We start from the raw sequence: 72,089 nt of genomic DNA, 5'->3' as shown, positions 1-72,089 counted from the left end.
TCGGTCTGTCTGGCGGTCCGGTATCACTATGCATTATAGCACGCGACTTAATGGCTGTTGGCCTTGTTAACATAGTATTTGATATTCTGGGCCAATCATGTATAACAAATTACCCCCTCAATTTCTTGTACTACCACCCGCTACTCATTCTCCAAGAAAATTTAAAAATCACTGTTGATCTCGTTACTAAATCGATGTGTTCGATATGTTTGTTGTTTCATGTTCCGTGACTTGCTAGAATAATTTATTAATTTCGTCATCTTATTCGTTACTATGCCCTCCTATCAGCTCATCAGATTTACTTTAGTTTTTCAACTTTTATCTACTGGTATATATATTATTTTTAAATATCATTTTTTTTAATTAATTTATTTATTATTTATATTTTTCATATTATCAATTATTAATTTTCATTTTTTGGGGGGATCCTGCCTTCACCCATTTTTCCAATAATCTCAATTTGTCAATACTGTTTTTTTTTAATTTGTGTCTTTTGGACGTAAATAAATGTCTTTTTAATTAATTTTTAATTAAAATATGCCTTAGAACTTACTTACCATCTGAATTACAGTACCATGCTATTAGCTCGTGTTATTCGTCTATTTACTAACTCTTATAAGTGCTGATAAGGTGGAATTAAATAATGTTATCTGGCACACAACGTATGCTGATCTTAAAATACATTTAAGTACCGGTATGTTTGCTTTGACCCCCAAGTAGTGAACCACTTCATTGGGAGAAGTATTATCAGTCATAATGACGGAGTTGTCCAATGTAACTATAATTTTTAAATGTTGCAAGAAAAAAAAAAGAACTGTAAGGAAATCTCTTATGGAAAACAATTATGGACTACAGAACTCTCCAACAGCTCAGTGTAATTTCGGTGTGATTTTTTAATACCCTATGCAATAAATTTTATTCACTGCAAATTTAAAATATTGAGCTCATATTGTAAAAACAACAAAAAACAAGGATAATACTCCTTAGAATAAATGAGAGCTAATGAGTTGTAGATACTTACAATTTTGGCCTACATGATTGACATTCGAACTATTGGATTTATTATATATCAACAATTTCAGATTGCTTTAGTTGGAAACATCTTTTACGATAACTTTAGATTGTATGATATAAATTTCAATGCACAGATATCATTGTGTATCTAATTACAATACATCTTTGTTGATTTTTTTTGTCTGCGGCAAATCGGCGTCGGCGACACTAACAATTGTAGAGCAATTTGTGAAATCGTGGCGATTATATGGAAAACTGTAGGCTTTACGTTTTAACTCGTTGAAATATGTTTGTCTTTTTTAACGATACCGTTACCATTATGTAAAACGTATTTCCACCAGTTGTTATTACTATATTACTAATATAGAGACAGTTAATGTTGTTATAGGTCAAACAAAATCATAAATAAAGTTGTCTCTCTATTTTACTACTAGAATATTTCAAAGGCATTCTGGCTGACAATTATTTACTCCTGCGTGTTAACTTTCGTGCTCATCTTCAAATTTGGTAACACCACTATCAAACGAACAATTAGAAATACAACGCCAATACCAAAACGTGGCGTTTTGTATCCAACATCAAGACAACCAATCACATTCAGGGCGGATGATGATGACGACGTTGGTCTATTTCCTGGATACGTTAGCCTGGCAACCAACAAGGTATTATTATTTTATGTAACAATACCAATCTTTTACAGATTATAAAAATGAACCCACAAAGGAAAGAAAGGAAAATTAAAAGCATTCACAATTTCACATTTTAATTGCATAGAAAAAATCAATGTCGTTAGCAAATAAATACAGTAGAATCCCTATTTTGGGACACCCCTGTTTAGCGGGCACCCCTATAAAGGGGCACTTTCATGTCAAACGAGGGGCAATACATCAATCTAATCTAATCTAAAGTGAACTCCCTAACTCAGGGGACACCCATATTAACGGGACAAGGACATGTTTGAGTGTGCCAATTGGTTGATTCAATCAAATCAAATCAAAATAATTATTTATTTTAACTCAAAAACAACATAAAATACAAAATAATTATATACATTTATATTATTAATACAAAACTTCTCAATTTCTGAAATTGTTAATTTTGGTATATAGGCCTATGTTTCTCACAAAAACCCATATTAAGGGGACAATTTGTTGTGTCCCGAATGTGTCTTCTTAATAGGGATTCAGTCTACTGTGCTTGTTATTTCATCTGAAATAATTTATTAAAAACATAAATGCATTTTCTTTTTATAAACAATTTATTATAAATAATAATTTTTTAAGAAACTCCATCTTACGTGCAATGACTGTGCTGTTGTGGCAAGCTCTGGTCATTTATTAGGATCAAACGCTGGAAGAGAGATTGATCAACACCACTGTGTCATACGAATGAATCTAGCCTCTGTGGTTGGCTTTGAACATGATGTTGGCACTCGCACGACTATACGAGTCGTTGGCCATCGGAACATTAACAAAGGTCTAAGCAAAAGGAGTGTGCTACGAGAGGTACTTGTAAACAAAAAAACACGGACAGAAATGATTATTATCAGTTGGATGAATATAATCAAACAGGTTCCTAAGCTAACCAATGAAGAATACCGCTACGCATTTCTTCTAGCAAACATTTACAAAGATGTTCCAATATACTCATCTCTACCAGACCGAATGGTGTTAGCCGAGGACCTCTTTAAAAACCAAACTGGTTATACAAGGTAACATAATAACATATTTTATGTGTGCGTTTACTTCAATACTTTAATACAAAAACATTAGGCTTCTTAAAAACAAAACTAATTTAATTGGTGTTGGCCTGTAACTCAAAAAACTCCTTTGAATTTGGGGGTTTGTGGGTATATGTGTTTGTTTTGTTATCAGGACCGTGTTAGTGTTTCATAATCGAAAAAAAATTGTTTTAATATATACAGTAGATCTTATATTATCTAATTCTAATGATCACGTCATAATTTTATGTTTTTGGTAGATTTTAGAAATAATTTGCTCAGTACTACCGGGATTGTTATTATTGGGGTTAAAATCGCAGGTTAATATAACAGGTTATATGTAATGTCTTACCAGTGCATTTTCGGTATAGGCCTGTTGTTATTGTTTTGTGGTATCGGCTTATTTTAAATTATTTCTAATTAATCGTGTAGTAAGATAATCTATTATCGATCATACGTTTTCATATTACTGCTTTATTTATTATTTTATTTATTAAAAATTACTTAAAAAAAATAAAACCTATCTCGTTTGAATTTCAAAGGTTGCTTACAATCAACCTTCAAAATAATCTTATAGATAATGTTATGTATTATAATTTAACAGAAAAGAGGTAAGCACAATGTTGACAACCGGATGGTATACAATGGTGCATGCTATGGAATTCTGCCCTAGTATAACTGTATACGGGATGGCATATGAAGATTTTTGCAGGTAACACACCGAGACTGATAAGTTCATAATCTAGAAGTGTTTTAACACTTGTCCATTATACTTCTAATCACTATTAAAATAACAATGTTGACACAATAAGATTATGAACTATACTAAAAAGTGTTGATGTATTACGTTCCAATGTTAGCTGTGTTGCTTCGAAGACGAAAGTCTTTATAGGGCCATTTTCTTTCCATCCATTCACAGATATCTGCATACGTACCCAATAATATTATTGCTAGAGAGTTTGGGCAAACGCACGTATACGAATACCTATCAGTGTCACAACACGTAAATAACAAATAAATATATAATTTATAGCTTTTTTCATTTGGACAAAATCATTTTACGTATCGTTACAAGGCTAAAGGTATGTAAGCCTAGCCCAAATTTTTTGTTTTCATTTTCTTGGAACATTTTTAAATCAAAAATTTCTTGAATAATTTATGCTTAAGTGTTGCTGGTAGAAAATGTAATCCTACTGTGCCACGTTTAACAAATAAATGTTCAATGAATAAACGTGTGGAATGCAATCCGCACGTCGAAGGCATCGAAAATCGGTTTCATGTGCGTAGGGTATATGATGTCAAGCTACATAGAATGTGTGACGTAGTACACACGTTTTACCCATACGTATACGGATACGGCGGTTGCCCAAACTGCCTTAATGCACTTCACCACTTCAAAACACGCGTAGAAACTCAATATTAATAATAATCATTATTATTTATTTTGATATCTTATAGTTCTACGAATACTCGGGTCCCATATCACTATTACGATAAGACAATATCAGAATGTACCTATTATAATAAGAGTGAAAATAAACAACGGGGTGGCCATCTCTTCATCACTGAGAAGGCAATTTTTCGTCGGTGGTCAACCTACAAAAACATTACTTTTAGACATCCTGTGTGGCCAAAGAAAGTTAAGAAGGAAAATGGAACTTTACATACTCCGTTTTTGGACAAGTTTAACTCCAAAAGAAAAGAGTTAAGTCAACATCGGAAAATGGTAACAGATCAACATGGTGTAAATCGTCAAATATTAAAAAAACAAGGTAAAAGGAATAAAACTAGAGTTAAAGGATATAAGCCGTTAAGCAATATTACCGAAGAAAATTTAAGTCTTGAACATTGGCCTGCTTTGAATGAATATAAACAAAGTAATAATCTACAAAGCAATATCTTATTATCTAAACAGCAGCATAATCTTTCGGTAAATAATAAATTAAAGAAAAAACGTAAAAAGAAAAGACTGACGAGAAAGGGTAATATAAGAAATACTTAATTTAGAATTTAGCTATGTAATTACGCCTGAACTTCATAATAGAATGTCCATGTTTAATAATAATGGTATCTGTATTGGCAAATGAGAACATATCAAGGCAAACAAGACTACGTGTTTTTAGCATGTTATTTGACTTAATACAACGATTGTTGAGTGAATAGCCTGCGACTTGTGCACAGGTGTGGACGACACATGCAGCAACTTTCTTCTCCCCTAAAGTCAATTTTCCACAAGACGAATTTGTTTCCACCAAGCGGCGCTCGTTCGTCAGCTGTCCACAGGGACATGGGCTGAGATGGACCAATACACTAGCGTAACCCCAGATGAACTGGGTTAACATGAGCCACATGGACAGTACACTGGACCTTTTAAGTTCAGAACAGCCTTTCGAAGTATATTTTAGTAGTATAATAATATTTAATTTAATTCTGTTACGACTCTCCCTATTTATAAACAGGTTGATACGAAAGAAGAAATAACATTATCAATCTGTCTTTCTTATTCACATTCTAGTTTTTCTATGCACTATTTATTATACTGTTGTATCTGAATAAAGCTTTTTAAACTATTTGTTTTGTTTTATATTGTAATTAGTGCAGGGACGGATCAATTTATATTATTTTTTGGAAAATGCCAAATCTGTCAATGTAATTATTCTGCGTTGCCAATAACTATTCATGGATCTATGGTAATGACTATACTACAGTATAAACATTTTCTTACTGTACTCAGATAATTTAATGACTATTGAAGAAATGTGATGTGGAGTCAATAATGTAAATGTTTAAATGTAGCCATAGAATTTGAAAAAAATAACTGATTATAGCAATTGCAGCAGTTAACAAAATATTATAGAATGAAGAATGAAGAATACATTATTTGAAAGACATGACTGCACAAAGTCAACATAGAGGTATTATAGTGAACTATAATATCTCTATGTTCCGACTGACGAAACTTATTATGTCGTATGGTTAATACACACCAGGTATACTTGGCCTAAAGATAAAGGTAATGAGACCACTGTATTTTCGATTTTAGGGGTAACATTTAGCCTAAATATTTTATTGTCAATTTAATATAATAATATGATACAAAATAGGTATATATTCGTTTATTTTGTTGATGAGGTATTTTTGTAAATATCCAATGTTTATTTCTACAGTCTTCACGTAACTTTGCAATGGCGCCGGTGTATTGTAGAAGAATTCAATATATCTATGTGAGTATTGTATTGTAATGTAAACATTAATGATCAGTCATTGAATGACGAGTAGGCACATCACGTTTGTCTTCTGGCTTATAAGACAGAATGGAAAACCTTGAAATTCCTCTTTTTCTAAATTACTAACAAATAATATGCTTACGTCAACCTGTATAAGCATTAATTATTTTCATCGTTAAAGATGTATTGTCCCCAAAAAACATAAAAAAATGAAGATTAATTTAATCAGATTTTGAATATGTTGTTTTGTAGTTATAATAAAGTTAATCACTTACATAAAAAAACCGAAACAAAAATAATGTTTTCACTTACAAAATGACAAAATAAATGTTTAAATTCAACCAAAAATTAATTGGCTGGCAGAAATTTGACCATTTTTTGCTTTAAATTACATTTTATTTTAGATAAATACATTTTTTTTCGATCCAATTTTGGTCAAAGTGGATAACTATTATGTTACATTAAAATGGAAAATTCAACACATTTTTTGTTAAGAATCATTTTTTCAGGTGGACAATACATCTTTAAATAAGAGAATCCACATACCGGTATGTACTGTAATATGTTTGTGAAACTATGTGCCTGTGGCCTAAAGATAATTATAATTAAAAGCAGGCAGCATTGCCTGGAATATGAATGTATGAATTTACTTCGTGTTAGAAATCGTAATACCAATCTGTAGAACAAAGTATTGTATGGGACTAATGCATCATTTGATCGTGTTTGTTTCACAACATTAGGTACTTTAAATTCAGTATATTATTATTATTATTTTGTACAGTCTGTTTTCTCTGAATGCAAACAAATCTATACCAATAGTAAAAGTAATAAAATTGACACAAAGAATATTTCCTTCAAAAATTAGAATATATTAGGATTTCCGTAGTTGAGCAGTCAACCAACTCCATCAGAATAAAATGAAAACTCAACATGGTTTGCACACGTGAAACCTCTGCGGACAAACACCTGTAAAGAAACATAGTAGTAACTGCTAACTTTTACTGAAAATAATGAAACTATTGAAATTATTGAAATTATTTAAATTTTCTTTTTCATTTGTATATATTTATATTGGCTCATATTTTATAGTTTAGTTTTTTTTTTCAACCTGTTATTGGTGTTTTACACTGTTGGTTTGATATAAAGAATAAAGAATAAAGAAAAGAATATGTTTAAGCACAAGGTGATCAAAATGGAGAACAATTCAATTTAAGACTACTTGAACCAAAATTTTCATGTAGATCAACAATTAAGTATAGAAATAAATACTATTTTATGAGAATTTTTAGAGGCGCAGATTGTTTTTGTGTTTGACGATCTACTCTATACTATATTTACCTTCTTATACAGTGGATGAATGGTAGGGACTATTGGGGATCCACATGTAAAGTCATCCACAGCAACATCAATTGCTGGATAGACATTTTTTTTTTTGGTTCCAAATAGTATACCACACGTGGCTTGTTATACAACGCACATAGTTTTTTTTTTACTTCATTGTACATCTTGTCCCTGTTATATAGGCTATATATATATATATATATATATATATATATATATATATGTTTCAGTAATTTGCCTTTGGATTTATATATATATATATATATATATATATATATATATAAATCCAAAGGCAAAATACTGAAAACAATGACAATGTCGTGGGTATCAGTGGCTGGATCTCAATGGAGATACAAAAATAAAAAGCGAAAAGCTAAATCAAAACGATAAAGTAAACAGCCAGAAAAGTTAGCAGAGCTTTCGGGCAACACTAGCCCTTCATCAGTGCAATATATATATATATATATATATATATATATATATATATATATATATATATATATATATATATATATATATATATATATATATATATATATATATATATATATATATATTCAGGTTGAGATTTTCAGACCGTTTGGATAGAGTGCTCAATACCAAGGTAGAGCATAAATAAATAAAATAACAGCAGAAAACTTGGTTACTTCATTGTTTTAATCACTACAAATTTGTTTCGTACGACCAGCATGTAGCTGGCCGCACTCTTCAGGTGAAATATAAAACATAAGTGACACAGTTGTCTCATAGTGCTTAATAGAAGTGAGTCATCGGGAAGTCGTATACAATAGCCTATTGTTTTAGATAAACTGTTTGGATCTGCAATTTAGTAAGAATTTTTTCCTATGTCTACAAGTAGAGACTAACTCGTTCTTACGGTTCAGTGAGCATAGCTCTGGTTGACATATAATAACATACTTTTCATATATACATAAATTACATCTTTTGTTAATATTTGAGTAAGGTTTGCATTTCTTTATAATTTTCCATTTAATTGAGTAATTTGTTTTAGAGTCTTTAAGTGTCCATATATATTTACTGAGTTCCGTTGCATTTCTTAGTTTTTCGTTCCGGAATGAAGACGTATGGTTTCTGTATCTTGTTTTAAATTGGTTTTCAGTTAGTCCGACATATGTTTCTTCTTTTGATGAATCTTCTCTCTTTACTGTAGCTTGGTAAACTACACCTTTTGTTAGGCAGTTACTTGGGAGCGGGCATTCATTGGGATTGCGGCAGTTACATCCGCTTGTTTTCGCGTTGGTTTCAGTAGACTTTTCTTTGGCTATCACATATTTGTTGTGTGCGTTAATTACTTTGTCTACGCTGGGCATGCAACTATAGCTTAGTTTCAAGATATTTTTGTTAAATATTTTTCTGAGCTTGTTGCCGGCAGGAAAACAATCTTCTACTATAGCTAAAAACTTGTGGCCGATGTTGGTTGCTACGTTTTTGCTGAATGGTGGGTTAAACCAAATTATGTTTCTGGTACGTGATTTTTTGGGCTTCTGCTGTTCAGCATTGAACTCAAGTTGATGATTGTATCCACTTTCTTTGAGGGCTTCCTGGTATAGGGGTGCAGATGCATGAAATGTATCTTTGTCTGATGAGATGTCAGAAAGGCGTCTATTTATAGCAAGTGGGATGTTTCGGATAATAGATGGAGGATGGTTGCTGTCATGGTGCACGTAGGTTGGTTTGTTATTAGGCTTAGTGAAAGGTCGGAAGATCCCTGTCCTTAGGTCGAACGTTACATCCAAATAATTGACTATTTTCTTGTTAGCTTCAATTGTTAGCTTGAGGTTGTTCTCCTGAAAAACCTTACAAATATCTTTCTTGATTAGCTCAATCGTTTTGGCTGATTCGCGAAACGCGGCTAGGCCATCGTCGCGGTATAGACCAATTTGGTTGCCATATTTGTTAGACAGTTGCGACAAAAGATATGTACCTACGATTTCACAGGTTTCAGCACCATCAAAGCTTCCCATTGTGACGTCAAACACAGGTTGGTTTTCAGTTCCTTTTTTGCACCATGTAGCGTTATCATGGAAAAGGAGTGACTTTTTCGCTTGGATAATAATATTTGTTTCTTCATCGGAGATTGCTTCAAACTCGGAGGCGAATTCAAGGGCTTTTTTAAGTAGGTCACTGGTTATTGACGGGTAGAAATCAACTATGTCGAAGCAAATAAACGAGTGCTTATCCTTGTTTTGAATGTTCTTATACCATTCGATAACAGAATTAGTGTTCTTCCATTGATTTAATCCTGTAGACGCTATTATTTTCTTATTTATTCTTTCAAGGATTTGTTTACTTACGATGCCAATTTCTGATTTCGATGGGTTGATCAATCTACATGTCGGGTTGTTCTCGAAGTTGGGTTTGTGGTCTTTTAGTGTTATAAAAGCTTCCTTCTCGGCTAAACGCTCGATTCTGCTTTCCAATTTTAGTTTTGCGGCGGTTTTATATTCATCTCTGGCTAATTTAGAAGTTGTGCTTTTGTTCGTCTTCTTATAAGATTTTGTAACATTGTTGTTGAGTAGATTGTTGTATACTGGGGTATCGACTCGATAAAAATTCGTTGTTTTGTCGGCGGGTATTATTAGCTTGTTGTCTTTTTTGATTTTGTTGACATCTTCTAGCAATTTATCTTGGAATTCGCTGTTGCAATTCTTGAATTGAACATTTCTGACAAGATTTAACATTTTTTCTTCAAATTCACAAAGCTCTTCAAATTCACAAAGCTCCACAAATTAATTAATTAATTTGATATATATATATATATATATATATATATATATATATATATATATATATATATATATATAAACACATCAGGCACAGAACATTAATTCTAAATCGCCCGGTGATATACTGAAATTTAATTAATTAATTTGAAACGATAAAGATGAGGAAATCTGTGAGAATGAGAAAAAGTCACCCCAACCGAGACTCGAACTCGGACCGCCTGCTTGATATGCAGATGTCCTAACCATTAGACCACTGGGGCTTTCATGGTATTGTTCGAACTCGATTGGATAGCGACTATTTAACATTCTCGGCGTGGTACGGCGGAACAGCACTAGTCCTCAGTTGTACACACGCGCAACAGAGATCAAATTGATAGCCCTCATCTTACAGTATTTTTATTCACGAGGTGGGATCTCCGAAGAGATACTTTTATATATATAAACACAGTAGGCAAAGAACATTAATTCTAAACCGCCCGGTGATATACTGAAATTTAATTAATTAATTTGAAACGATAAAGATGAGGAAATCTGTGAGAATGAGAAAAAGTCGCCCCAACCGAGACTCGAACTCGGACCGTGTTGAACCCACAAATGTAAAAACGCCCACAAATGTGAAAACAACCACAAATGTGAAAACGCATCACCCACAAATGTGAAAACAACCACAAATGTGAAAACGCATCACCCACAAATGTGAAAACAACCACAAATGTGAAAACGCATCAACCACAAATGTAATAAACAGCGCCCACAAATGTGAAAACGATCATCGCCCACAAATGTGATAACGCCCACAAATGTAAAAAAAAATGAGAATTTTTCGGCCACAAATGTAAAAAAAAAAAAATCAGATGAAATTTAATGCTATAGACTCAAACAATTTTGATCGAGGTACTACATTATATCATGATTGTATTGAGTTGTTTCAATAATTGTTTGTTCACGATACGTCTGTTAGGGTCGTGGTTAACGCGTTGGATTATTATAATTTTTTTTTTGCGCGCACACGATACAACAAGGTCAAGGTTAAATTGCTACTTGTATGTAGTGTGTGGTTATTAACTCGTTGGCTTACTGTTATGTACGTATAGTTCCAAGTCGATGCTCGATTCGATGTTTTTTTGCGCGCACGACACGATACAACAAGGTCAAGGTTAAATTGCTACTTGTATGTAGTGTGTGGTTATTAACTCGTTGGCTTACTGTTATGACTTCTAATGCTCATACAATTAGTGTTATAGGCATCTCCAATCAAGTGTAAGCCTACTATTAGTAGATAACATTATTTAATCGCATTGCAACTCCTCCTTAAATATTTTGTTAGGTAATTCATGAAGCCAGTTTGTTCCTCATTAACAATCCGTTATACCTTGTACGTTGACTTATTTACTTATAATTATATTATACATAAAAATTGTCGAATATACGTTTGATAGTAAATCAGTTAAATTAAGTAATGCATTCAATAGGTAATATTATTCTCCGTATATCTTTATAATTATCCGCTAAAAATAGATATACAAATTAAACAATAAGCATCAGATTAAACCACGAATGTAAATAGTAGTAGGCCTATAGTAGGAAGTTTTGTCCATTAGTATAATTGTTATAGATTTCATAGTATGTTTTATAGAATACATGTTCGTGACAAGTTTGATACTATCGTATCGTGTATTATGTTTGGTTGGATATTGGTGTTACGGTATTATTCTATGTTACAATTTGTTTATCGCTCTAAAATAAAGAAATATTCTTTTATTAGTTGTTCTTGCTCTAGCTCTTGTATTATTATCTTGTGGTGATAGTTTTGTAAAAAAATTGAACATTAGGAACTACTGCAATAACTGAACGACGAGTATAGCATTGATCTTGTAGTATCGTGTACACCGAGCATCGACTTGGAGCTATAATACTGTACGTACATAATACTAATATAGTAAGCCCAACTGCACTTCAAGCAGCAATGATATATGACCTTGTAGTATCGTGTACGCGCCCAAAAACATCGAATCGAGCATCGACTTGGAACTATACGTACATAACAGTAAGCCAACGAGTTAATAACCACACACTACATACAAGTAGCAATTTAACCTTGACCTTGTTGTATCGTGTGCGCGCAAAAAAAAAATATCGAACATCGACTTATAACTAACCACACAGTAGAAGCAACAATGATATAACATGGCCTTGACCTTGAAGTATCGTGCACGCGCGCAGCAAATAACAAATATCGTCTTGAACTATTACGTTCATTAAACAAACGAGTTAACGTGCAAATATCGCGCGCACGAGCAGAAAATGATAATAATCCAACGTGTTAACCACGACCCTAACAGACGTATCGTGAACAAACAACACAATACAATCATGATATAATGTTTGTCTGAATCTAGCATAAAATTTGATCTGATTTTTTTACATTTGTGGGCGAAAAAGTCTCTCTTGTTTTTACATTTGTGGGCGTTATCACATTTGTGGGCGATGATCGTTTTCACATTTGTGGGCGCTGTTTTCACATTTGTGGTTGATGCGTTTTCACATTTGTGGTTGTTTTCACATTTGTGGGTGATGCGTTTTCACATTTGTGGTTGTTTTCACATTTGTGGGTGATGCGTTTTCACATTTGTGGTTGTTTTCACATTTGTGGGCGTTTTCACATTTGTGGGTTCAACAGACCGCCTGCTTGATATGCAGATGTCCTAACCATTAGACCACTGGGGCTTTCATGGTATTGTTCAAACTCGATTGAATAGCGACTCTTTAACATTCTCGGCGTGGTACGGCGGAACAGCACTAGTCCTCAGTTGTACACACGCGCAACAGAGATCAAATTGATACGCCCTCATCTTACAGTATTTTTTTTCACGAGGCGGGATCTCCGAATAGATACTTTTATATATATAAACACAGTAGGCAAATCAGGCATAGAACATTAATTCTAAACCGCCCGGTAATATACTGAAATTTAATTAATTAATTTGAAACGATAAAGATGAGGAAATCTGTGAGAATGAGAAAAATTCGCCCCAACCGAGACTCGAACTCGGACCGCCTGCTTGATATGCAGATGTCCTAACCGTTAGACCACTGGGTCTTAATTAAAATTAAATTTAATTAATTAATTTGAAACGATAAGATTTCCTCATCTTTATCGTTTCAAATTAATTAATTAAATTTCAGTATATCACCGGGTGGTTTAGAATTAATGTTCTTTGCCTACTGTGTTTATATATATAAAAGTATCTCTTCGGAGATCCCGCCTCGTGAATAAAAATACTGTAAGATGAGGGCGTATCAATTTGATCTCTGTTGCGCGTGTGTACAACTGAGGACTAGTGCTGTTCCGCCGTACCACGCCGAGAATGTTAAAGAGTCGCTATCCAATCGAGTTTGAACAATACCATGAAAGCCCCAGTGGTCTAATGGTTAGGACATCTGCATATCAAGCAGGCGGTCCGAGTTCGAGTCTCGGTTGGGGCGACTTTTTCTCATTCTCACAGATTTCCTCATCTTTATCGTTTCAAATTAATTAATTAAATTTCAGTATATCACCGGGCGGTTTAAAATTAATGTTCTTTGCCTACTGTGTTTATATATATAAAAGTATCTCTTCGAGATCCCGCCTCGTGAATAAAAATACTGTAAGATGAGGGCGTATCAATTTGAACTCTGTTGCGCGTGTTTACAACTGAGGACTAGTGCTGTTCCGCCGTGCCACGCCGAGAATGTTAAAGAGTCGCTATCCAATCGAGTTCGAACAATACCATGAAAGCCCCAGTGGTCTAATGGCTAGGACATCTGCGTATCAAGCAGGCGGTCCGAGTTCGAGTCTCGGTTGGGGCGACTTTTTCTCATTCTCACAGATTACCTCATCTTTATCGTTTCAAATTAATTAATTAAATTTCAGTATATCACCGGGCGGTTTAGAATTAATGTTCTTTGCCTACTGTGTTTATATATATAAAAGCATCTCTTCGGAGATCCCGCCTCGTGAATAAAAATACTGTAAGATGAGGGCGTATCAATTTGATCTCTGTTGCGCGTGTGTACAACTGAGGACTAGTGCTGTTCCGCCGTACCACGCCGAGAATGTTAAAGAGTCGCTATCCAATCGAGTTCGAACAATACCATGAAAGCCCCAGTGGTCTAATGGTTAGGACATCTGCATATCAAGCAGGCGGTCCGAGTTCGAGTCTCGGTTGGGGCGACTTTTTCTCATTCTCACAGATTTCCTCATCTTTATCGTTTCAAATTAATTAATTAAATTTCAGTATATCACCGGGCGGTTTAGAATTAATGTTCTGTGCCGGATTTGTTTATATATATATGCTGTTATATATATATATATATATATATATATATATATATATATATATATAAAAACGATAAAGTAAACAGCCAGAAAAGTTAGCAGAGCTTTCGGGCAAAACTAGCCCTTCATCCGTGCAAGTTAAGGAATTTGGATAACTTCATAGTATAAAGCTGGCAAGTGCTGCCTGGGTGGACAGGAATAAAAGAAATATAACAAAGGGAGCCAGGGTGGAGTCTGAATAAGAGTAGAAAACAAAGAAGGTAGCTTGGTAGAGATATAAACAATTTTGGAATGAGACTAAAAAACAGCTTAAATGGTGATTAATATTGAAACTTAAATTTTGGTAGTCAATGGAATAATTTTACCGATCTGGGAGTATGTTCCTAATGTTAAGTCCAAAAGGTTTGTGGTTTTAAGTAGTAATTCCCAGTGGTTTTCTTTGAGAAGTATATATATATACAACTGAGGACTAGTGCTGTTCCGCCGTACTATACCACGCCGAGAATGTTAAAGAGTCGCTATCCAATCGAGTACGAACAATATCATGAAAGGCGACTTTTTCTCATTCTCACAGATTTCCTCATCTTTATCGTTTCAAATTAATTAATTAAATTTCAGTATATCACTGGGCGGTTTAGAATTAATGTACTTTGCCTGATTTGTTTATATTATCCAAATTCCTTCACTTGCACTGATGAAGGGCTAGTGTTGCCCGAAGCTCTGCTAACTTTTCTGGCTGTTTACTTTATCGTTTTGATTTAGATTTTCGCTTTTTATTTTTGTATCTCCATTGAGATCCAGCCACTGATACCCACAGCATTGTCATTTTTTTCAGTAATTTGCCTTTGGATTTATATATATATATATATATATATATATATATATATATATATATATATATATATATATATATATATATATATAAACGAGCGTGCTGTGGAGATACAAAAATTCTCACAGATTTCCTCATCTTTATCGTTTCAAAAATTAATTAAATAATTTTCAGTGTATCACCGGGCGGTTTGGAATTTATTTCTATACCTGTTGTGTTTATATATATATATAAGTATCTCTCGCGATCCCGCTTAGTGAATAAATATACTGAATTATAGATGAGGGCGTATCAATTTGATCTCTGGTGCGCGTGCGTACAACTGAGGACTAGTTGTGTTCCAACCGTACCACGCCGAGAATGTTAAAGAACAATACCATGAAAGTCCCAGTGGTCTAATGGTTAGGGCAACTGCATATCAAGCAGACGGTCCGAGTTCGAGTCTCGGTTGGGGCGACTTTTTCTCATTCTCACAGATTTCCTCATCTTTATCGTTTCAATAATTAATTAAATAATTTTCAGTGTATCATAAAAGTATCTCTCGAGTTACAGTTATGCGGGACATGGTACACTGATTATAAACACAAAGAGTGCACAAGCTCAAAGAGCGTGCTTTGAAAAATGCTAATAGTATTCTGGATTTTCCGTAAATTACCAATGGTTTGTTCAAAATCAAAACTGAAACTAATCCCATCACTATTCAATCGAAATATTATTATTATACTACATTGTTGAAAAATGGATTGCGTGATATGAAAATGGATTGATAGTAAATGTAACAAAGATACGTTCCTGTCTGGTTATTTGGTATTTATGCAGTGATTAAGCGGAGGATTATTTTTGTAGCGTTCCATTTAAAAGTTTGTTACAATGAAATATTTTGGTTGTGAAGGTCCTTAAATTCGTTGCCTCCAGCAATACTTCTTTTACCAATTTTACGAATTAGGCTAACATCAAAACATTCAACAGTGATAAAATGGCATGCAACTCTAACTACGTTATGACTAAGCCTATCAAGTTCTGGGTCCGGACCCCCTCCCCACCCCCATCCTAAATGTTAATAATAATATATATAATAATTATATAATAATATAAAACACACTAACTAACTTTTTTTTTGTCAATGGAGGACTTCTGGTACGGTAGCCTAATAAATATAATATTACTGTTATTGTAAATTAATTATTACTAGATTGTACGCTCGCTTCGCTCACGTACCATCTAGTTCGTGCCCACAGATGGTTCTCGAATACATAGTAATTTTAGCGTAAAAAAAAACTGGCGATTTCAAATGTACGTACGGCAGGACTATAAAACATTGTCGTTTACAGAAATAGACACAATGATTTATGTAGTCAACCAAAATTAGCACCTAGAAACTTGTCACAAAATGAGTCGAAATTTGTTATTTGACTCGTTTAAACAAACCCAATTTTGTTAAATTATTCTTTATATTTCTTTATTATCCAATCAGTAACGAAATATTTTTTTTATATAGGCCTATAAATAATATACCACTAAATAGAGTAAAACATTTCCGATTTAATACTTTATTAAAACTGTCACTGTCTCATGGTCGATTGAAATAGTAAAGTACATTTAAAGACCACTAATACGTTTCTATTTTTGTAATTATTAATTAATACAAACGTTGAGAAACAACTGACAGTAATAAAGTATATATTATTATGTGTTTATAATCTAAAAGTAGGGGCTACACACACTCACAGTGATAACGTTTATTAGTATATTTATTTATATTATATCTAACAGTACCAACACACTTTTGATTCAAATGGCGATCAAAAGTGGTTAATACCTATTTGCAGTATTGTATAGTATTTCAATACTATTTCTGTTTATTCTCCAAGGGTCTATAAATTTACCTACTTGTGTTAAACCATGGAGGTATGCAATGATTTGGAATGTTCCATTCATTGCAAATCAATACATTTCTATAAACGTATATTAAATCTATCGAAATAGTATTTTTTAAAGAAAGTCGGCCTGTCTTCAAAATTATGATGCTGTACTTGAGCTGTTCAACCGGTTTTCAGCCATTAAAAACAGTTATCGTAGGAGGAGATAGGAAAATGCGAAGCATCCTCGTATTATTGTATGCGGGTATTTTTTACGATGGACATGTATTAGACAGTGTATACCACGATCGGTAAACACCTCTATTTGGGGCAAATCGTTGAACCTAAATTTGTTTTAATTGTCAATAACTAATTATCTGACTCAATTTAATTAGTAAACAGGGTTACATCAGGTGGTTAAAATTAGTACCGAAAGTACGAACCAACTTTATATACCATCGAGTAAACATTTTAGAAGTAACGCGCGATTTACCGAATTTTGCCCTTACGTAAATTTATATATAGACTGGATGGTTCTCGAATACACAGTAATTTCAGGGTAAAAAATCTGGCGATTTCAAATGCACGTACCGCAGGATATAATACATTGTCCTTTACAGAAACGAATAAGTAGACACAATGATTTATGTAGTCAACCAAAATTAGCACCCTAGGAATTACTTCCGAAAGAGAAATTTACCACAAAATGAGTCCAAATTGTTTATTCATTTAAAGAAACCCAATTAGGGTTGAGGAATGGGAAAGAGGATAGGTACACAGAGGAACACTTTTTAAATATATTCTTTATCCACGTCAGTAACGAAATATTGTTTTCATTTTGTATAGGCCTATAAATAATATACCACTAACGGTGACTAAATATAGTAAAACATTTGCGATTTAATACTTTGTTAAAACTGTCACTGTCATAGTCGATTGAAATAGTAAAGTACATGTAACGATACACCACTACGACGTTTATATTTTTTGTAATTATTAATTAATGCAAACATTGAGAAGCAACTGTCAGTAATAAAGTTTATTTGTATATTACGTGTTTATACATCTAACAGTAGAGCCTACCCATAATCACAGTAATAAAGTTTATTTGTATATATTTGTTTACATCTAACAGTATTCACAGTAAGAAGTGTTTGTATATATTTTTTTACATCTATTCACAGTAAGAAATGTTCGATTCAAATGACGACCAAAAATGGTTAATAGGACGTATTTGCAGTACTGTATTGTCAAAGTATTGCAAGTTTATTCTCCAAGGGCTCATAAATTTACCTACTTGTGTTAAACCAAACTGGCAGACTGAGAGATTGGAATGTTCCATTCATCGCAAATCAATACATTTGTAAAAACGTAAATTAAATCTATCAAAATAGTATTGTTTAAAGAAAATCGGCCTGTCTTCAACATTATGATGCTGTACTCGAGTAGTTCAACCGGTTTTCAGCTATTAAAAACAATTATCGTAGGAGGAGATAGGAAAATGCGAATCGTCCTCGTATTATTGTGTGCGGGTATTTTCAAGTTGGACATCTATTAGACAGTGTATACCACGATCGGAAAACACCCCTATTTGGGGCAAATCGTTGAACCTAAATTCGTTTTAATCGTCAATAACTAATTATCTAACTCAATTAAATTAGTAAACATGGTTACATCAGGTGGTTAAAATCAGTACCGAAAGTACGAACCAACTTTATATTATACCATCGAGTAAAAATTCTAGAAGTAAGGCGCGATTTACCGAATTTTGCCCTTACGTAAATTTATATATAGATTGTCAATTAATGATTTAAAAAATAGACAAAAAATATGAAGCTGCTGCTATAAATATTGAGGAAAACGTTACATTGTATTGTTTATAATTAAATGCTAAATAAAGTCAGAAGTTAATTAAAAATTTCCAAAATTCATTTCATTTATCCACTATAAACTGTACAATAAATAATCAATATAAAAAAAATAAATTAATTGTAGGAAATTTGCAGAGAGAACGGAAAAACAAAACTGTAGGCCTAGGCCTAAGCAAAATTATGATTTGGCCTTAAATTATGGAAAATACGCAATAATTGAACATAATTGAATAAATGAACAAATCGACGACCCATATGACGGGTTTTTTCCGAACACAGTGTGTGTTGGCCTCCTTTCGTACGGTACCTCTCATCAGTTGACTGTATAACATACTTGGCTCATGTGATTTGTAACTCTCTATGAATGATGATGATATGAAGACACAGTATCAAGCTCAGTGTATCAGAGCTAATACATTATTTAGGACATTCTCCAAATGTTCCGTTGTCAGAAGTGAAATGACAGTTATTTAAAATGTATTTCTTTAATGTATACTGTATGACGCTATAAGTTCAGTGAAGGTACTGTGAACTCATTTAGAATTTGCAGGTTACGTAAGCTACTGAAATTGCCTAGATATAATATCGCAAGCATGATGTTTGTAACAAAACGTTTCCTCATTCTATGAATATTGGAGGAACTATATGCATAGTTTTAAGAACAGAATTTATGACTGTAGTCTGATTCAAACCATTCATAAATGGATATTTTAGGATATTGTGAAATAATTTTTTTGTACACTATCCGAAAAAAAGAAATGAATGAATGAATAAATAAACAATTCATTTTATTTTTATTTCATTGAGTATATGATTAGTACAATAAAACTTGTTTAATGGGCTCGCGGATGTTATATTAAAGGTTATCACGAGTAAATTATTATTTTTTTTATTGTGTAATTTTTTTAATTGTTGGTATTGATTGTTTTAGATTAAGCTGACCAGAAGGTCGTGTACTTTTGACCCAGAGCGTTCAGAGGATATTTTGGATAAGTGTTTAATGGCTTTTAACTAACCTTGAGAAGTTTATGTATTGTTCCGGGATAATTCATTGTTGCGAAACGATAGAGTGGATACAGGTGAATAGAGTTCAAGATAAAGTTTTGCATAGCAATTAAGTTCAATGCATTTAGCTACCGTACTACACCCACGCAATACATTACAGTTAGTTATTCTTCCTCCATTTGAATACACGGTCACAGTAGACTGAACAACAACCATGCCACCATAGTCAATTACCGATGTGTACAAATTATTATACGCACCTTTATTCATTGAACCACGACATGTTACACATACAGATTTCACTATGATTGATAGATCAGGATAAATAAACTATTTTGAAACAAATTAAGAAGTTGTTTTTCTTAGATTGCTGGATGCTACATTATTACTGTTAGTGAATATAAGACTTGGTTGAAAAAAAATTGGTAAGAAACTTTTGAATTAAGTGTAGTTTATTATTGAGTTGTTAATCAATTGGCCTACTGAAACTTTACAATTATTGGTAGGATGTTTGTATTGTTATCGAGAAAGGTCCGGGTTTGATTTTCGGTTGAGGAGATTTTCATTCTTATTCACATATAAATTTTTCTTGTTAATATAATGTATACATTAATTTTGATTTCCATCATATTTTTCTCAGACCGTTGAAATGTATTCCTACACCAATTGTTTCTGTAAACGTAACATGTTGGTAAGTTCAAATACACTTTCTCTTTGGCAAATTAAACAATTATCATAATATATGTTACGTTAGTAATAGCCATGTCATAAGATCTTTTACACAACTTATCAAATGTATCACAAAGAAGAACTTTATGTCATTATTAAAGTATTATGAGTTACCAAAAGTTAACATTAAGCTTAAAGGGGGATTCTGGGTTTAAAATTGCTTTTAAATATCGTTTATTTATTAAATAAAAAATATTATAACAATATAGACATGTCAGAATGAAGAAATAATAACGATAAATTAAAAAAATAAAATTTCATATACACTTTAGCGTAAATTCATGGAAAGTCTGTTTTTCAGCAGCTTAGGGAAGCTCATTAATATTCATGAGATATTCACAATATCATGTCATCAGTGGATTCCAAACTCGCGACGTCATGTACACACGTTGTGTTTGTCAACTAAATTTACATCTCTTCCCCCTGTCAAACGACGATCATTGTGAAATACATTTTTTAAACTAGGCCTAAAGTGTAATAATAACAGTAGTAGCATATATTTATTTGACATTTAATGAAATACAAAATTTAGTACAGATTACGGAGTAATAATTTATATACTATTTTTATACCTCGAATAGTACAGATCGTATTATCGGCTTCACGTACTAGGCTACGCTTAGCCTAAATCATTTTTTTTCATGGGTGAGAGCCATTCTGACTGGGGATTAAAACGTTAAAACATTGGGGCCCATCATATGGGCCTAGCTAGCCTACTACTAAACGATTGGCCCATAAATAACAAAACTCAGTGGATTCCAAACCCATCCTATCAACCAAACTCCTAAACAATCTAAACCTAAAACATTCTACAAAATCGGCTGTAAATATCGCTGTTCGCCGTTCGCACGTATGGTGTCCCGATCGTCTAGTAGGCCTAAAATAGGCCTAGTTTACTCTCCAAAACAGCGGATACTACTGCATCAAGCAAGTAGACCAGGTAGTAGGAAGGAGACCTAGCCGATCCGGCCCAGCTAAAAATTGAGCTAGCTAGTGTAGTAGACCCTATGCGAATTGATACTACCAGGCCTTTTACTAGGCTACACTTCTTAAAATTAGCAATACAATAATATGTTTACAAATATTCAAACTCTCTCATTCGAGCTATATTATCTATACCATTCCGGTAGGTCGAGTCGACCTTCAATCAAATACTGTACATCGTTCATGTTGTAATTCTTCAATCAAATACTGTACATCGTTCATGTTGTTAAATTATATACTCGACCCGACCAGTTTGGTATTGTATATACTGTATCTGCTTATCACGTGACGATGCCAGGCATGGGCAGGTAGCGATTTTTTTTTCCGTACGAGAGTTCCTCCATCGGTTCGTTTCGGACTCAATCGACTCTCTTCGGTATTCGGTAAAGTCAGCTCACTGATGCGTGACAACATAATACAATTTACATTTACAAACCGCGAGCTTACTTTCACACAGGCTCTCACAATAGTAAAATAAATCTACACTAATACGAGTTTTGATTTGATGACATTAATTAATTAATACTAGGCCTACTTAGTAATTACATTAAGAACCCAATAGCATATTGAAGATATTTAGGTCTACGACCCAATAGTAGGTCGTATCAGATATTATTTTTTGAAGTTGAACGACCTTTTGTCACGAACGAGAGGCTCTTTTTCTTATCGTTTATGGTATTGTAGCTAGCCCATGGCTAGGCTAGCTTGTGTAAGCCTATGCAAGGTATTACTTTTGAATTTAAAATGATTATGTACAGTAGGAATTCCTATGCACAGTGTTTTTTATACCTTTTAAAATAATATTATTAAATTAATATTTATATTGTAAGGTAATGGAAATTTTACGTTAAAGGTGTACGTATTGATTATCCCCAATCTTGAAAAAAAGATTTCAGACTTTTAATAATAGGCAACTTTGGAGTTTTAATTAAGTTATAGGCCTACAACTAATATTATTGTTTATTATATGTAATTTGGAAAATCATAAAAAATACATGCAAAGTAAAAAACATTCAATTACGGTACTGACACGACTGCAATAGGTGACAAATACATTTAATAATAACACATTTTCCAGGAAGCTTATAATTATATGTGATACTATCATCAATTATTAAATTAACACGATATTAAACGCTTTATAAGCAAGCATGTGTTTCTATACATTACAACTTACAAGAATACATGTTAGTAATACTAGGCCTAAATGTATACAATTTTTCAAATGTTACACTTAAAAACCTGAAGAAAATTGTAATTTTCTTGATAAAAACATCTGTTAGTGTTACTTCTGTACATATAATTTCTAACCTACTACTTCATTTTATTAAAATAAAAAATAGTACTGTAGATGGAATGTACTACATTGAAGCACACGTACGTAGGGCTAGGCTAGCTGGCCTAAGTTGCTTGTGACGACCAACAAAGTGCTGCTGCTGTGTGTGTGTGTTACTGTTTGTGAATCTGATGGTGTACATACATTGGTTTGTGGCTGCCTATACAGTATTATATTATTAAAATTCTAGGACTATTATTATTATTACAATGACGTTCAGTACTACTATTAATATTTATTATTATATTTACAGTGAGTATAGTATTAGGCCTCTAGTATAGTATGTATAAATTTGTCACTCGTGCAAAGAAGCTGCTCACGTTTTGTGGTTGCTGTCACGCATCAGTGAGTATCGGTGGCTTACCGAAGAGTCGATTGAGTCCGAAACGAACCGATGGAGGAACTCTCGTACGGAAAAAAAAATCGCGGGCAGGTAGAGCATGTGTATCGTCGTCTCGCTCTCTCCTCGCTCTCAGCAGGAATGTATACGTTACGCTTCATTGATTTTGAAGGCTTTCCCTAAGTCAGTGCGAAAATCGGCAAACGTAAAGTGCAAACATATCAAATTTTTCACTGTTTTGATGAATTTTCATAGAACATTGACTTTATAAATGGGAAGACCGACTAAAATTACATCAGATAAGTATAATTTTACAAAAGTAATTGATATGGTTAATGATAACGGGTCGTCGGAAGATTGACCATTTCACGAATTTCCTATTCTGTAACACAGTGTCATATCGCCGTAGCTGCACTTGTAATCTGGCGTTATTTCACAGCCTGGCCTTCGTTCTGCTTCACTGGACGCTTATATAACTTGAAACTTTTACCTTTCAAGAGACAAACAAATATATTTTACATTTTTTAATATTCATTTTAAACCCGGAACCACCCCCCCCCCCCCCTTTAAGTACTAGATGGTCTAGCGGGGGTCTAGCCCACAGATGGTTCTCGAATACACAATAATTTCAGCGTAAACATTCCCCTAGTGGGAATTACTTCCGAAAGAGAAACTTTTCACAAAATGAGTCCAAAAACCAAATAAACCCAATCTGCGATTCAATACATTTGTATAAACGTATATTATTAAATCCATCAAAATAGTATTTTTAAAGAAAATCGGCCTGTCTTCAACATTATGATGCTGTACTCGAGCTGTTTAACTGGTTTCAGCTATTATCGTGGAAGGCGATAGGTAAATGCGACTAACAACATGGCCTACCTACACTCACAGTAATACAGTGTATTTGTATGTGTTTTATATATCTAGCAGTACCCGCACTCACAGTAAGAAATTTGCGATTCAAATGGCGACCAATGGTTAATACGTATTAATTTACAGTATATTGTCAAAGTATTGCAACACTATATCTAAAGGTTTTTAAGTTTATCCACAAGGACCTCTAAATTTACCTACTTGTGTCAAAACCTAGTAATTATTCTGAGACTGAGAGATTGGAATGATCCATTCATCGAAAATAAATACATTTGTATACACGTATATTAAATCTATCGAAATATTTTTTTTTTTTCAAAAAATTGACCTTTCTTCAACATTATTATGCTGTACTCGAGCAGTTCAATCGGTTTTCAGTTATTATAAAACAATTATCGAAGGAGATAGGTAAATGCGAAGCATCCTCGTTTATTGTGTGCGGATATTTTTCATGATGGACATCCATTAGACAGTGTAGGCCTATACCACGAGCGGAAAACACCCCATTTGGGGCAAATCGTTGAACCTAAATTCGTTTTAATTGTTAATAACTAATTATCTCAATTTAATAGTAAACAGGGTTACATCAGGTGGTTAAAATCAGTATTGAAAGTACGAACCAACTTTATACCATCGATTTCTAGAATTCTAGAAGTAAGGCGCGATTTACCGAATTATATATAGACTAGTACGCGAGCGAGTCGTGTCCACAGATGGTTCTCGAATACACAGTAATTTCAGGGTAAAAAAACTGGCAATTTCAAATGTACGTACCGCAGGACTATAAATACATTGTAGTTTACAGAAACGAATAAATAGACACAATGATTAATGTAGTCAAATAAAATTAGCACTATGGGATTTAGGCCTACTTCCGAAGGAAAAACTTGTCTTATAAAAATGAGTCCAAATTTGTTATTTGAACTCATTTAAACAAACCCAATTTGTGTTTTGTATATAACGTTAGAGTTGAGGGATGGGGAAGAGGATGGGAAGAACAATTTTTAAATATATTCTTTATACTCTAGTAGCTAGATCAACTTTCGTATGCACTTTGAGGTCCAGAGAATTTGACTTCAGAAATTGGTTTAGGATGGTCAAACAATCATTAATGGCTTGGTTACACATTTTGAAAATGTGGCGAAAGGTCAAAAGGTCAGGGTGAAAGGTTATCAAACTAAACACAAATAGGTCCTTAAATCTCGACAACTACTGGTCACAGCGAGGTAATTTTGGTCTCAAATTGATCAAAAGGTATACATTTATATTCAGTTTAATGGGAAATTTTAGTAAAAAATTACCGGAAATGCCATTTCTGATCTTTGACCCACACCCCAGGGCATGTATGTATATTCGTAACTACTGATCCTAGACAATTGAATTTGGTCTTAAATTGTTTGAAATGAACATTTTGTTATTTGTTGCACATTTTTAAAAATGTTACAAAAGGTCAAAGGGTCAGGGTCAAGGGTTATATGAACAAATATAAATAGATACTTGTATCTCAGCAACCACTCGTCGCAGCAAGTCAATTTTAGTCACAAAATGTTCAGAAGGCATGCTTTCATATTCAATCTAATGGGACATTTTAGTCAAAAATGATCAGAAATTTCATTTCTGACCTTTGACCCACATATCATGGCATCTTCATATCTCTGTGAGTACTGGTCGTAGAAACTTAAATTTGGTATCAAAGTGTTCGAAATATACATATTTACATTCATTGTAATAGAAAATGTGGTTAAAAGATGAACAGAAATACTATTACTAATGTTTTAAACAAAAAACATATCTCTACATAACTTATCCTTAGACAGTAATGTTATGCAATAACTGATACTTTAAATTGTTTCAATTTCAAGTACTAGTTATTGCTGTCCCCAAGAACATTTTGATAGAAACGTCAAGCTCAACAGTTCTTTTCAGAATGCTAGAAGTAGCTTGCCATGTGTATCCGATTAAACGCCCCGGGCATTTATTGTTCAAAAGGTTTTTTAGGGGGAGGGGAGGCATCTTTATTTGGGGTATAATATTCAACTAAATATTGTTTTAAATATAACACTAAACACAGTAAAACATTTACGATTTAATACTTTTTTTAAACTGTCCCTGTTATAGTTGATTAAAATAGTAAAGTACATGTGACGATACACCACTACAACGTTTATATTTTGTAAGTTTATTCTCCAAGGGCCCATAAATTTGGCTACTTGTGTTAAACCAAGGGCTCATAACTTTACCTACAAACAGGGAGTCTGAGAGATTGGAATGTTCCGTTCATCGCAAATCAATACATTTGTATAAACGTATATTAAATCTATCAAAATAGTATTTTTTTTTAAAAATCGGCCTTTCTTCAACATTATGATACTGTGCTCGAGCTGTTCAACCGGTTTTCAGCTATTAATAACAATTTTCGTAGGAGGAGATAGGAAAATGCGAAGCCTCCTCGTATTATTGTGTGCAGGTATTTTTCAAGAGGACATCTATTAGACAGTGTATACCACGATCGGAAAACACCCCTATTTGGGGCAAATCGTTGAACCTAAATTCGTTTTAATTGTCAATAACTAATTATCTAACTCAATTTAATTAGTAAACAGGGTTACATCAGGTGGTTAAAATCAGTACCGAGATTCTAACCAACTTTATATACCATGGAGTAAACATTCTAGAAATAACGCACGACTTACCGAATTTTGCCCTTACGTAAATGTATATATAGATACATCACCAGAAATAAAAAGAGACTACAACACTTTTTGGCTCGGATAACATTCAGACATTTACATATAACAAGAAATGAATTCGATATTCGGATCATTTATTACGGTACATGGGCACGTGCATTTTGGAACTTTGATATTGAGAGATAATTTATTTGAGATAGCGCTGAATTTCAAACTAATCGCTGGCAAGATATTAATTTCTAATATCTTTCCAGGAAGTGTCCTGATTTACAATTAATATACGCCTTAGGGAATGTTTTTTTTTTCTTACATCTTCATCATACAAGTCGGCAGAGTCCATATTCATAATTTATTTATTACAACATTGTTTCCAGTTAGTTAAAAGAATATGACCCATTATGGGAATATGCTTTCATACGTTTGTGTTTTATCCAATGTGACTGGGGAATAATATGTACAGCGTTTAGAGGTTTCACGACATTATGCGCTTTATAAATCTAGGATAGTATTATTATTATTATTATTTTACATCATCCATTTCCATGTTAACTTATTAAGCTTTTTTTAGTTTAACATTGAATGCAAGGAAGTTTAGGCAGTCATTTATAATTTTTCATGGTGATTAAGCTGAAAAATTTAACAATACCCTAAGGTACTATTTCATAAAACTGTTACATTTGTTTGTATTCAAGACATGACCACAATGTTAAACAGGTTTTACCATAAAGTTGGGATAAAATTTGAAATATAAATAAATAAAAAATAAAGCCTCCGGATAGGGTTGAGTTTGGTTTTACAAATGTTTTTGGGAGAGCTCAAATATTTAATCTGTGATGTATTTAAATGAAGGTTATTTAAATAACGACATGAGCAATACAAAAGGAACTACAAACTATTTATTTACTAATCACAGCTGATAAAATCTTAGTACAAATATACAATAAAATTTAATGTGTTATAAATGGAGATTAAAATGGATATATCAAAGGCCATTTTGCTGAAGAAAACATAATATATTTTGTAACTTGTTTTTAGAAAGGCAATCTGCCTGTTTCTTAATTTAATTTTAATTACATTACCAAATAATAAAGTTTTATTACAACACATAAAATGTGTCATTAAATGTATGGTTAACATCTCGAAATAAAATGTGGTATAAAACAAGAAAAATTATAAAATATAAAAGATAAAAGTGCAGAATGATAAAGTAAATGAAAAAAAAATCACAAAGAGGTCTATTCATTGTTAAAATAAGAACAAGGCAAATACAATGGGAATTGGTAAAAGATAGATAACAAAAAAGAATAAACCGTATATAAATTTAACTGGCTCTGTTCCAAAACATATTATTTAGGAATTATGCAAAAATAATTAAACTGAGCTAAAAAGTTAACAGATCTTGAAAAGTTATTAAATACTTAGAGAGCAAGGAAATCTTGTAATTTTTTTGGAAAAATCACAGTTTTTTACAATGCATCTATAACTTATGTGCCCGACACATGAATGCGAGTGGAGGATAAAACAAATCAATACTATATAGGTTCTGATTGTTCAGATGTACGCCCTAACGTAATTTTTAGTCGCGTGGACGCGACTCAATAGTTCACTATGTCGGTCTGTCAGTCTGTCGGTCTGTCTGTCGGTCCGGTATCACTATGCGTTTTAGCACGCGACTTATGGATGTTGGCCTTGTTTAGATGACAGAGCACTGATGGGTGTGTAGAAAGCGATGACCTCGAATTGGACGACCCCAACAACCCGGGCGACCTCGAATTGGACGAACTAGAATTGGACAACCCATAACACGAAACCGACGACCCCTATAGCCTAGCCTAGCCTAGGCCTATGTATGGTATAACATCCCGAAGCCGAACATAGCCAAAGACCTTTATACCATACCTTATATAATACTCGCAAGCAATTGAACAATGACGGCGTGTATGCATCATGGCCACCAAACCCAAGACTCGCTCTCGCCCAGCCGATTTTGAAAGTGCTTGTTCCAACCCTGTGAACTTTAACAATGGTGTACATGCTTCCCTAAAATCATTATTAGATGGGCAGACCAAAATTAAAGAGGATTTGAACCAAGCTATTGGATTTAACTCTAAAGTTCCAGTCGTGAAACAGAAGAATATTGCCTTACAAGATAAACAGTTTTACGTGATATATGATCTGACCTTAGTGGATTATAAAGAAAAGAAGAAATGGAAATTTCAAGTTAAATCTTTATACGACAATGGAACTACACTTACATTCTCTGCTGGTAAATGGCGAACTTCTACTGGGACTCCCTATATTTTCAAGTAACTTTTACGGTGTTTTGAGGAACTGAGATATGACTGGTTTCTTTTTCTCTGCCTTCTTTCATTTTGTAATGTCAGTATATTTAACCTGGCTTTGCTTGTTTAAATTCCAAGCATGTCCGCTACGTACCATTTTGCAAATTAGACCTTTGCATACCCGGTTGCATACCTAATGTATTATTCTCCGTTTTATACACGAGGAGTGCAACGCTTACGCTACATATGTAATACGGCAGCACTAAACAGAATTGTTTTAAGTTTCATTATTGTTATATTTAGTTTTTTTATTTTATTATATTATTGTTAACTTTTACCTAATGTTTAAATTATCTTTGATTAATGTGTCAATCCAACCCTACAACTGATGCAAAATTTAACCCTTTTGTGGCATACGAGAACATGTATTTTATGATAGTTTAAATGAATCTAATTATTTTGATCCAGAAACATTCTCAGAGAATTTCTCTAAGCATAACAATGATAAAAATATTTTGTCTACTATCCATTTTAATACACGTAGTCTCATAGGCAAGATGGATTCTTTAAAACGTTTCTTCTTACTCTTGAATTTGACTTTGATGTTATTGCTATTAATGAATCTTGGCTACAGTATGACAATAATCCCCTAACAGATATGCCGGGTTATAATATTTTTTCTAGAAATAGGAAATCTAAGGCGGGTGGTGGTGTAGCCCAATATGTACGAAACAATGTATCAGTTACTGTCCGTAATGATTTAACAACTGATGAATCAATATGTGAATCGATATTTATTGAAATAGAACAGATACATGGGAAAAATATCATCGTGGGAACAATCTATCGTGCTCCGTCTTTGAATATCAATGCATTCAATGATATCCTAGATAATCTACTTCATACTCTTTCAACTGAAAATAAGCTTGTATATCTGTTGGGTGATTGCAATATAGATAGTTTGCAATATACTTATGAAACCACAACTATTTAGTAACTTTTATTTACCGCTAATACTTAGACCTACTAGGATAACATCAAATAGTGCTACTCTTATTGATAACTTATTGACCAACCAGCCTGATTTACACCTCGCTAGTGGTCAGCTCTATTGCGATATTTCCGATCACCTACCTGTTTTTTCTATATCTACCTTAACATACAACAATACTCAAGCAGTCAGTAGACGTCCAAACAAACCTTTTAGGAAAATTAATGAAAATAACATCGAACAATTTAAACGAGAGCTTAGCGTAATAACATGGAACGATTGTGAACTTATTGCAAGAACCTAATCAAGCTTATAATACTTTTGAAACTAAATTAAAACTTTTATATAATAAACATTTTCCAATTACTACGCAAAGTAATAAAAACACAAAATTAAAGCCTTGGATGTCAAATTAGACCTTTGCATACCCGGTTGCATACCTAATGTATTATTCTCCGTTATATACACGAGGAGTGCAACGCTTACGCTACCTATGTAATACGGCAGCACTAAACAGAATTGTCAAGTTTTTCTAGAAAACAGAGACCCCCACTAAAACGTCTCAATATTAAGTCAATATTACGTTATATAGGGGATCCCCACTAAAACGTCTCAAAATCACAGAATGACGTATCAGTAATAAACGGTAAAATTTAAATAAATAATTTAATACAAAATTCATAACGAGAAGAAAGATAGTTAAAACAATAAAAAAAATTTCTCATCTTTAAAATGAATAAAACAATATTATGAAGAAGGCACAATTTCTAAAAAGCAAAAGCTTCTATTTTAATAAATGTTATTATGAAATGAAATTCAAGCAATTGATTGAAAAAATACAGTAATACTGTATCGCCATTTGATACTGATTGTGTCAACACGAACAAACGAACAGATATGGAACGCCAAGAGTGCATCATTAAAACTGCATTCGACTCGATTAGCACACGACCTGGTTTGCCATGTTTATGATATTTCGTGTACTAATCTTTCTGTATTTTTTCAATCAATTGCTTGCTTGCGAGTATTATATAAGGTATGGTTTAAAGATATTTGGCTATGTTCGGCTTCGGGATGTTATACCACACTTAGGCCTAGGCTAGGCTAGGCTATAGGGGTCGTCGGTTTTGTGTTGTCCAATTCTAGGTCGTCCAATTCGAGGTCGCCCGGGTCGTTGGGGTCGTCCAATTCGAGGTCATCGCTTTCTATACACCCGAGCACTGATTGTAGGCCTATAAATTGTCACTGAAAAAGCACACAGGTAAAGTTAAGGCTCTTATATAAATATTGCCTGCTTAGAAATCAATTATAACATTTGAACTCAGTCTCCAAAGAAATATTTTTCTCGACTATATTTATAATATTAGAGGCATGTTTTACTAGGCCTAATTCGTCTTTGTCGCGTCGAGAGATTTTAACATCTTCATGCTTGAAGATCTTTAAATTAATGACACAGAAATTAGTCACCATAACTATTTTCGAGGACTCACTTTATTGTATATGTCTAACGAGGGTGACACAACATATACAGGTAATTAACTACTCAATAAATCAGTCATCAAAAAGGTAGTCATGTGACGTCATTTCCAATCACGTTCACTTGTTTATATAAGCTATTATTACAAATATAACAAAATGTGGCTGTTTATCACTGGTACATTTAATTCAATAATACATAAAAATAAATTTTAAAAAAACATGAACAATTTCAGTTGAATTTTTATGATTACAAAAATATATGGTTATAGAACGATGAAGCAACCCGAATGAATTTGTTTTTTAGCCCTGATAGCCTCGGTGCAGTACAAATTTTGCGGGAAAAAAGTATAGGAAAATTGTTTTCTTTTTTTTCTGATAGAGTATACCATATAGATTGTCAGAAAAAAAAATCTCCATCCCAGGGTCTTCGGGAAAATTTGTTACGGCACTTTTAAATTTTGGCCTATATAACACACACAAATGCCTATTAACACACACAAATACCTATATATAGGGGATAGGGAAAACCAATTCACGTTTTTTTTAACTTTGAGTTGTGTTATGATGATTAAAATTTGCTGAGGCTTACTTTAATAACTACTTCTCATAGTAGTTGATAAATCGAGTCGATAACAATGACATCATCATGCCAGAATCCAATATGGCATCCAATTTGGCGGAAAACAGGGTATTGCTAAACCCCGCAAACCCTTGCAAACCTCCAGAAAAACATAGCAAACCCACCGAACCAACATAAAAGTGATTGAATCATGTAATGTACGACCCACTGGGTATATCCATGTTAAAAAAAAATTAAATTTCTACTGTTAACTACTTATTTTTGGGTTAAAACATCATTGATAATGATATCTGATGATCAAGAACAAGAGTAAATCATCTATCTGTATAACTATCGAAACTAAATGACCAATTATCTTTCAGATAACATTGATGTTTTGTATGTTGGTTATATTTGTTATGTTGGTGTACATCAATGAAGTAACCAGTTATAAAAAAAGTGATTTTGTCAAAAATGGGAAATTCTACAGCCGAATAAGGTGAATTTTCGTTTTATTGAAATTGTTTTGATTAGAGAGTAAACATATATTTTGAAATGATGGTGGACAATAAATACTTTAAAAAAGTAGGAAAGTAGGACTGTAAAATATGAAGAAAAATTTTAGGGAAAAAAACACATTAGTAGTTCTGCCATTAAATTAGCGTTAATAATATGCTTAGGACAGCCTTTTCGTACAGAAAGAGCTAGGCTGAGCCTAAGCCGCACACATAGCCTGGCCTAAACCCGTTTAATACCACCGGCCCAGCGATGGCATAGCTTCAGGAGCGTTAATACATATTACAAGGTCAGTGTTGGCATTTATCAATATTTGCTTATATTTTTGCCTAAGCTGAAAAATTTAATCTTATTTATCAAACCGTCTTAGCAGAAAAATTGTCTTAGGTAAATTTTACTTTGCACATGCGCAAAATTAACTCTAGAGGGCAGCAAATTATGTCATAAGACAAAAAATCCTTGCTTACGCGTGCGCATTAGCTTTTTTCTCTTAGCGATGGCGGCGCTATAACATTATATCTTTGTATTTTCACTCCCAACAAGAGAGGGTACTGGCTACTATTGTTTTTATTACTTGAAATAGAGAAAGATCACAACAGTCGGAAATACATACGAAAAACAGTCGGAAATACATACGAAAATCATTCGCTCTAAACTTAAATCAAATCAACTTTTATTTATTTTTATCAATGACAGCGACCCTTGGCAGCCGATACAGTTTTGTAAAAGTTAGTCAAATGGGTCGTACCCTATCCCGAAAATATTAGTTTTGCTCGTCCAATTTCTAGCCATCTTACCGAAGATTGATATCATTATTTTAGCATCCGTAGTACAGCGGAAAACGCAGCCTTTCCGAATGTTCAATGTTCTGGCCTAGCGCGCTCACGTTGTCAAAAAAGAATGTTTCTGTTGCAGAGATGAGATAAGACGAAATTTTTCATTTTAAGGCAGGGTGTTGTTCGCTTTAGATTTAAGACAAAATTAATCAAATATTTTTACTTAGATATATTTATAAATCTAACTTAAGGCAAAATCAGGGATTTAAGTCAAAGTTAAGACGATTTTTTTGCTAAGCAAGTTTGATAAGCCTCTGGTCCTAAGGTCATTACGTCGTACGTTCACTGTCCACGAGACCGTCAACTACGACCCATGTTGGTGTGAACTTCGTGCACGTTCACTGAAGTGTAAAAGAACAATGATAATGTATTATTTATATTACAGGGATAGACCATTAGGCGAATATCATACAAATCTACAAAGTAACAAAATAGATTTTTGGAGAACATTTGGCAATGTTTCAAGCTGTGTACCAAAGAAGAAAAATATTTGTTACATAAAGACGCACAAGACTGGTAGTACGACCATCGGACACATCATGAATATATTTGGATTTCGCAACAACTTATCATTTGCGTTCAACAAAAATAAAACTACTAATGGCCATATAGGTTCTTTTACGGTTTTAAACAAAGATACTCCTCGTCATAGTTTTCTCCCCCCATTAGGAGTTGAAGAAGGTGACTACGATAATTATAAGTATAACTTGACATCTGTTCACCTCCGCTATATCAGAACAGGACTCATTTCATTCATGAACCCTGATACAAAATACATAACAATAATTCGGGAACCAGCCGGGCAATTCGAGTCTGCGTTTGACCAATTCCAATTAAAGAGAGCATTAATAAGAAATAAAACTGAATCAGACTATGAAAACATTAAAAGGTTTTTACAATATCCTGACCACTATTGGGAAAACCTGAGGAAAGTCAATTGGCGAGGGAATTCTGGAAGAGCTTGGTATTATGCAAGAAACAATCAACTGTTTGATCTCGGATTAGATCATACATATCACGGGGACACACAGCTAGTGGAAAGATATCTTGATCTGTTGAACAACGAGTTTGAAATGGTTATAGTTTTAGAACACATTGATGAATCGCTTGTTGTCCTAAGGAAAGAGCTGTGTTGGTCTTGGAATGATATACTATATATAGCTAAAAATAGACGTGAAAACGTAACAGCATTACCTGACAAATTACAAGAGAAGATACGAGCGTGGAATTTTGCAGATAGAATGCTTTACTCGTATTTTAATCAAACACTTTGGAAAAAAGTACAAAGATATGGATCAACCTTTGAATCAGACTTAGTTTTTTTTAGAAAGTTGAGGCAACAGGTGAATGACGTTTGTGAGGTTAAAACACATATTAGAAATAATAAAGTGTTTCATAACCAAGCAAAGGGGGCGTCCTTAGATTGCGAGCTTTTAGGTATGCGGAAAAATGGGATGTTCAAAAAAGTGTTTTTACGCCAAGGAGGAGACAAAGCGACGGAACAAATTGACGAAAAAGATTTTGACCCTTTCTTTTAAAATCCTTATTTCGAATCATGTCAAATTAAAGCTAGTGATAATTTATAAACCTACATGACATAAGATACAATTATGATCAAACAGTAACCCAATAACGTTAATCTACAAATGGAATGTTACCCGATACGCTGAAGCCAGAGTAGTAAAAGGGGTACTTCAGAGTAGAGAGACTGTTATGTTCCCGGGGAATATTTCATAATTCCTATTGTTTAATTTCCTGTTATTGTAATAATAATTAGTGAAGGTCAGTAGAAGTAGGGGTAAACCAGTCCAACAAGAAAATCATACCCCCAGGGCAGGAGTACTCCAGACCCAGTGGCCTAATAGGCCTACACCAATCACACTTAAGTGAGAAATTTTCCTTAAATCAAGAAAATATTAAAGGTTTCACTTAAGTGGTATCCAAAAGGGTTTAAGGTTAAGGGAAACCCTTAACTTGGTCTATTTTCCCTTAACTTTTAAGGGACCTCAGAGGTACCTTAAAAGTTCCCTTACTATTCAGTACATTGGTTGTGTTGACGATTCTGTATGTACGAGTACTATGCCTACTTTTAGATAGCCCCAGTCTAGGCTAGGTAGAGATGCTATGTCCCTTGATGGTCTGCCCACTAACCAGCCTAGGATTCATGTTTGGTTTGAGTGGCATCTAGACCTTTTTTACTGATCCACACCATACAAACTAGTCTAGGCCTATATTCATTTATTTGTTTTTGTTTTGACTGCCATTATTTTCGTGGAAGATGGCTTCCCATTTCGTAGTAATAGAAATTCTAGTAGGCTAGGTAGAGATGCTAGGCCCCCTGTTGGTCTGACCAGTAATCAGCCTAGGATGCTTATGCCTCAATACAGACAGGTTTAGGCTTACACAGAATGTTGGTTTGTTAGTAGTATTTAGGCTAGACCTATTTTTCTTGATTACTATTCTAGGTCTAATATTCATTTTCTTTTGACTGCCATTTTCTTTTTATTGATCATCGTCCACACCGTTTTCTCTCCATCCTCCCTGTCCCCAACTCCTTACTTTTTTTTTAATATACAAATTAGTTTAGAGAGGAAGGATATTGGACCATAGGGGAATTCAATCCTCTGTGATTGGACAATGGGACAACTCATGAATATTAATGATTATTTTTACCCTTAAGTTTTACCCTTAAATTAACTGTTTTCCTAGGTAAGTGAATCCCTTAACTCATTTGTGAATACACCTTAAAATGGACCTGAAATGAACTTTCGATTTTCAAGAAATTCACACATGTTATTTAAATGTATCAAATTAACACAAGCCCATACAAATAAAAACAAAATGTATAGTATTTTGAGAAAAAAACGAAATTTTAAGATACCTTGGTTAGTTAGCGAAAATTACTCACGCCATTGCAATATTCTATTTCAACGGCCGCCGGGAGCCTCTATATTCACGACGTCACATAATTATACACACCATGATATCGAGAGCGTGTATAGTATAATATAGTATATAGTATAGTATACAAATAATGAATGTTTATGAGTGTAATGGTACAAATAATGACATTAGGTGAATGATGAAAGGTTATATCAACGAGGCAACGCCGGTAATTTTTATCAACTAAAGCCTACACTTGTTTCACATGGATTAACAGTAACATTTGGTTTTTAATAATTATATTAGATATTATTATTTATATGAACTTTATAAATGCACCTACAGTTAGTGTTAATTATGTCAACAAACGACCAAACAATCCTAGGCCTAGCAAGGCTAAAACGCCTAAGCCCAGCTAGCCTAATATTGACAGGCCTAGGCTGAAACTCGACAGGCAACTGGAATTAATCCCGGCTAATTATGTTTTTTCCAACGATTCCACGTCTTGTAGAGATATTCCCATTAATTAATAAAAATCCTAAAAACGATATTTAAAGCTAATTTAAATGACTTTTTGAATGAAATTAGTACATATATATCTCCAAATCGTACACAAAAATCTACTGCTGCATATCTCGCGGTTGTGTTTACAAACGAATCTGAGACGACGAGAGGTGGCGCTGTTGCATTTTACAGTAAAAATATATACTAGATTTGTTTTATCCGCGAAACCTTTTTTTTTTCGTACACAAAAATGTTTTAAAAAGTACTATTAAATGATCGTTTAATAGTGCGTACTATTGCACGCCATGTGACCCACACATTCGTCCAATCAAATGACAGGAATTTATTTAGGTGTTATATAATAAGAGTATAGTGTATAGAGCGTGTTATAGTGTATATATTGAGAGCCCGATAGTTTGTGAATCATCGACAGCCTGCTGGAAAGATACGCAAAGCGTTGACACTTATACTAAATAATTTAAAGAAACTAACACATTTTAGCAATATAAATTACGAACGATATACAAAATACACGAACGGAAAATATGGATAAGCATAATTGCACACGGCGCTGTTTCCCGGACAACGTTGCCAGGCTAACTTTGGTATTGCCAGAAAAAAACCGTCGAATTGACGATTTTAAATTGTCATTTACTCGATGAATAACCGTTTATACGGTAATAATTTTATATAAAAAAAAATCTAAATACTTTTCTGCAAATGCACAAGCATTTTTTTAGAAAATACTCCATAGATTTCAAGAGTTATAGCCAAAAAATGCAAATTGTCCATAGGAATATATTCGCAAAGTGACGTGTCCATATTTTTCCGTTTTGTATATCGTTCGTAATTTATACTGCTAAAATGTGTTAGTTTCTTTAGTTCTTAGTTTAGCAGAATTAAATTAATAGTATTAGATGATAATTTATTTGTCACGATCAGGCAGTTCGAAAACGAATTGTATACATATTTTACTTTGGCTTGACAATGAACAGCAATTTGTTGATATCACGTTGGATGCACATGAAACGGAGATTCGCATGGGTGGGTGGTGGATCGCCTAGTCCTTTAGATTTAACTAAAGTGTCTTTAATGCATTAAAGACACTTTAGTTAAATCTAAATTACAAAACAAAGGTAATGAATCAACTAGAACATTCAAATGTAATAGAAATAGATGTTCGACATGTAATTACGTTTCATGTTCAAACCAAATAGTAGGACCTTCTGGTAATTATGTTATCACAGATCGTATAACGTGCACCACTAGAAATCTAGTTTATTGTATTTCGTGTACTAAATGTAATATGCTTTATATTGGTGAAACTAAACGCAGGTTAGGTGATAGGTTTGTAGAACATTTAAGGTCTATTAAACTAAAGACTCCCGGATTACCTGTAGCCACCCATTTTTGTAATAATAAGCATTCCCTTTCGGATATTACAATTTCTGGTGTTAAAGTATATAATGGTTCTGAGACATCTCGTAGAATTATAGAAGAAAGAATAATTGTAAGGCTTGGCACTCTTGCCCCTACCGGCATAAATGTACAATTTAGATCCTTTAAACATTAATTTTGCCAGAAATTTTCACATATTAACAATTATTTACACTTGAAGCTTTTGTCTTTGTTTTAAATTTCCTGCTATATAAGCAACCATTCCTGCTTTGTACCCCATAGCTTTTGGAGGCGTGCCTTTATGCCTTTTTTTGTTAACATCTTTGATTGGCTGATTTGTTTTATTATGTAATGTTGTGACTTATATATGTTATCCTTTGGTTACAATTCTTTTCACCTGATGATGGGCTATGCCCGAAACATGTCGTAAAAATAAATCTATATTGAGGCAGTTTTAACTTATTTGATCTTGATTTTTTTTATATATACAGTATTAGTGCTGTTCCGCCGTACCACGCCAAGAATGTTAAAGAGTCGCTATCCAATCGAGTTCGAACAATACCATGAAAGCCCCAGTGGTCTAATGGTTAGGACATCTGCATATCAAGCAGGCGGTCCGAGTTCGAGTCTCGGTTGGGGCGACTTTTTCTCATTCTCACAGATTTCCTCATCTTTATCGTTTCAAATTAATTAATTAAATTTCAGTATATCACCGGGCGGTTTAGAATTAATTTTTTTTGCCTGATTTGTTTATATATATAAAAAGTATCTCTTCGGAGATCCCGCCTCGGGAATAAAAATACTGTAAGATGAGGGCGTATCAATTTGATCTTTGGTGCGCGTGCGTACAACTGAGAACTAGTGCTGTTCCGCCGTACCACGCCGAGAATGTTAAAGAGTCACTATCCAATCGAGTTCAAACAATACCATGAAAACCGCAGTGGTCTAATGATTAGCACATCTGCATATCAAGCAGGCGGTCTGAGTTCGAGTCTCGGTTGGGTCGAATTTTTCTCATTCTCACAGATTTCCTCATCTTTATCGTTTCAAATTAATTAATTAAATTTCAGTATATCACCGGGCGGTTTAGAATTAATGTTCTTTGCCTGATTTGTTTATATATATAAAAAGTATCTCTTCGGAGATCCCGCCTCGGGAATAAAAATACTGTAAGATGAGGGCTTATCAATTTGATTTCTGGTGCGCATGCGTACAACTGAGGACTAGTGCTGTTCCGCCGTACCACGCCAAGAATGTTAAAGAGTCGCTATCCAATTGAGTTCGAACAATACCATAAAAGCCCCAGTGGTCTAATGGTTAGAACATCTGCATATCAAGCAGGCGGTCCGAGTTCGAGTCTCGGTTGGGTCGAATTTTTCTCATTCTCACAGATTTCCTCATCTTTATCGTTTTAAATTAATTAATTAAATTTCAGTACATCACCGGGCGGTTTAGAATTAATGTTCTTTGCCTGATTTGTTTATATATATAAAAAGTATCTCTTCGGAGATCCCGCCTCGGGAATAAAAATACTGTAAGATGAGGGCTTATCAATTTGATCTCTGGTGCGCGTGCGTACAACTGAGGACTAGTGCTGTTCCGCCGTACCACGCCGAGAATGTTAAAGAGTCGCTATCCAATCGAGTTCGAACAATACCATGAAAGCCCCTGTGGTCTAATGGTTAGAACATCTGCATATCAAGCAGGCGGTCCGAGTTCGAGTCTCGGTTGGGGCGACTTTTTCTCATTCTCACAGATTTCCTCATCTTTATCGTTTCAAATTACTTAATTAAATTTCAGTATATCACCGGGCGGTTTAGAATTAATGTTCTTTGCCTGATTTGTTTATTATATATATATGTATATTTATGAATTAGATAGAAACACGGGCGTCTATTACACGGTGTTTCACGTTAAACGATCTTCAGATAGACTGAACAATACCGTATAACAATACCGTATCTCGAGGTGTTATAAGGCTTTAGTCATGTGGTATGTACATTTTCTTGTTATGACGAAATTTTTAAATCAGTTCAGACCTTTTGTTTAACAAATTTGTTTTGTTTGCATTTAGAATACATAGCTTTTCATCTAGACAAAGACTACAACGCCCATAAGCGGCGTTCTTAGTGGAGGAATATTTAATCACTTTCCATTTAATTGTAAACACTAGATGGCACGCTCGCTTCGCTCGCGTACCATTTAGGTCGTGCCCACAGATGGTTCTCGAATACACAGTATTTCCAGCGAGAAAAAAATGGAGATTTCAAATGTACGTACCGCAGGACTATAATACATTGTCGTTTACAGAAACGAATAAATATACACAATGATTTATGTAGTCAACCAAAATTAGCACCCTGAGAATTACTTCCGAGAGAGAAACAAAATGAGTCAAATTTTTTTATTTGGACTCATTTAAACAAACCCAATTTGTGTTTTGTATGTAACATTAAGGGTTGAGGGTTGAAGATAGGTACAAAGAGGAAACATTTTAAAATATATTCTTATCCACTCAGTAACGAAATATTGTTTTTAATGTTTTATAGGCCTATAAATAATATACCACTAAATACAGTAAAACATTTACGATTTAATACGGTACTTTGTTAAAACTCTGTCATAGTCAATTGAAATAGTAAAGTACATGTAACGATACACCACTACGACGTTTATATATTTTTAAATTATTAATTAATACAAACGTTGAGAAGCAACTGTCAGTAATAACGTTTATTTATTTGTATATTATATGTTTATAATCTAACAGTAGGGCCTACCCACACTCACAGTAATAAAGTTTATTTGTATATATTTTTATATTACATCTAACAGTACCAACACTCACAGTAAGAAATTGGCGATTCAAATTGCGATCAAAAGTGGTTAATACCTTAACAGTATTGTACAGCACTAGAGGGTGAGCTCGCTTCGCTCGCTCCCCCTCTAGGAAGTGTAGACGATGGTTCTCGGAATGATAATGTTCTCCTTATACATTTTCTGTCGGTTACCATTATTGAAAATGCTTGACATTCGTAAAACTGAACTACTTTGTTTCACAGTGTTTTAGATGATTAATAACATTTTAAAGTATAGTTTTTATTGTTTGGTAGGGCCCTTTGGGGAGGCGGAGGTCATTTGAGGGAGGTGCTTATTCGAGGGATATATGTTAAATTTTTTAGTTCTAATAATATGGTAGCATTTATAATCAAATGAAATCCTCTCATAGATATGAAAAGTGGTAAAAAAGAATAACAAATGCTTGGTAAATTGCAGATAACAGTGCGGTGAATTCTACTACAAATAGTATAATTGTGTTATTATAAATATGTGGATGGACGTTTATTAGATAGTTGGGTTGTGGGGGGGGGGGGTTATTATTCAAAGTGATGTTTTATTGGAGAGGCGTTTATTCAAATGAATACCATCCTAATAATTATTAATACATTATTTAATTTAATCATCTTTTGAAACTAACTGCCGTGACAGAGTGGGCCCAAGAAAGAAGACATTACGGCTTGCAACATGGGCAGACATCTCGGTCCTAACGGGACACAGGAAGATAGCCTACAGTTATTCCTGCAAGCTTACTCAATAAAACTCAGCTATCGGGATTTCACTCGAAAAATGTCTTATCAAATCTCCCTATGTAATTTTATAATACTATTCCCCACAATATATTCTGATTCTTTATGGCGTATATTTAATTTGATCTTTATTAATTTGCAGTATAATTCCTATTATTTAACTACTGTACCTTCACACACGTGTGGTATGTTTTAAAATAAACAAAAAACTGAAATGGCTATGATTAATGGCCAATTTTTTTTTCGTCTTCCAAAGGGACACTGTATTGATTGATGGAAAGTGCCTGTTTCCAGTCACCTTTAGGGTCAAATCTATTATTTTAACTGCTCCCTTGTGTATAAAAGAGAGAAAATATTTGAAACTAAGGTGAACTTATCTTAAACCCGGAAATTACTTTGACCGGGAAGAATAGAAATTGAGAGGAAAATCCAATGTTGAAATCATAAATGTTGTTAAAAAACTCTTTATAATATCTTCATAAGATAGAAATATGGAATAATAGCGTCGGCGTGCACACTAATGTTATCAAATCTACGTTTCGCGGTACATCTCGGATAGATAAGGTAGGTATCCAAGGCGGAGATTTGTAGAGAAGTTTTTGCATTGTGCTCGCCTATGTCAGAATTAACCATAATTTATATATAGATTGCAATACTTATGTTTATTCTCCAAGGGGGCCCATAAATCTAAATCTATACCTGTATGGTTAAACCAAATAATTTGGAATGTTCCATTCATCACAAATCAATACATTTGTAAAAACGTATATTAAATGTATCAAAATAGTATTTTTTAAAGAAAATCGGCCTGTCTTCAACATTATGATGCTGTACTCGAACTGTTCAACCGGTTTTCAGCTATTAAAAACAATTATCGTAGGAGGAGATAGGAAAATGCGAAGCCTCCTCGCATTTTTGTGGCGGGTATTTTTCAAGATGGACATCCATTAGACAGTGTATACCACGATCGGAAAACACCCCTATTTGGGGCAAATCGTTGAACCTAAATTCGTTTTAATCGTCAATAACTAATTATCTAACTTAATTTAATTAGTAAACAGGGTTACATCAGGTGGTTAAAATCAGTACCGAAAGTACGAACCAACTTTATATACCATCGAGTAAAAATTCTAGAAGTAAGGCGCGATTTACCGAATTTTGCCCTTACGTAAATTTATATATAGATTACGTCATTACTTTTCCAAGACCATACGTACTTTGAGAGCTCGGATTCTTTACTGTACGTTTCTTTTTTGAAAGATTTCTTGTGATTGTTAAACCTAGTTTTAAACTGCCCACCCGTCATACAATATATGTCTTAGTTTCGTTATTGTTTATGACGTCGGTGGAGTAGACAATTTCAGATGCTAGGCATGAACCATTTAAGGGGCATTCGGGTTTGTTGCGGCAATTGCACGCACTTTCTCATTCTGTATTCAGTACATTGTGGTTATGCTTGTTAATTACATTTTTTACACATGGCATACAACTATAGCTTACTTTAACATTGTTCTTGTTAAATATTTTATGTAATACGTGTCCATTGGGAAAATGTTTTTTAATTAATTGTAAAAAGGTTCATGCGACATTTTGTCTTAATGTTCGTACTGAATGGTGGGTTGAACCATATTATGTTTCTCCCTCTGTTTCTTCTTATACCGGATGCGGAGTGGTGGGTGTAGAATAAGTTATCTTTGTGTCCGCTTGTTCGAAGTGCTTCGCTGTATAGTTACTTGGTGTTTTCGAATGTTTCTTCGTCGCTTGATAATTGACTTATACGCTTATTAACTCCTGCCGGGATCTGCTTTAATATCGCAGGAGGGTGGTTAGAGGCTATGTTTATGTAAATGAGTGGGTTGCCTGGTTTTCTATATGGTTGGTATTTTCCAGTCTGCAAATTAAAAGTTACGTCCAAGTAGTTTACGGATTGCTTACTCAATTCCGTAGTTATCTTTAATCCGAAATTACTGAATATCTTATATAACTCTGCTTTTATCTCAATAATTTTACGGGATGACACATTCTTGAATGTCGTCAAACCATCGTCTCGGTAGAGGCCGATTAAACTTTTATCAAATTGTTGACCAAGTTTGTGAAGGATGAATAGTCAATGGCAGAATAGAGAGATGTTATTGAAGATAATGTTCTGACCTTCATCTAATGGTATATTCTGTACATTATTTTCCTTTGAAAATGTCGAGGGCAGCCGGGCCTTCCCCACCCCGATCTTATGATAATAATGTTGACAATAATTATAACGGTTCTGATATTGATGAATAAACCAAAAATAATAATGATAATTTTTGTTTTGTCTTACGTGGGTTCATCCCACTTTTATTCCATAAATACATAATATAATAATTTTACAGTACAGTTCTTTTTGAGTTCATCTTTTTCATTATTATCTTTTAACACTTAACTTTTTTTGTTTATTTACAGTTAAACATATTATGTTTAGAGTATTTATCTTCTTTTTTTTTTAATTCATAATTTATTTTCCAACTAAATACATAATTTATTTTTCAACTAAATACATACTTTATGTTCAACATACATTTCTACTAATGTTATTCCATTTACATATTTTATAGCATAAACATAATTTGATTAAAAAAAATTATGTTTGTATCATCATACATATATTTTCTGCTTGAATTTTTTTTCAAAATGTTTATGTTAACTCATAAGATAATTTATCAACATGTCTTATTTTTAAAAACTTTCTGTATTATCTATACAGTATATAATCTTTGTTTGTATTCTTCTCCTATTACATATTTATTTCATAAATACTTTAACATTGTTTAATACTCCTTTATTTATTATTTTTTATGCATTTAGTTTACATAGCCTATATCCTTTAATAACTCTATACTCATAAGATATAATTTACGTTGTATATTTATATTACAGATAAATAATATTGTACCTAGCCACTAATTGATATCACAACTTTGGCTATGAATACATACTCCTAAACATATATACTGTATATAAATATATATACATACTACATATGCATTATGCATCTTTTGTGTCATTCTCATAGCATACCTTATTTTTTCAATCGTTTCATAATTTTACATTTGACTGTTCATCTATTTAGACAACATTCTAGACGATTATGATCTAATTTTTCCCATTTCTTTCTAGCCGCAAGATTATCAATTGCATATTCAATTTTTCTTAACGTTTTTATTTCTTTAGTGAATAAAAACCATGCATTTACAATTTTATTTTCTGTTCGAAAAAGAACACTTGCCTTGTAAATACAAAAAGTAAAAATTGATAACAACTCATTTACAATATTATTGGCTACACCAAGAATAATATATTCAAAACAAGAATAATCAACAAATGCCTGATTTTCTTTGTTACAAGAGTTTAACATGTTGTTAAAATTATACCAAAAGGATGCATTTTTTCACAGTTAATTAGCATGTGCCTTTCATCTTCTATTTCTATTTTACATCTGTCACACCTATCTGAATCATAGATCTTCCAAAACTTAAGTTTCTTTTTACAACATAAAATTCTATGCAACAATTTAAAATTAAATTGTACAATTTTACTTATGTGCTTCATACAATAGAATTTTCTATGCCATATTGTATTCCAATCTAAAAATTCTAAATTAAGATCTCTTTCCCATTTCGTTTGAACATTTGGTTCACTGGATTTATTCACCAAAAATTGTTTGTAAAAAGTTTTTACTGAAGCGTTTTTGCCATATAAATCATATTTTTCCACTTCTATTTCCTGAATATTATCTTTAACATTAAAAAGTTTGTTTTTCAAATGTCTGGGAATTGCTTGTTTTAAACAAAAATATTCAACAATCCAGTTTTTTGATGTCTTAAGTTTATCAACAATTTCTTGTGAAGACTTTAAAGTGTTTTCATTAACAATATCACTAATTTGTGTAATTCCAGAATCAATTCAGTTTTGATTATATAAAGATTTATTGTTTAGCACAATATATTTGTTGCCCCACAAAATCTGTTTATTAATTTCATCTATACCTTGTGGTTCAGTGTAAAAACAATTATTATATTATGTACACATTGATATAATTTCTTTATAGAATAATGGAATACACTTCCACTTTCCTGGATCAGGGCTAAGTAACCGTTTTATTCAGTTTAATTTTAATGATTTTACAACTACATTAAAATCAGTTAGTTTTATACCTCCGTGTTTAATTTCTTGAAACATAATATCTCTTTTTATTTTTTCTTCTTTTCCATTCCAAATGAACTTAAAAATAATACTGTTAACTTTTTGTCCTTTTCAACCCAGTTTTTTTTGTGGCATTTTGTTTTATCATAACCAACAAAAACACCTAAGAATTTGACAGGCTCATCAACCCATTGTATTGCAAAAGGTTTATGAACGTTGTTTTTTGAAGATCCTATCCACATACCGTTTGTTTTCATTTTGTTAAGTGACTTTCCTGCAACCTTACAAAACAAGTCTACTGTATTTAAACAAGCTTCAATACTCATTTCATCCCTAACAAAAATTATAGTATCGTCTGCTAACTGAGCAATTTTTACTTCCTGTTCATCATTATACCCTTTCGAAGGCCAGGCAGTATAATACCTTTACAATGAATAATGTTTCTTATATTGATAGCCATTGGCTCTACAGCTATCAGAAAAGTAATGCCGAAAGAGGGCATCCTTGTCTAATACCATTATTCATCTTAAAACTTCCTGATACCCATCCATTAATTGTAGTAACTGACTCAGTATTGAAATAAAAAGTCTTAACCCATTGTATTAGATCCTGACCAAAACCAAATCTTTTCAGTGATTTGATTAAAAACATTCTATCTATTTTGTCAAACGCTTTAGCAAAATCTAAAAATATTATAGCACCTTCTTTATTAAATTTATTTGTGTATTCTAGTACATCTTTAACAAGCCTTATATTTTCACCGGCAAACCTTTCTTTAATATAACCTTTTTGATCAGTGTTTATTATGTCATTTGCCATAATCATGTAATCTATATTAAGAAGAGTTATTGGTCTCCAATTTTTTAAGTCTTCTTTTTTACCATTTTTGTACAGTAAGGAGACTACTCCTCTCCTTTGAGAATTTGACAGTTGTCTATTATTAAATGAAAAATTAAAGGCATCACAAACTAATGAGTCAATGGAATTCCAAAATGTTTGGTAAAATTCTAATGACAAGCCATCACTGCCTGGAGCCTTATTAAGTCTCATTTTATATAAGGCATTTTTACATTCTTCTATTTTTATAGTCCCTTCACATTTCTTGTTTTGTTCTTCAGATAATACTTTGACCTTAGTTTTATTAAGATAATTTAGAATATCTGAAGTTAAAGTTTCAGGTGATTCATTTGAGTTTTTCTTTTTGTATAAATTTTTAAAATAATGTACTTGTTCACGAACAATTTCATCAGTATTGGTAGTGTATTTACCATTATTTTTTAGGACTGCCGTGATACATTTTTTTTTTAGCTTTATTTTTTTCTAGACCTATAAAAAAAATTGTATTTTTTCACTCTTTTCAAACCATTCTATTCTTGATCTTATTTGAGCACCCTTTGCTTCTAATGTATATATGTCGATCCTCTATGTCTTTTGCTTTATTAATTAAAATTCTCTCTGTTTTCTCATCATAATTAGTTTCTAGTTTGTTTGTCAGGTCTGAAATTTCATTTTAACAATTTTTCTTTATCCCTATTTCTCAAATGCTTTGTTTTTGCTCCGTATCTGCTTGAGAACTCTTTTATTTTTACTTTCAAGTGCTCCCAAAGTAATTCTGGACTTAAAGGCCAGGTGCGGGCAAAAAATTTCTATTGATCATACATTCCAATAATTATCGATCTATAGTTTCCCCATGTTTCATAATTTTAGGGATTTTATTTGTGTTACAGGAGCTTTTTGAAAATTAGCACTTTCATATCAGTGGGGGGATAGTTAAAATTACACAGTAAAATCTCTATTCTTTTGTACACAAATTTTGAAAATAGAGAGGCATTTCAAAAAGCTATGAAAAATAAACGGTGTGGTAAAAAATGTTATCAGATGACTAAATATAGGTAATATAACTTGAATTTTACATTTCTGGTATTTTTATTCAACTTCAGAATTTTATTTTCATGCTATAGCAAAAATTATCCACCGTATATCCACCATCTTTTTTCACCTTCTAGGGAGTCACCAGACATGTTATTACATTATGTTAACTACCTAACTACTGAAAAAAAGTCTTCCTGGTTTTTTTGTCAGAATTTTGCAAAATTTTGTATTTGACCATATTAGGGGAAATTCATGGTTTTTCATCTTGATTTCTGTTACAAATATTTGATTTATGTACAATTAACCCGATATTATATTTAAAATTCATGCCTGTACCTGAGCTTTAAATCATAATGATTTTTTTTAAATTGTTATTATCTTAGTAATTTGATTAACATATTCTTTATCATTTAATAAGCTATTATTAAGTTTCCATATTCCAGGACCCTTTTTTTCTTGATTTGTCTGAATTTTAAGTGATATTGCTAGATGGTAAGAACAAATAGCAGGTGGTCTGATATCAGTGCTAACTATTTCACCATTTTTGCACATGGAGTTTGAAATGCACCAAAAATCTAGCCTTCTATAAACATTTTTCCGTCTCCATGTATATTGAGATTTACCAATATTATTATTTATCCCTATATCTATGAGGTTGTGTTTATACATACAATTTTTTAATACAATTGGTGAATTGTCAAAATTATTTGCACTGTTTTTTTGGTCAATAGTACGTTCTAATATGCAGTTCATATCTCCTCCCATTACTATATACTGATTTTTTACATTGCATAAAGAATTTATTTTCTTCTCAAGCTTTGTGAAAAATAAAATTTTTTCTTTATAATTGTTTTGTGTATAAACATTAATTAAATTTAAAACAGTACTTTTGTGTTTAAAGCTTACAATAAGTATTCTGAATTCTGCGTCAACATATTTTATGTTCAAATCTTCTAAATCTAAGCCTGGCTTAAATAGAATGGATACACCCCTGCTATTTGTTTTTCCAAAACTATTACAAGATTTTCTTTTCCAAATGTTATTATAAACATTAATATTTGCTTTGTCAAATAATAATTTTGATAAAAATGCTAGCCAGACTAAAGTATATGGAGAAAACGATTTTGATAATGAAAATATAGAACAATTTCGGACGAATAGACGAAGTTAACAATTATGATTTTACAGCCACGAGTATTACCTTTTACAGCATTACATCATATAAGTAGATTTAATATTAATATGTTATTCTTATAACTGAACACTGTCTTGAGGGAACGATTTGTTTCGTGTTCGTCGCATAAAATTATAATTCCAATCACAATAAACACAAATTGATATTGCATCTGATGTTCCTGATAGATAAGCGCAATGTCAAGATAGTAAAACTTACCTTTTATCATCGAGTATATACAGTTTTAATTCTTTACATATTGCTTCGTACATATTGTTGATTTGTGGTTAATAATTGAAGACAGGGAGTAGACAGTCAGTAATACGCAGTTAAAAAGCATTTAATAACAATCAGTGTTTATTAAACAGTGACGCAAGTACAATAACTGTTTAAAATGTTTAAACTTTGTCAAATAGCAATTTAGGCCTGAATGAAAGAATCTATAATAAAATATAACGTTGCTGTTACGATTGTTACTGATTATAATAAGTTAGCTTCGATCCGGCTTAGAAAAAATATATCCTCCTCATTTGTAGTTACTCTACCAACTATCAACCAGATAATTGAAATATAAAAATACTAATAGTAAAATAAATTAGGCCTAATGCAAAATAATAAACATCCGATGTTAGAAAACAGTTTCAAATGGTACGCCTATGACTAAATTCCTTAACTACAAAATTGGGCCTACATAAAATGAAACTTCATTTTTTTGTTGACGATCAACATTATGACATTTAGTAAGTTATTTCTGCGAAAGATAATCGTCACTTATTGAATTATCAGATAAGATTTTGTAATTGTTGTACAGTAGATATATTTTTAAGCAATATACTATTGCATGATCTAGGTTGCCGTATTTTATGTAATACAGGGTTCATACAATAATTTCTAGCCAAAATTCCATGACCCTTGAACAATCTTTTGCATGACATATTAAATATGTATTGGCCCCAAAAACATGAACAATTAAGATTAATCTAAAAAAGTTTGAATGGGCCATTCCGCGGTTTTATCAAGTTATTCACTTCCGTAGGAAAAAAACAATAAAAAGAAAGAATGTTTGCACTTATAAAACGATAAATAAACGATTACATTCAACGAAAAACCCATTGACTTCCAGTCAATATGACAATTTTTTGGCGGTTTTTTTTTTTCGATCCAATGGATTTTTGGTCAAAGTGAATACCTATTACGCGCCATTAAAATGGCATATTCAACAAAAACATTTATTTTTTCATGGGGATAATATACCTTTAAAGGGAAATAAGTATAAAAATAAAATATGGTGTTCAATATCAAAAGTTGTTCTATTTGTTTCATTAATGTGTTACTACGCATATTGTAGGCCTTCTCGAATTTGATTTTATAGTGCGCCAAAAAAAGTTTTCTTCGAGTTTTATGTTGAACATTACCAGAAACGTACAATCAAGTAATCTGTATACATTATAATAATCTTGACTGTGAGATAGTATTATACATGTGTCATTAAATGTAGAGTTATGAAATTAGAAAGAATAAAAATTATTCAAATTTTATGAACACAAAATAGCTGTACCTTTAATCATCAATAACAAGGCCATATATATGGCTGGCCCAGTCGCGTGCGCAAATTTTAGTTGGTTTTTACCGACCGACCGACCAATTCTGACTGACATAGTAAGCTATAGAGTTACGTTTGTACGCGACTAATAACAGACATTTAACCATTGTATTATCCGCAATATTAGCCACAGAATACACCAGACCAGGGGTGACTGTGCGTTCATTTCTAAGAATTGACGTTAATTATCGTGGATGTTCAACAATATCCCGAAACCGATGAGCGCATTAACCCAAGACTCTCCTGTCGCGATGTTGCATTCATTTAGTTCATTTATGATTAATACATACGTGTTTATCTGTTTAGCTCTGTATAGTCATACAGGACAATGTCTTTTATTTTGCGTAACCTTTCGTAATATATGGAAAATTACATCCGGATGTTGACTATTATTTATTTATTTATTAAAACATATTTAGGCAGGATAACATAATTCAGAAAATAAAAGATCACAAAATATCTGTTTTTTCAATATGGTCCTGCAATGAAACAATTCAATTCAATTCATCGACATTTTTATTCCATAATCAAAATAAAAACATATACAAATACAATACAAATAATAAGATAATGGAATGGGATACAAAATAAGCACAAGTGCTTTAAGCATGTAACCCTAACAAAAAGATCAAACAATTAGTACAAACAAAAAGAACAAACCAAAATAACATAATGTGATTTACTTAACTTAAATATTTCTATTGTTATAATATTGCTTTAATCTCTGTTTAAACAAACTTAAAGTGGGGGATTGTTTTATATAGTCTGTTAAATTGTTCCAAATATGTGTTCCTTGGTAGGAAATACATTGCTGTCCGACTTTGGTGCGTTTTAGTTGTGGACAGTAGTTTGACCTGTTTCTAGTTGAGTAATTATGGAATGAGGCAGATGTACTAAATAAGTTATTAAATGATTCAGGTAATAGATTATGTTTATATTGATACATAAATATAGCAGTGTGTTTCGTATAAAGGTCAAAAATATTTAATGTTTGGGTTGAAATAAAAAGTGGATGAGAAGGATGCATAAAATGAACATGACAAATATTTCTAAGTGCTTTTTTCTGGAGAATATGTATACGGTTTAAGTTTGTAGCAGAAGTAGCACCCCATACTGTGATAGCATACGTTATTCTAGGTAATATAAGTGCATTGTATACCGTTAACAAGATTTTACTTGATAACATAGACTTCACTTTGTTTAAGACACCAATTATTCTAGAAATACTGTTTGCTACCTCATTTACATGAAAATTAAACGATAAAGTTTCATCCAGAAATAAGCCTAGAAATTTAACTTCAGTAGCTTTTACTATACATTCATTTCCCATCCTCAATTCTAGTGAGGTAGTGTCAGCTGACTTATTTCTAGCCTTAAATATAACATATTTTGATTTGTTTACATTTAGCGTTAATTTGTTAGCAATAAACCAGTCCGAAAGTATAGATAACTCCTGGTTCATTGTATCAAAAGCTTGAGTAACATCATTGTGACTATAAAACACATTTGTGTCATCTGCATACATAATCATGTCTACATGGTTACATGCTAGACTAATATCATTAATGAATATAAGAAATAATAATGGACCCAATATGGATCCCTGAGGAACTCCAGTGTTTACTGTCATTTTACTAGATGCAGTATTAACAATTAATGTGTATTGTAGTCTTTTTTTAAGATAGTTTGAGAACCAGTTTAGCGGAACTCCTCTTATACCATAAAATCTTAACTTATCTAATAATATATCATGATCGATTGTATCAAACGCTTTTGATAAATCAAGGAAAACTCCTAGTGTGAACTCTTTATTCTCAATAGCGTTTGTGATTTTTTCAATCGATTGTATTAAAGCATGACTAGTTGAATGGTGTTGTCTAAATCCATACTGTGTTTTACTCAGTACGTTATATTTTGAGAGGTAACAAATCGTTTGATCATACACAATCCTCTCAAATATTTTGGAAAAAAAGGGTAAAATGGAAATAGGCCGATAATTATTTATATCGGAGATGTCACCATTCTTAAATACCGGGATAACTTTAGCAATTTTTATATCAGCCGGGACACAGCCCGATGATAATGACGTATTAATAATATGCAATAAAGGTTTTAAAATAAACGGGGAAGCAGATTTTATGAGTTGGGCACTTATACCATCATGGCCAGGAGAAGTATTCTTTGTGTTTTTAATATAGTGGTTAAGTTCATGTTCAGTAACAGGCTTAAAAAACATTGAAGAGGTAAAATTTCCCTTTAAGAAAGTTCTGTGGGTGATTTCTTCATTTTGAGGTTCATGCCTAAATTTATTATTTAGTTTTTCTCCAATATTAATAAAAAAAGAGTTGAATGCATCAGCTTTCTCATCATTATCAGAGAAAGTCTCAGTACCCAATTTTATTTTTGTAGGCAAATTGGTAGTCTTTTTCCTACCCATTATATCATTTAGGATTGTCCACGTTTTTTTAATATCTTGTTTATTTCGTTCAAACTGGACCATATAATATTCTTTTTTCCGATTTCTAATAGTAGTGGTTAACTTGTTTCTAAAATTTATGTACGTACTTTTATTAGTAGTGGTGTTATTTTGTTTGTACTTTTTATATAATTTATGTTTTTGAGAGATAGCTCTGGCAATTTCAGCTGTGATCCAAGGAGATTTTAACTTGTTCGCCTTATTTCTAATTCGTTTTAAAGGGAAACAATTATCAATTGTTTTATTTAAAGTGTTTGTAAAATTTTGATAAGCAACATTCGCATTATTTGAGAATAGCACATCATTCCACTGATTACTTTGTAATTCTTGCAAAAAATACTCCGTTTGTTGAGGAGAGTATTGTCGTTTGTATACAAATCAAGGATATTGCTTATTATGTTTTTCCAAAGTATCTACACAGAATATTGGGAAGTGATCAGAAATATCAGTAATAAGTATTCCACTTTTAAGGGACGTAGTAAAAGAATCGATGTTGCAATAAATGTTATCAATTATTGAAGCACAATTATCGGATATTCTAGTAGGACTTTTTATGATTGGCTGAAATGACTGAGAAAATATTGTGTCTAAGTGTGATTGGATAGTGTTGTCGGTAGATTGTTGGAGTAAGTTTATGTTATAGTCTCCCACAAGGTAAGCTTTCTTTTTTTCTAGATTAATCATTTGCATTACACATGTTAATTCATCATCATCAATTCTATCAAATATGCTCGGAAACTTTTTGAGGAACGTTTTGATATTACTGAGCTCGGTGTACCTTCATGGAAATTCGTAAGTACATGGAAGAAAAAATAGATGTTCAATGCTGCTCTTTTGTTTTAACTGCCATTCACTCATTGCCAGAGTGTCCAAAGAAAATATTAATATTAAAAACCTTCAAAATCGTTCTGCAAGATTTGTATTCGGTGTACCATGGAGTACTCATACTACAGTAGTCCCCTTTTGAAGGAATTACATTGGTTGCCAGTTTTGCAAAGAGTAAACTTTTGGTTTAATTTATAATTGTGGTAAATGGCCTTGCGCCTGTCTAATATGTGAGCTAGTCAGTAAGTGCAATATTGTAAACGTACTGGTCTTAGGTGTGTTTCTAAACTTTATGTTTGTTTTCAAATCTAGGCCCTAACATGTGGAATAATCTTACTCTTACTAGTGACACAGTGACACAGTGACACATTTAACAAAAAAATTAAAAACACACTGTTTTCCTATAAATAATATACACCAGATGATCGGTTATTGTAAAGGTCTTTGATCATTATAAAGACGCTATATAAATGACAATGTTAATTGTAATGTTAAAATGTTATCTTGTTCATAATGCATATTATTTATTCTTGTTTCAATCATCAATGAACTGATACTAAAAATATAACAACAAGTATGTTAAGTGATTTGGTTTATTCTAAAAGATTGAAATAATTATAGTAATCAAAGAAAAAAAATCGAAAACGGAATTGCTTCACCTAGATCATCTCAAAAGAGTTCGGTAGTAGTTATAATTGACTTGATAACATAATACCATGGTAATAGCATTATCATTTCCACAGTGATGTTAACCAAGATCATATTTTGTGAGAATTTTAAATGATAAGGGTTAGTGATTGATCATTGGAGTAAAAGTCTTCTCATTATAACGATTGGGCTGATTTCAATCAAACTTTATTACTAAGAAAAATCAAAATGTTAAAACAAATGTACAAATTGCACAAAATTCTAAGAGAAACGTATTAATTGCACAACATGTAATATCTTAGTACCATAATTATAAAGTATATGATCAGTCATATAGAGTTTCGAGGACTAACTCGGAATGTATTGAAAAGTGGTTAGAATGTTTGTGATATTTCTATTTTTGTTTAAATAATGTCAGCCTAACATGCCCCTTGGGTCAGGGGTGCAAACATATTCATTTTCCTGATTAGTAATTGTATGATCTGGTGTAACACAATGTCTCCCTCACTTATAGAAAATTAACCAATTCGACTTATCTTACTCAAAATCATCAGGCTCAAGTTTGTAAAAATACTTTCGTTTTATTTGTATCATTATTACTTTGTAACAATTTAGCCATTGAAAATAATAATATTGTGCCTACTTATTATTTGAGACTTTTAAACAATTAATAACAATTAATTAATTAATTAAAAACAAGTTTAGTTGTTAAACGTTTAAAAAATAGCTTGGACTATAATACTTCATAATATTTATATTATTTGCTAACTGTGTAATCGGCCTACCAAGGAAGATATTTCACTCTTACCTGGTAATACGCAGTGGAATCGAGACAAATAGTATTAGACTGTGATAGGGGGTTAGCAATAATATGCTTAGATTTCAGACATGTGGGAAGTCGACAAATCATTCTTGGTGTACATTATTATTTAAAATCTTAATTAAATCTATGTATAGTTACTATTAAGGAAAGAATTGGATTTTTGTATTATTAAAACTCAATGTGAAGAAATATTTTGAAGTTTGTTTTTTTAATTGCAGTGTGCTGTGTAGTGTATACCTGACACAATAGATAAAATATTGAGGAAGAAAACAGCATTAAAATTGTAAAATTCCCTTATAATATATAAAATTCGGCTAGTATGCTACTAGCATCTAACTAAAACTCAAAAACTAAATTTTCTTTATTTATATTTTATAATCTTACAACATTACTTAATAATAATAACAATTTTATATATTTTTTGTTTCAAAAATCTGTCTCTACACTTTTTATTAGTATTTATTTTATTTTTTTAATTATAATTTTTTTAAATTCATTGCTTACTCTTCAGGTGTATTATTACTTCATTAATCACCTTTTTTTATTTTTTTTTAAACATATCATAAAATTAATAGCTTAACATTTCTCAAGGTGTATCTTAATTCTATACATCTAATTTTTATTTCGAAATATTATTTAGCAATAGCACAATTATGTGTATACCAATCTAACTTAATTAAACTTTACTTTTATTTTACTTTCTTTTTTCATGCATTAATCTTTGTTTAGTTCAAGTACATTTTACCAAGGTAACCCCCGGTAATTGTTAAATGGGACGATTGCTTGCACATGGACAATTTAAACAAACGTTTTACCAACATTTAAACGTAACAGACCAAATCGGAAAATAAAATATCGGGAGGTTTTGTATGAAAGCTTATCCAAACTAAAGAGGGCGCTATACAAAACAATATTAAACTAGGAGGGCGCTATTAAAAGAAATCTATAAATATTATATAATATATAATTATATAATATATTACCAAGGCGGGCATTGTGGCGCCAACTCATTTCAATTATTAAACAACGCATTGATTATAAACATCTTACAGATCACTATTTGTATGTTTTCTGTTCTCTATCAAGAGTAGTAGAAATTATAAATGTTTATAGGCTCTATCGAGATTTCCTTTTTCAGGAGTGTTGGGAGGTTCGGGAGTTAAAAACTATACGTTTTAATGGAATGTTATGTTTAATATTGTTAGCCCTGTAACGCCAAATGAAGTGACATTGCCAAATGAGGTTCGCATGGCCTGTATCGCACAAGGCTAGGTCACTTAATTTGGCAGCACGTTTCTGGCGAGCTAATCGTGTTATAAATATTGATATTACTTATTTCCAAATAAACACAAACTGAAAATTATTAACCGGAGTATTTCTAACCTAATAACCTTTACTCATTGTATGAAATTAAACCATTATAACTGAAACATACGACGAAAATTTACTATTTTAGTGTAAAAAACGAAAGGCACTGTTCATCGAAAAATCTAGAAAACTTGAAATGCATGATGGGAAGCCTACCGACCCCTTTCTAAGCAGCTGGAAAAGAAGACTACTCGTTTTAGCGCCAAAGGAAAGTGTCTGAAGTCACGTCTGCATGTTATGCGGACATGGTCTGGGACAATTTGCCTTTGGCGCTAAAGCGTTTAGTGTTTGAGTTATGGGACGCTATTGCTGCATTATTTTCTAGTAATATTTTGATTTGACGTTCCTTTCGTCGGTACATGATTCCCGTTATTATTTTGTTCGGTTTTATGAATTTCTATGTTTATGTTTTCAAATTAAAATGATTATTTGTTGAATATGAATGTATCCTGTTATTTTACTGATTATTATATATATTTTTTTGTTTAACATTGCTTACTATTTAATCAATTCCGTTTTTTTAAATGTATATGACCAATGTTATTTAGGCCTATGTTTTTTATTTATAAGTTCTTTAAAAATATTAGTTACATGATCACATTTTTGTCACTTATTATACCTACAGTATAACACTATATTTCCTTTGATGTCTGAAACATTAAAACATAAATTTGCAATACTATGGCGAACCTAAGTCGCAAATTGTTAGTTGGATATTCGTTATAATTTCATCATCTCATTTGTTACACATGTGTGTGTGACCTATAATAAATAAATAATGGATGGTAGGCCTAAAGGTAGTCGAGGGGAAATTCATCAAATTGTTTTATCAAAACAATAACTCATAAGGTCGGAAACATTTAGATAATGGAACCAAATTTTGCAATAAAGTCTTTATTGCAAAATTTGGTTCCATTATCTAAATGTTAAAAGATGAGATATTGCCTTGTTCTCTTTTGTTATCAATCTTTTCATGTCACGTACCGTAATAGAATGTAACAGTTGAACATGCATATCACAATAAATAAATAATGGTACCTAATTAGTTCAGCATTTTCATCAAGTTTGAACAATATTTGATGTCGGAAACATTCCCAATAATATAGAGACTAATTTTGCAATATGTTAGATATTTTATTCAGCTGGTACTTTTTACCTTGATGTCGGAAACATTTGAACATAAATTCGCAATAATGGATCATAATTGTGCAATGAAGTTGTCATCTCATTTGTTCATATCGATGTGAGAAACAGTTTGGATGGGAATGTGGTGAGCGAAATTCTAAGCAAGCTAAATACATGATACAGTTATTTTAAGGTTTGGAACACAACGTGAATACGCAAATAATTGAACGTAATTTTGCAATAAAGTCGTCATCTCGTTTGTTCATATTACGATGTGGGAAACAAGTTTGGATGGGAATGGGGTGGTGAGCGAAATTCTAAGTAAGTATTACTTCGAAGTCGGAAACAACCTTAAATTCGCAATAATGCAATGGAACCTAATTTTGCAATGAAGTCGGTCACCTTGTTTGTTCATACGATGTTGAAAACATGTTCGGAGGGGTGGACGAAATTCTAGGAAGTTATAACACTAATTATTTTGAGGTCGGGAATATTAGAATTTATACTTAAATGGAACCTAATTTTGCAATGGAGATTGCATGCGTTATTTTCATCTCGATTGTTCGTTCCATCAATTCATACGTCGTACATAATATGGAACATGCATGCACTTTTATACTTTGTGGGGTGATGAGAATGGGATGCTACTGTAAGTTAATATTTTTTATTTATTGACATACAGTAATTTAATTAGCTATATCGATGGAATAGTAGATTAGGCCTATATTTACACATTTGCAGCCTTCACTATTTATAGAATAAATCAGCATTAAATAAGCCAGTGGGTAAATCTTTATGGAATTCATTCAAAGGGAAAGCAATAAGCTTAACATTGAATGTAAAAGATATAAAAATAAAGAAACAAGTATAGAAAAATGGGTAGCTTTAAGAAATACTATTATGTTAATATAAATTCTAATTTGCTCGATTATCAGAAAAGAATTCACTGTGATACGAGTTACAGGTGGTGCTGATCTGATTTAATTCGTTTTATCTTGTATAAATACATTGTATAATCCGGGTTGTAAAATTAAAACAAACAATTGAAAATCTCACATATTCTTTATGTGTAAAATATTTTAAAACGAAGAACATTAATGAAAATAGGAGGCAATACGGAATTCATAAATGTAAAAATGTTACTAATGAATTGTAACGACATTGGGAATTAACAAATGTGTTAAGTAATATGATTTTATGTAATGATATGAGATAATAATATTATTAATGTGGATAAAAGTGGTGTTTGCGCCACAAAAGAGAAAAAAAAAGCTATCGATGGAATGGGGGGTACGAAATCCATGATAATATAGTTACTTATCTAAAATAAATTCGACGAGAACCTGATTTTACAAGAGGACCTCTTATATGAGTTTGTGAGGACTCCGTTTATAGAGGACATCTTAATATCTGTTCTAAAGACTCCTTATATCAGTTCTAGAATTAACCTTAATTCAATTCAAATTGATCAGTTCTTTTCTAATGAAGAATCTGGGCAATTTACAATCAAGCAACAACACCACATAATTCTACGTGAATTCTGCTGTACGTGAGCTAGCCTTAATAATACCGCCTGATTACGGTATATAGCCCTACAGTATAAGCTTCAGAATAAATGACAACGCATTCTACAGATATTAAAACAGAATGAAAATATTAAATTGGCTTCGTTGAAATGTTGTACCTTGATAGACAGACCCCCAAGCAGACAGCCCACATTACTGTACAGACAATCTGCACTGCAGCACAATCTATTGGTTTTAACTGTACACGCGGGGATTCAACTAAAAGCAGTAAAAACATTTTGGCACACAAGGCGTATCATATAATTTGCGGACCATGACCGAAGCACTTCCGCTTCGATCTATTCGACGAAAATCAAAAAAGGATAACTATTTTCTGCTTTATATTTAATTGAATGTAATAGCTTGATCTAATAACAGGCGTAACAACACAGAATACATATTGTAGTTTAATACTGGCTTAAATATGTTTGTTTTATATAAACTGTATCTATATATAAATTTACGTAAGGGCAAAATTCGGTAAATCACGCGTTATTTCTAGAATGTTTACTCGATGGTATGTAAAGTTGGTTCGTACTTTCGGTACTGATTTTAACCACCTGATGTAACCCTGTTTACTAATTAAATTGAATTCGATAATTAGTTATTGACGATTAAAACGAATTTAGGTTCAACGATTTGCCCCAAATAGGGGTGTTTTCCGATCGTGGTATACACTGTCTAATGGATGTCCAATTAGAAGAATACCCGCACACAATAAAACGAGGACACTTCGCATTTTCCTATCTCCTCCTACGATAATTGTTTTTAATAGCTGAAAACCGGTTGAACAGTTCGAGTACAGCATCATAATGTTGAAGACAGGCCGATTTTCTTTAAAAAATGCTATTTTGATACATGTAATATACGTTTTTACAAATGTATCGATTTGTGATGAATGGAACATTCCAAATTATTTGGTTTAACCATGGGCCCCCTTGGAGAATAAACATAAATAGTATTGCAATGCTGTACAATACTGTTAAGGTATTAACCACTTTTGATCGCTATTTGAATCGCAAATTTCTTACTGTGAGTCTTGGTACTGTTAGATATGATATAAACAAATATACAAATAAACTTTATTACTGTGAGTGTGGGTAGGCCCTACTGTTAGATTATAAACATATAATATACAAATAAATAAACGTTATTACTGACAGTTGCTTCTCAACGTTTGTATTAATTAATAATTTAAAAATATATAAACGTCGTACGTTTTTACAAATGTATTGATTTGCGATGAATGGAATATTCCCATCTCTGTTCCACAAGTGTCTATTCCCTCAGGCGTCGTAAAGGCAAGTACTGTATACTCATAACAGAAATTCGATCCATTTTTTTTTTCAATCTGTGCTGCAGAGGTTGGATATACATTTTTTTTAACGGATAAAGAGCTAGCGTTTTCACTCGCCGTATACTATGTATAAATCTTTATTATTGCAGTTAAACCACCCACATCATCACCCTTCCCTCACTGGCATGAGTAGCGTTGTAAAACCAGTAGAGGATAGGCCTACGGTACATCACATGCCCTAAACGCAGAACAACTTTGGTGGGTAGGGTAGGAACCAACTTAAGTATGAATTGGCTCTAAGAAACAATTGAAAACCATTAGGCCTACTAATTAAGTTGAGTTAGATAATTTAATATTTATTGACGATTAAATCGAATTTATGATTTTCTCCGAATAGAGGTGGTTTTCACAAATTGTTTTACATTATATAAACATATACACGTCGTAGTGATGTATCGTTACATGTACTGTACTATTTCAATCGACTAGGACGGTGATAGTTTCAACAAAGTATTACATCGCAATGTTTGACTGTGTTTAGTGGTAGGCCTATATTATTTGTAAAACATGAAAACAATAATAATAATAATAACTGGTACTTGATATATCGCATTATGCTGAAAGCCTCAATGCGCTTTACAAAGACAGAACAATTTAGAAATTTACAAATTAAAAAGTGGGTTTTGAGGAGAGATTTGAAGACACTGGTGGAAGTAGACTGACGGATTTCAATAGGCAACGCATTCCATAGAGAAACGGATGCCGAAGAAAATGAACGATTTCCATAAAACTTAGTGGAAGGATGAAATATATGGGCAAGAAGAGACTCAGATCTAGATCTCAGAGACTGCTTAGGAACATAAGGTTGAATAAGTTCAATTAATATTTCGTTACTAAATGGATAAAGAATAATATTTAAAAATTGTTCTTCTTTGCACCCATCCTCTTCCCCATCCCTCCTCTTCTCCATCCCTCAACCCTAATGTTACATACAAAACACAAATTTAAGTTTGTTTAAATTTGTCTTAAACAATTGGTCTCATTTTGTGACAAGTTTCTCTTTCGGAAGTAATTCCCATGGTGCTAATTTTAGTTGAGTACATAAATCACAGTGTCTATTTATTCGTTCCTGTAGGCTGTAAACGACATGTATTATTCTGCGGTACGTACATTTGAAATCTCCAGTTTTTTAACGCTGAAATTATTATGTATTCGAGACCCATCTGTGGGAACGACCTAGATGGTACGCGAGCGAAGCGAGCGTACCATCTAGTATCTATAACTTTATCTGTTTACATAATGATACGGCACAGCACGAATGATGACTTCGTAAAGTTCAATTCAACATTGCGTAAGTAGATCTGTGTTCTTCAACGTATAATAATATATAACTTGACTGAAGAAATACCATATTCTTTTTCTCCATGGCCTTTTATGCTACCGACGAAAGCAAGAAGCATCATTGCATTGCCGCCGTCTAACACAATACGAAATACCCTAAATGAGTTGCTATGGGCGTTTACATTCCGTAAGTATACTAAGACTTAAGTTATTTATGAACTGTAATAGGCCTAGCCTACAGGAAGTATACGTACCAATGTTATGTTTAAACACGTAGATTTATCCTAGGTTTGCAATACTAGCGCAGGCGTACGTACCACAAGGTAGCATTGGGGTCATTACAACATTAATCGATCGTTAACATGAAGTGCACATGATTATCGGTACTGTATCTAGATTTGTTTAGTCTCATAGTAATATGTATCTCAAATTATTATATTCCATAACCTAAACTTTATTTTGCTTGGTGAAAATATTATGGGAGTTGATTCAGGCACCACATGTGATACATATAATATGAAATTCTGTATTACCAAATATTGAGTAAGGAGGGCAGGGTAATGTTAGGCAATTGAATTGAAATAAATCGTGATTGTCGGTTTAAATAAAAGTTTCGAAAAACTGCATATAATTTAGGCTACTTATTAAATGTTATCATTATTATTGTTAATGAATTGGTCATACAATATGCTTTTAAGATTCAAAATAACGTCATAATCTTTATAATATGTTGTCTACAAAGAATATAGTTAGAAGTTTACAAATTTACATTTATGTACAGGAAAGTTCAAATTATGTGAAGTGTGTACTTGTTCGACAGAGTTTCTTGTGTCTTTGTAAGTTATATTGGTCCTTCCAAAAATCTGTTCAAAACATATCGATTCGGTCTTTGTTCTACGTCCAAAGCAAAACCACAATGTAAATCCAATAGACCACAATAACTCTAAAAGAATGACTTTGAGGTTGTTTTGTATTCAATAAATCACGAATTGTCGACAGCAATAATAGTGTTATTTTCTGAATTGATTCGACGTGTTTTAATTATCTTTCGACCCAATTCAAATCAGTTTCTTTACCGCCCTTCTCCTGCCAATGAAATTAAATATAAGCCTACCGTAATAAACTTAACTTCGCTATCAAAATCCTCTGCAAAGATGTTTTTCAAATAAGTTCAAGATGGCGCGCGTTACCCTTTACAAATATTGCCCTACGGTCCTATTTCCATCCTGTCAATATTCTCGAACGCCTTTTTTATTATAGATTTATGATACATTTTCATTAATCAACAAACATTCTCTTCAAGAGGCAATATGGCTTTAGAAAAGGACATAACACATTCATGGCGCTGACCAATCTTACTAGCAATATTATTCATGCATTCAAAATTCATCAATTTGGAATCGTAATTTTCGTCGATCTTTCCAAGGCTTTTGACACCATTGACCTTAATAATTATTCTAATGTTTAAATGTTCTCATTATGGAATCCGAGGGCCCGCATTAAACGTTTTAAGGCTATCTCACTTCTCGCTCCCAATGCACTAAGTATTTGAACTCTATTTCCAATTGTTGACGTCTCCCAGGGCTCCTTTACTTGGCCCTCTCCTGAGCTGTTCACACTTTACATTAATGTTGTCCACCGTACCTCAAACTTTCTAAATATGTTCCTTTATGCTGATGACACTACAGCTTGTTATGCCATCAAAAATATTCTTTTTTACACCTTTAATACCAACGTTATCCCCTTGTCCCAATACTTTGCTGCTGACAAACTAGCTCAACCTCAATCAAAAAAATTTAGCTACATCATTGGAACCCCACAGTTGACTGAGGTATTAAGGTATTGATGTGTCCCCACTTCTTTATCTTTATTGATAATCATGAAATCCCCTCTGTAAAGACTATTACATTTCTTGGCGTTACCATTGACACCCCATATCCAAGAAACTGACAACAAAGTGTCCAAGAATCCAATTAGTATTCTCAAAACCCAATATAGAACTCTCATTCTTTCTTAAATGAGCTATGGTAATTTTGTCTGGGCCAACACTTACCCAACAAACATCAATAAACTCTCTATTCTACAAAAAAGCCATCAGGACTATAACTGGCGCTCATCCACTGACACATTCCTCCCATTTATTTTACAAACTTACGGACATTCCCGGAAAGGTGTTTTTGTTTTTTCGGCTACCCCGTCTATTGTCCCATGCCATCTTAACGACCTCTTCGCTCCGAATAATATCGTTCATAAATATGACATTAAAAAAATAAATAACATTTATATTTTCAACCACAAAACCAACTATTTTCAACATAGTATTAGATATTCTGGGCCAATCATGTATAACAATTTACCCCCTTCAATTTCTTGTACTACCACCCACTACTCATTCTCCAAGAAAATTTAAAAACCACTTTTGGTCACGTTACTAAATCGCTGTGTTCGATATGGTCGTTGTTTCATGTTTCGTGACTAGCTAGATTAATTGATTAATTTCGTCATCTTATTCGTTATGCCCTCCTATCAGCAGCTCATCAGATTTACTTTATTTTTTAAAGTTTTATCTACTGGTATAACAGTTTTTATTTTTAAATATCATTATTTTTAATTTATTTATTATTTATATTTTTCATATTATCAATTATTAATTTGTCAAGGCAATCAAGATTTTCATATTTTTTGGGATCCCGCCTTCGTCTATTTTTCCTACAATCTCAATCTGTCATTACTGTTTTTTTTTTTTTTTTTTTGTCTTTTGGACGTAAATAAATGTCTTTTACATTGAAAAAAAAAATATGCGTTAGAAATACTTCCATATGAATTACAGTACTATGTTATTAGCTCGTGTTATATTCGTCTATTTGATAACTCTTTTAAGTGATGATAAGGTGGAATAAAATAATGTTATCTGGCACACAACGTATGCTGACATTAAAATACAATTAAGTATGTTTGCTTTGACCCCCAAGTAGTGAACCACTTCATTGGGAGAAGTATTATCAGTCATAATGACGGAGTTGTCCTATGCAACTATAATTTTCACATGTTGCAAGAAAAAAAAAGAACTGTAAAGAAATCTCTTATGGAAAATAATTATGAACTACAAAGCTATACAACAGCTCAGTGTAATTTCGGTGTGATTTTTTAATACCCTATGCAATAAATTCTATTCACTGCAAATTTAAAATATTGAGCTAATGTTGAAAAAATTTGTAAAACAACAAAAAACAAGGATAATACTTTTTAGAATAAATGAGAGCTAATGAGTTGTAGATACTTACAATTTTGGCCTACATGATCGACATTCGAACTATTGGATTTATTATATAATGCATAGATATCATTGTGTATCTAATTACCATACAGCTTTGTTGATTTTTTTTGTCTGCGGCAAATCGGCGTCGGCGACGCTAACACTTATAGAGCAATTTGTGAAATCGTGGCGATTATATGGAAAACTGTAGGCTTTACGTTTTAACTCTGAAATATGTTTTTCTTTTTTACCGATACCGTTACCATTATGTAAAACGTATCTCCACCAGTTGTTATTAGGGAGGTTTCGCAACCTTACGAATACGATAACGAAAACGGATACGTCACAAATTTGTGAAACTTTTGAGCTGATCCCCATTTCATATTCTTTAAGCGTATTCGTGTTGACGAATATCACCAGTCATATTCGTAACTACAAAATGAGTATAGTTTTTGATGTATTTTGCACATTTTGCATTTGATTCAGGAATGATTCATGATTATAATATAATTATACTTTTACTGAAAGTAATTTACTAAAATGCCAGGTCAATTTTCATAGTTTTTAAAGTCCTCACTCGCTTTGATGTTACGCTAGGCCTAGGCAGCCAAGCACCAAGCAACACGTACCTGCGCTTCGCTCAAATTTACCGCAGTCATATTTTGGACGGCGCCCTCAATAGTTCTTTGCCATGCGAAACAGATTTTTACTGGCTTACAAAAACGAATACGTGTGCGTGACGTATCCGTTTTCGTTATTGTATTCGTAAGATTGCAAAACCTCCCTATTACTACTACTATTAGTAATATAGGGACAGTTGTTATGTAATGTTGTTATAGGTCAAACAAAATCGTAAATAAAGTTGTCTCTCTATTTTACTACTAGAATATTTCAAAGGCATTCTGGCTGACAATTATTTACTCCTCCGTGTTAACTTTCGTGCTCATCTTCAAATTTGGTAACACCACTATCAAACGAACAATTAGAAATACAACGCCAATACCAACACGTGACGTTTAGAATCCAACATCAAGACAACCAATCACATTCAGGGCGAATGATGATGACGACGTTGGTCTATTTCCTGGATACGTTAGCCTGGCAACCAACAAGTTATTATCATTTTATGTAACAATATCAATCTTTTACAGATTATAAAAATGAACCTACAAAGAAAGAAAAGGAAAATTAAAAGCATTCACAATTTCACATTTTAATTGCATAAAAATATCAATGTCGTTAGCAAATAAAATACAGTAGAATCCCTTTTTGGGACATCCCCGTTTAGCGGGCACTCCTTTAAAGGGCACTTTCTTGTGAAACGAGGGGCAATACATGTTTTAACGCTAAGGTGAACTCCCTACTCAGGGGACACCCATATTAAGGGGAAAAAGACAAGTTTGAGTGTGCCAATGGTTGATTCAATCAAATCAAATCAAAATAATTATTTACTTCATCTCAAAAACAACATGTAATACAAAATAATTATGTACATTTATATTATTAATAAAAATCTAACAGGTGGTAAAAATATCTGAAATTGTTTATTTTGGTATATATGTTTCCCACAAAAACCCATATTAATGGGACAATGTGTTGGGTCCAGAATATGTCTTATTAATAGGGGCTCTACTGCGCTTGTTATTTCATCTGAAATAATGTATTAAAAACAAATACATTAAAGCATTTTCTTTTTTTAAATAATTCATTATAAATAATATTCTTTTAAGAAACTCCATCTTGCGTGCAATGACTGTACTGTTGTGGCAAGCTCTGGACACTTATTAGGATCAAATGCTGGAAGAGAGATTGATCAACACCACTGTGTCATACGAATGAATCTAGCCTCTGTGGTTGGCTTTGAACATGATGTTGGCACTCGCACGACTATACGAGTCGTGGGCCATCGGAACTTTAACAAAGGTCTAAGTAAAAAGAGTGTGCTACGAGAGGTCCTTGTAAACAAAAAAAACACGGACAGAAATGATTATTATCAGTTGGATGAATATAATCAAACAGGTTCCTAAGTTAACCAATGAAGAATACCGCTACGCCTTTCTTCTAGGAAACATTTACAAAGATGTTCCAATATACTCATCTCTACCAGACCGAATAGTGTTAGCTGAGGACCTCTTTAAAAACCAAACTGGTTATACAAGTTAACACAAGCATATGTGTGCGTTTACTTAAATATTAGGCTTCTAAAAAACAATACTAATTTAATTAGTGTTGGCCTGTAACTCAGACCTCCTTTGATTTTGGGTTTTGTGTGTGTGGGTGTGTGTGTTTGTTTTGTTATCAGGACCGTGTTAGTGCTTCATAATCGGAAAAAATGGTTTTAATATATACAGTAGATCTTATAATTATTATCGAATTCTAATGGTGACCACGTCATAATTTTATATTTTTGGTAGATTTTAGTAATCATTTTTCCAGTACTACCGGAATTGTTATTATTGGGGTTAAAATGGCAGGTTAATATAACAGGTTATGTAATGTCTTACCAGTGCATTCTTGGTATAGGCCTGTTGTTGTTGTTTTGTGGTATCGGCTTATTTTAAATTATTTCTAATTAATCGTGTAGTAAAATAATCTATTATCGACCATACGAATTCTTGTTACTGCTTTATTTATTTATAAAAAATATCTAAAACCTATCTCGTTTGAATTTCAAAGGTTGCTTACAATCAACCATCGAAATGATTAATCTTATAGATAATAATATGTATTATAATTTAACAGAAAAGAGGTAAGCACAATGTTGACAACCGGATGGTATACAATGGTGCATGCTATGGAATTCTGTCCTAGTATGACTGTATACTGGATGGTATATGAAGATTTTTGCAGGTAACACACCGAGACTGATAAGTCCATGATCTAGAAGTGTTTTAACACTTGTCCATTATACTTCTAATCACTATTAAAAAAACAATGTTGACACAATAAGATTATGAACTATAATAAATAGTGTTGATGTATTACGTTCCAATATTAGCTGTGTTGCTTCGAAGACGAAAGTTCTAATAGGGTCATTTTATTTCCATCCATTCACAGATATCTGCATACCTAATAATATTACTGCTAGAGAGTTTGGGCAAACTCACGTATACGAATACCTATCAGTGTCACAACACGTATACAGATACGTTTGAATTTATAGCGTTGTTTTTATTTGGACAAAATCATTTTACGTATCGTTACAGGGCTAAAGGAATGTAAGCATAGCCAACATTTTTTTGTTTTCGTTTTCTTGGAACATTTTTAAATCAAAACTCTGAATTTCTTGAATAATTTATGTTTAAGTGTTGCTGGTAAAAATGTGATCATACTGTGCCACGTTTAACAAATAAATGTTCAATGAATAAACGTGTGCAATCCGCACGTCGAAGGCATCAAAAACCGGTTTCATGTACGTACGGTATGATGTCAAGCTACATAGAATGTGTGACGTAGTACACACGTTTTACCCATATACGTATACGGATACGGCAGTTGCCCAAACTGCCTTCACCGCTTCAAAACACGCTTAGAAACTCAATGTTAATAATAATCATTATTATTTATTTTGATATCTTATAGTTCTACGAATACTCGGGTCCCATATCACTATTACGATAAGACAATATCAGAATGTACCTATTATAATAAGAGTGAAAATAAACAACGGGGTGGCCATCTCTTCATCACTGAGAAGGCAATTTTTCGTCGGTGGTCAACCTACAAAAACATTACTTTTAGACATCCTGTGTGGCCAAAGAAAGTTAAGAAGGAAAATGGAACTTTACATACTCCGTTTTTGGACAAGTTTAACTCCAAAAGAAAAGAGTTAAGTCAACATCGGAAAAAGGTAACAGATCAACATGGTGTAAATCGTCAAATATTAAAAAAACAAGGTAAAAGGAATAAAACTAGAGTTAAAGGACATAAGCCGTTAAGCAATATTACCGAAGAAAATTTAAGTCTTGAACATTGGCCTGCTTTGAATGAATATAAACAAAGTAATAATTTACAAAGCAATATCTTATTATCTAAACAGCAGCATAATGTTTCGGTAAATAATAAATTAAAGAAAAAACGTAAAAAAAAAAGACTGACGAGAAAGGGTAATATAAGAAATACTTAATTTAGAATTTAGCTATGTATTTACGCCTGAACTTCATAATAGAATGTCCATGTTTAATAATAATGGTATCTGTATTGGCAAATGAGAACATATCGAGGCAAACAAGACTACGTGTTTTTAGCATGTTATTTGATTTAATGCAACGATTGTTGAGTGAATAACCTGCGACTTGTGAACAACAACTTTCTTCTCCCCTAAAGTCGATTTTCCACAAGACGAATTTGTTTCCATCAAACGGCGCTCGTTCGTCTGCTGTCCACAACGACATGGGCTGAGATGGACCAATACACTAGCGTAACCCCCAGATGAACTGGGTTAACACGAGCCACATGGACAGTACACTGGAGCTTTTAAGTTTGGAACAGCCTTTCGAGATTGGGGAAACAAGTATATTTTAGTAGTAGGTCCTATAATAAAATTTAATTTAATTGTGTTACTACTGTCCCTATTTATAAACAGGTTGATACGAAAGAAGAAATAACATTATCAATCTGTCTTTCTTATTCACATTATCGTTTTCTATGCACTATTTATTATACTCTAGTATTTGAATAAAGCTTTTTAAACTATTTGTTTCGTTTTATATTGTAATTAGTGCAGGGACAGATCAATTTATATTATTTTTTGAATTTTTTTGGGAAAATGCCAAATCTATAAATGTAATTACTCAGTCTGCGTGTTATTTACACAATAACTATTCATGGACCTACAGTAATGACTATACTACAGTACAAACATTGTCTTACTGTACTCAGTCAGATGTGATAATTTAATTACTTAAATTTGATGTAGAGTCAATGTTTAACTATAGCCCCATAATTTGAAAAAAATAACTGAATATGGCACTTGTGAAACAGTTAACAAAATATTATAGTATGAAGAATGTGTAGTCGAATATGGCACTAACAGGCCTCCGTATAAATTATTTGAAAGGCATGACTACACAAAGTCAATAAGCTTCTGACCATAGGGATATTATAGTGGGACTATAATCACTTAACGCTAAACAGCCATGCAGTTTATTGTCTCTAGACACAGTACAGTACGAGAATCGGGTGCACATCTCTATGTTCCGACTGACGATTAAACTTATTATGCCGTATGGTTAATACACACCAAGTATACTTGACCTCAAGATAAAGGTAATGAGCCCACTGTATTTTCGATTTTAGAGGTAACATTTAGCCTAAATAGTTTATTGTTAATAATGAATTAATTAACCAGAATTAAAGAACACAAGAAATATGTTGAGGAAAACACACAGAACATCCAGACACGCGCATCGCGGAAAGTTTCGTCCTCCATTGTACATAAATCAGCGATCACGGACCATATTATGATCAAACATAATCACATACCGAACTGGGATAATATAGATGTAAATTAAAGAAAGCATCAGTATAAGAAAGCAAAATAAAAATAAAAAGATGAATAGAGACGAAGGCGCGCACCAACTATCTCATATTTATGATCAGCTACTGACGACAACTGGTCCCCTATACACCAAAAACATCCAGTAGATGGAAAGGAGATAAATCCACGTCATAACGCATAGCAACTGAGGAAGTCAAGCTGACAGCTAGACGAAACTGTCTTGCAAACGTAAGTTTTATTTACATAACTGGTTTACTCTCAAAGAACTACATATATCAAGGTATATATTCGTTTATTTTGTTGATGAGTTATCACTATTTTTGTAAATATCCATTGTTTGTTTCTACAGTCTTTACGTAACTTTGCAATGGCGCCGGTGTATTGTAGAAGAATTCAAAATACATATGTGAGTATATCTATTCACTATTGTAATGTAAATATTTGTCTTGTTTGTCTGACTTATAAGACAAAACCTTACTGAGTCCTTAATATTAGCGCAATCCCTATTTTTCAAAGTTACTAACAAATTAATGTGCTTACGTTAATCTCTCAAAGCATTTATTTTGTATCGTTGAATAAGTGAATCCACGTACCGGTATGTACTGTAATATATTTGTGAATCTATGTGCCTGTGGCCTAAATATAATTATAATTAAAGGCAGGCATTGCCTGGAATACGAATGTAGGAATTTACTTCGTGTTAGAAATCCCAATCTGTAGAACAAAGTATAGTATGGGACTAATGCATCACTTGATCGTGTTTGTGTACAGCGCAAAGATATTATTATTATTTTGTACATTCTGTTGTCTCTGAATGAAAACAAATCTATACCACTAGTAAAGTAATAAAATTGACTCAAAGAATATTTCCTTCGGAAATTAGAATATATTAGGAGTTTCGTATTTTGAGAATAAACGAAATACACTTAAATCAGACGATATTTCACAATTCTACAATAACTATACTGTAGGGCATACGTATGGTTAAAAGTCTGGCCTATAATATGTGCATGTGGATCTAAATGAAAATCTATTACACTTTTTCTTCATACTTTTGTCCCGGTTTGCTTTTCAATTTCAGGAACTGCTCGCTCAAATAAATTTTTGGTTTGC

General features: G+C 32.7%; 3 protein-coding genes across 4 annotated transcripts; all 3 read left to right on the top strand.

Annotated features, from left to right (window-relative positions):
• The first annotated feature begins 2,402 nt into the window (after positions 1-2,402).
• On the top strand, positions 2,403-4,736 carry LOC140049688 (alpha-N-acetyl-neuraminyl-2,3-beta-galactosyl-1,3-N-acetyl-galactosaminide alpha-2,6-sialyltransferase-like). The gene is made up of 3 exons (XM_072094638.1): positions 2,403-2,725; positions 3,339-3,446; positions 4,193-4,736. Exons 1-3 carry the CDS (start codon positions 2,403-2,405, stop codon positions 4,734-4,736), a joined length of 975 nt encoding a protein of 324 aa, XP_071950739.1.
• Positions 4,737-20,095: 15,359 nt separating this feature from the next.
• Positions 20,096-66,993, top strand: LOC140050543 (galactosylceramide sulfotransferase-like). 2 transcript variants are annotated; one of them, XR_011845402.1, is made up of 4 exons: positions 20,096-20,359; positions 20,575-20,625; positions 62,330-62,407; positions 66,362-66,993. XR_011845402.1 is itself a non-coding variant. In XM_072095792.1 (4 exons), exons 2-4 carry the CDS (start codon positions 20,584-20,586, stop codon positions 35,088-35,090), a joined length of 1,311 nt encoding a protein of 436 aa, XP_071951893.1. In that variant the 5' UTR covers positions 20,096-20,359; positions 20,575-20,583; the 3' UTR covers positions 35,091-40,736. The 2 variants fall into 2 exon arrangements, 1 of the variants encoding a protein (XP_071951893.1); XM_072095792.1 differs by lacking the exons at positions 62,330-62,407; positions 66,362-66,993 and adding exons at positions 32,584-32,699; positions 33,938-40,736.
• A 66-nt stretch (positions 66,994-67,059) lies between these two features.
• Positions 67,060-70,043, top strand: LOC140049686 (alpha-N-acetyl-neuraminyl-2,3-beta-galactosyl-1,3-N-acetyl-galactosaminide alpha-2,6-sialyltransferase-like). The gene is made up of 5 exons (XM_072094637.1): positions 67,060-67,071; positions 67,207-67,434; positions 67,496-67,593; positions 68,219-68,326; positions 69,059-70,043. The coding sequence occupies exons 1-5, from the start codon at positions 67,060-67,062 to the stop codon at positions 69,600-69,602; spliced, it is 990 nt and encodes a 329-aa protein (XP_071950738.1). The 3' UTR covers positions 69,603-70,043.
• The last annotated feature ends 2,046 nt before the right edge of the window (positions 70,044-72,089 follow it).

The sequence above is a fragment of the Antedon mediterranea genome, chromosome 5 (assembly GCF_964355755.1).
Source record: "Antedon mediterranea chromosome 5, ecAntMedi1.1, whole genome shotgun sequence".
In the NCBI taxonomy this organism is placed as follows: domain Eukaryota; kingdom Metazoa; phylum Echinodermata; class Crinoidea; order Comatulida; family Antedonidae; genus Antedon; species Antedon mediterranea.
The sequence above is the reverse complement of the archived record's forward strand: the minus strand, read 5'-3'. Positions and strand labels throughout refer to the sequence as shown.

Coding starts and splice junctions, on each gene's coding strand:
- LOC140049688 (XM_072094638.1), top strand. CDS start 2,403: ATGAATCTAGCCTCTGTGGTTGGCTTTGAACATGATGTTGGCACTCGC. Junction 2,726..3,338: donor AACCAAACTGGTTATACAAG/GTAACATAATAA, acceptor ATAATTTAACAG/AAAAGAGGTAAGCACAATGT. Junction 3,447..4,192: donor GCATATGAAGATTTTTGCAG/GTAACACACCGA, acceptor GATATCTTATAG/TTCTACGAATACTCGGGTCC.
- LOC140050543 (XM_072095792.1), top strand. CDS start 20,584: ATGTATTCCTACACCAATTGTTTCTGTAAACGTAACATGTTG. Junction 20,626..32,583: donor TCTGTAAACGTAACATGTTG/GTAAGTTCAAAT, acceptor ATTATCTTTCAG/ATAACATTGATGTTTTGTAT. Junction 32,700..33,937: donor AAATTCTACAGCCGAATAAG/GTGAATTTTCGT, acceptor TTTATATTACAG/GGATAGACCATTAGGCGAAT.
- LOC140049686 (XM_072094637.1), top strand. Junction 67,435..67,495: donor GTGTGCTACGAGAGGTCCTT/GTAAACAAAAAA, acceptor ATAATCAAACAG/GTTCCTAAGTTAACCAATGA. Junction 68,327..69,058: donor GTATATGAAGATTTTTGCAG/GTAACACACCGA, acceptor GATATCTTATAG/TTCTACGAATACTCGGGTCC.